This window comes from Mauremys mutica, chromosome 1, assembly GCF_020497125.1.
Source record: "Mauremys mutica isolate MM-2020 ecotype Southern chromosome 1, ASM2049712v1, whole genome shotgun sequence".
In the NCBI taxonomy this organism is placed as follows: Eukaryota; Metazoa; Chordata; order Testudines; family Geoemydidae; genus Mauremys; species Mauremys mutica.
This window is the reverse complement of record NC_059072.1, coordinates 227,585,010-227,657,098: the sequence shown is the minus strand read 5'-3', so window position 1 is coordinate 227,657,098 and position 72,089 is coordinate 227,585,010. Positions and strand designations below refer to the sequence as shown.

Below are 72,089 nucleotides of genomic sequence, written 5' to 3'. Positions count from 1 at the left end.
GGGGAAAACAATGGTCATAATATTTAATTTGCACAAGATTCAAGAGTCAGATTCTCAAATGGTGTAAACCAAGGTAACTCTGTTCACTTCAGGCCACAAGGGTTTAAAATTTGGAATTAAGTGGCTGAGACAGACATCAAGTGGGAGGGAAATACATCACAGTCATGGCATAATTGCCCGATAACCTTTATGAGACAACACTGTGGTATCCTTAGTTTGCTGTGCAGATCCCCACCAAGAAAAGTCTCAAAGACTTCTGGGAGATAGCCAAGGCTGCACCATTAGTAGCTTTAAAAGGCAAAGTGCCAACTTAGTCATTCTACCACTTCACAGAGAGCTGAAGTAATGAGCACAGAGAGCATTGCAGGGTGATGGTTAACCCAAACCAGGAAAGGAATGTTTCTGCATTCTGAACAAGCAGAAATGTGCTGCTGAGAGCACTACTAAGCAGGAACTGCCATCATAAATCCTTAGTCACAGAGGCATGTTGCTGTTACAAGTTATGTATGCTATGATGTTATGGAATATATATGGGTTCAGCCTATGCACATTTCTCCCCTTGAAACAACATTTTTGTACTACATCCAGCTCATGCCTTTCAATGGAAAGATCATTTTGAAAGCAATGCGCAGATTCATAATGTTTCTTAATTACCTCTGAACAATAAACTGGACACAAAGAAAAGACAACATCCTAATTACGACCATTACCTCTACCCAGCAGAAAGACAAAGTAGTTTTGATGCATCTAACATTCCTCCAAAGCAGAGACACAGGATATATCTATACTAGACTTTTTTACTTTGAGGTAATTGACATGAGGTAGTTAACACATTTGTAAAGACTAGTGTGGACACTTCCCAAATATTTGTTACAGACTATAAAAGTAAAGCATAAATGTTTGTATTCTGGAACAAATGGTTGGGGACTGTCCACATTAGCCTTTACAAATGTGTGGGTTACCTTGTGTTAGCTGACAATCAATAAACTCAAGGTAAAGTCTATCCTAAGTCTAGACATACTCTAAACATACAGAGATCATGGTGAAAGAGCTATTCTTTGTCATCGCAGTACTGATGATAGTTTTAGAAATGATCATGCCATTGGGCATCATACTTTAACATGGGAGAGAAGACAGATCCTTAACAGATTCCAAATAGAGAGACAAGGTGAGTGAGGTAATGTTTTTTACTGGACCAACTTCTATTAGTGAGAGAGAGAAACTTTTGAGCCACACAGAGCTCTTCTTCAGGTGACCTCACCCACCTCGTCTCTTTAATATCCTGGGACCAACATGGCTACAACTATACTGCATACAGATTCCACGTAGGAAATCTTGCTTCTTGTTGAGACACATAAGCACTGTATATTCCAAAGCTAAAGATTGGACTAACAGGATCAGTTTGGCTGCAGAGCAGACTAACTTGTAACTTGTCAAAGTATGAGGGACACAAGAAGAAGCATGCTGTAAAAGGGACAATTGCTGTGGATCGTCCACAGAGGCCAGCATCCTAGCGAAGTTCTTACAAAACAAGCAAAGTATGCAGTGTTTTGGGTTTTTTTAGGCGAGGCTAAGTTCTAATCTTTCAAAGGTTGAAATGGATAGGTGCATAGGGCACATAAGCATCAGCTACACAATTAGTTCCTTATTAAGCATGACAAAACAAACGTGACATCAAAGATGCTATATGGAAAAAAAGTTTGGATGGACTTTCCTTATCTCACAATAGTTTGCCCAAATTCTGGCAAGTCATTACACTACCATAAAATGTGGGCTGAAGAAACATTGAGCCACGATACTCGACTTTGGGTCTGCAAAATGTTGTTAAGACACTAAAGCAGAAGAACAATTACAGGAGTCTCTGGTCATAAGATGGATTACGTTTCCAGGATAGTGCATATATTTTTTAGAATAGTTCACCAATTACTAATGGCACAGAAAACATTGAGGTATGTGAATGTAATAGTCCAGATCTTCAGCTGGTGTAAAGCGGCATTACTCTGTTAGGGTCAATGATGTGGAAGAAAACATAATTATAAACATAATTTTTTTAATCAAAATATTGTGTGGTACCATGTCAAATGCCTTGAAGTTGAAGTATATTATGTCAACACTATTACCTTTATCAACCAAACTTGTAATCTCATTAAAAAAGATATCAAGTTAGTTTCACAGGATCTATTTTCCATAGACCCATGTTGTTTTGCATTAATTACATTACTCTCCTTTATTTCTTTATTAATTGAATCCTATATCAACCACTCCATCATCTTGCCTGGGATCGATGTCAGGTTGGCAGGCCTATAATTTACCTGGTCATCCCATTTACTTTTTAAAAAAATTGCATGACATTAGCTTTCTTCCATTCTTCTGGAACTCCCCCAGTGCTCCAAGACTTATTGAAAATCAACATTAATGTTCCAACAAGTTCCTCAGCCAGCTCTTTTAAAATGCTTGGATGGAAGTTCTCTGGACTTGCTGATTTTAAAAGGTCTAACTTTAGTAGTCTCTGTTTAACATCCTTCAGAGATACTAGTGGACTGGAAAAAGTGTTCTCATCACCATATGATGAGTCTATATCATCTGTTTTTCACCAAAATACAGAATAGAAATATTTATTGAACACTTCTGACTTTTCTGTGTTATTAATGATAATTCTACCATTTCTATCTAGAAATGGGCCAACACCTTGTCAAGATTCTTTTTGTTCCCAATATATTTAAAAAACTCCTTCTTAGTATTACTATGTTAGTGTGAAAGTTCTCTTAGCTACAAATCCAGTTCTCTTTAGACTTTAGCATGTTCATGTTGTACTCTTACAGTAGAATACCAAGGTTATTTTAAAAAGCAACAAAGAGTCCTGTGGCACCTTATAGACTGACTAAGACGTATTGGAGCATAAGCTTTTGTGGGTAAATACCCACTTCATGAGACGCATGTAATGGAAATTTCCAGATCAATCGCCTCTAAAACACCAGCATGAGTAGCACAGCACATTGCAAGGAGAAGTAAACAGATTCTAAAGAGTGCACAAATCATTTCAGGCTTCAGTAAAAATACACACTGACATCAGTCAGAGCAAATATACTCTAAACCCTGTCAGGAAAGCACGTGAACACAATACACATGTATTCAGGAACAGAAAGTCTTGGAGAATTATATTGGAGTAGTTCAAATACAACTGACTATAGTGTGTCAGTGACCAGAAAACAACAAAAGGAAATCATGAAGACTAAGTTAACAAGTGAGCCTTAACAGATCATTGCGTATGTGCATATGGGCATTTCCCTCTTTTAATTACATTTAGTACAAGAAGAGTGTGATGGTGCACCCCCTAAGGCTTTGTGAAAATATGCTTATGAATGTATCTATGACATAACTGGAATATGTTTTATGCTACGTATGCCATGTAACATATCTGTGCAAAGGTTATGATCTACTGAATCTATTCATCCTGTTTGTATGCATGTATCATTTTTGTATTCAAAGTTATGAATATTGGCTGTGTACTTGCTTGATTTTTAAGTAGCCTTTGTAAAGCATTTGGTCAGCTTCTTGAGAAAGGAATGTGCAAATTAAGTGCCTAATCAAGAAACACTTAACGAACAATGGATCTTGGAAGGCTCCAATCCACATAAGAAGTCTTCCTGGAGACATTCAAGATAGCATGTGGGCAATGGCTGTTGCCTGTAAAAATTGAATCATGCGTGGACATGTGACTTGCCCATGTAACTCCAAAACTCCATCTTGGAGCTGGACTTTGCATAGGAGAGAGAAGGTGGTCTCCACCCACAAGAGAAAGTCCATTTAAGTCCATGGAGACCCCTCCATTTTGTCTTTAGCCGGCTCAAGAGATAGCCTCTCGACCCCCAAAGGATACCCAAAGAAAACTGGAACAAAGGACAGTAACCCCGGGAGAGGGGGTGTGAGGGGTGAGTGAGTGCTGAACCCAGGCTAGAAGGAGACTAGTCTGTAAAAGGAAGCTTACTGAAACACCTCTGAGGGTAAGGTTTTATCCGTATTCAGTTTTCTTACTTGCGTGTTTTATGTTATTTTGCTTGGTAATTCACTTTGTTCTGTCTTTTACTACTTGGAACCACTTAAATCCTACCTTTTGTATTTAATAAAATCACTTTTACTTACTATTTAACCCAGAGTATGTATTAATACCTGGGGGAGCAAACAGCTGTGCATATCTCTCTATCAGTGTTATAGAGGGTGAACAATTTATGAGTTTACCCTGTATAAGCTTTATACAGGGTAAAATGGATTTATTTGGGGTTTGGTCCCCATTGGGAGTTGGGCATCTGAGTGTTAAAGACAGGAACACTTCTCAAGCTGCCTTCAGTTAAGCTTGCAGCTTGTGGGACGTGGTTCAGACCTTGGTCTGTGTTCGTGGCCGGCAAGTGTGTGTGGCACACACAGGGCTCTGGAGTCCCAAGCTGGCAGGGAAAGCAGGGGCAGAAGTAGTCTTGGCACATCAGTTGGCAGCCCCAAGGGAGTGTCTGTGATCCAACCTGTCACAAAGAGGAACACTTATTTCCAGCAAGGCCTGCGCTCTTTTTTTCTGCTCATTGTATAATAGCACTTTTCCACTTCTATTTCTTGCTCCCTTCTCCACTGTCCAGTATTCATTCTTGTTCTCAACAAACTGTGCTGTCTTACAAGTGGTAAGACGCAGATGTCTGAGTATTTTGTTCCAGGAGGATGGCTGAGTTTTGGATTGTCTTCTTGGCCCACCACCACTGTCTGCTTTGTACCCTCTGCATTTTTGGTGACAGATTAGCCAGTTGAGGACTTCATAGGTGTTTGCTCCACTGACGATGGAATAGCTTAATGATCAGGTTGATAATGAGCAGGTTAAGTATCCTTGTCAACCTGGAGACATGTTAAGACTTATGTTGAATTATCACCCACAAGTTTGCAATTTAAAATAAAAGTATTCCTGCTTATGGATTCCAGGAAAAAAGTAAGACATGTATTTATAAAGGGAGTTATTTAACTTTTATAAAATTGTTGATTGTCCATACAGATGCATGAGCCTCTGATTAACGGCTGATTTCATCTCAGTTATAACTGGACTGTAAACAAAATGCCTACTATTGTATGCAGGAGTTTATCTGTTATCCCCAAAATATGTACTCTAGGTGCCTGAATTTAAAATAATGGTATTGCTGTATTTTAGGTCAAAATAGTTACATTCTGAAAGAAAGATAAATTAAATGCAGCATCATTAAGGGATGTTCTATCTCATATTAGAAATTGTAGTATAAACATCTAACAATTAAAAGGGCCTATCTAGACTATTGGGACTCTCCCAGGACTTACTGATCTCTGTAGAGAAGAGGTCCTTTTAATTAGTTTAGTACTGTATTTATTCAGTGATTCTCCTAAAAGCACTACTATCTCTGCTCATTATTTATTAGTCTTTAATTAAACAGGATAGTTTAAGTCTAATCAGTTATTAATGTTAGAGTTAGATATTGCACTTAAATATTCACTGCTTAGAGCAACCCCAGAGGTTCACCAGGCCTCAAACAGAGGCCCCCACCACTATTGTGGGTACTAAATAAAGGTTCAAGTACCTTAGAAATATTTTTCCCACCATAGGTGCTGGAACTAGGGGTGCTGCCGCAGCCCCTGGCTTGAAGTGCTTTCCATTATATACAGGTTCAATGGCTCTCAGCACCCCCACTATACAATTTTTTCCAGTGCCCCTGTCCCCCCACCAAAAGTTCCTGGGTCTCCAGAGAATGTTTCAGCAAGATTGAGACTCCTGAAACCATCTAGATTCAGAGTCTCTCATCCCCCAGCAAAGTGCACCCCTTATCCTTGTAGCTAAAGCCCAAATAATTATTTGAATGGCTCAGGCCCCGATTCACAATGAAACATAGGCATTACAATGCTCAGCTTTTGCCCAGCAACGCAGGGGGGGGGGGGGGACAGGGGATAGGCACCTGAGAATGGGATCCACAAAAACAAGCACAGTAGATAGGGAACTTTCTAAGCTAGCCAATAGTAAACACCAAGGAGAGGGGTGTGTCTCAAGTCCCCTACCTTCACAGAGCTAGATATCCAGGTCTGGGCTGCAGGAAGGAAGCTATCTCTGCTTGTGATACGCAGTCATGAATCCTCTCCTGGAGTCAGGCACCCAAGCTGTTTCCTACCAGAACAGCAACAGTGCATGACTAACTCCACACAAAATGGCAGCCGTTTGGATAACTCACCCAGGATGTGTGAGATCCAGGTTCCATTCTCTCCTCTGCCATTATGTCTGGTGTTAGAAGTGCTCAGAGCACACCTACTGGATCAGTCCCTGTGGGCAAGATAGGCACAGCAATGCCTATTTTCCCCTGGTTTGAGGATTGCGCTGAGGCTTAGGCATGAGAAAGGCATCCTGGTATTTGCCTGAGGCAGCAATGCACATGCCCAGAGGCAGAAACTTAGGTGCCTAGGGGACTTCTACATCAAAATATTAGGTGCCAAGTGAATTTAGGCGCCTACAGGGTTAGGTGACAGCTGAGTGGCAGCTTTGCGGATTGCAGTGGTGCCTAAATCTGGGCTTCAGGCTTCTTATTCGCTTTGGGGATCTGGGCCTTCCTTCCTTATCAAAGCTGATCTGTTAGCCACCACTTTCAGGACAGCTTGTCTAATCCCTTAAGTACTTTCCTGAACTTAGAAGACTTGTTATCCCTTCCTCCCCTAGCTGGGACTTGGTACATACACCCTATCATTCTACTATAGAAACATGGACTGCAGCAAGACTGTATGCACCAGATTTATCAAAAGTGAGTGGGGTGCCAGGAAATTCTCTAAAAATATACAGTGGACAAAACAGCTGTCCATGCTGATAATGAAGTGGCACTGAGGTCAGTGCTGGGACAGAGAGGAGGCGGTTCACATCTATGCTGTTCAGGGTTTGTCTAAGGCCAGTACAAGCTGCCTTAATTTTCATCCCTCTTCAGTGGTCCCTGAATGCCATTCAGGGGTGCAGAATTGATAGGCCACAAGATCACCATGCCTGTTCCTGATGTATACTATCGCTCTTCTGGCCTAGCTAGCCTCTGCTTGACCCCCAAAAGCCCCAGGTTAGTAGGGGTTCCTATAGAGGGAGTGCAGAGCTGATGAAGGTATCTGCACAGAGGACATTCGGAGCGGGAGAGGGGAGAGGACTACACAAAAGGCATAGGGCTTATGTGGGTGTAGTTAGGATGATGCAGTATCCCTGTAGACACTGCATTACTTACATCTATTGGCTGTCATTCTTGTCAATTTCATGGCTCTGCTGGTCTCCTCATCAGGCTGGGCTGCCACCCAGGCTCCAGGCTCAGGTTGCTGCCCCAGCTCCTCACCCCCTTGTGAGGAGTCCTGTTGCCCACCGAGGTTCCCAGCTCCCTGCTCCCGGCTGGGCTGCCACCGGGGTTCTCAGCTCCCCAACGGGAGTACAACAACTGACCGGACTCTGGACATAAATATCGCCGCCAGGAGCCTGGCTGCCCCCCTAGGGTCTCAGCGCCCCACTCACTGGACTCTGGGCGCCTCACTCCCCACCAGAAGCCTGGCTGCCCACTCTGGGCTCACCTTTCCTCACTGGGAGCATGGCTGCCGTGCTCCTGGTGGGGAGTGAGGCGCCAAGGAGCCCAGTGTGGCTGCCCCATTCCCAGTGGGGAGCAGGGAGTTGGGGTTGGGGGCACCTGGGCTCCCAGAAGAGAGCAGGAAGCCAGGCTATCAGTGGGGAGCTGTGTGCAGAGCTGAGAGCCCCCCTCCCCCCGCACACACTGCCCCTCTTAAGTCGGTGGAAGCACTCCTGCTGAGGATGCGCACCATCAACAGCAGCAGGACAGTGTAGGCATGCCCTAAAACAGAAAAAGATTAATAGTCTGATTTTCAGAGGTGCTGAGCATCTGAAGCTCCCTTGAATAACATGCTCCAGAGATCACACAGAAACTGCCATAACTTGAAATGGTTTTTTTAGAGCTTGTCTAGGTGTCATCTGATTCCTCTACAACCCCTCAGTTTTGTGAAATTTGCTTATTGAAGTTTTATAAATGTAATGTGACCACACTCAAAACTGGGGCACTTTTGTGACAAGACATTTTTTAGGGTTGCAAAACAGTCAGAGAAAAGACACAAGTACACTTTTGTTGTTAAGTGTTTGTTGGCATTCTTTCTCTCAGGTTCTTAACTCGTGATTCTTGCTCACATGTTCAGGGTCTAACTGATCACCCTATGTAGGGCTGGGTAGGAATTTTCTCCCAGGTCAGATTGGCAGTGGCCTGGGCTGGGGGTGGGGTATTGCCTTCCACTGCAGTCTGGGACATGGGGTCACTTGTCCAGATTATCTGGGTATATCTCACTTAATTCCCTGCCATTACAGGAGCCTCAGGCACTGATGCACCTCAGTCCCTCCTATTCTCTGTCTGCGGCACATAACAGCATAATCTCCTTTGGTCATAATAGCTTAATACTTTGCTCTAATGTCAGTTGCGGGTTTCGTGTGCAGATGCTAAATGGAATTTGTTGACTTGTGATGTACAGGAGGTCAGACTAGATGAAAGGGTTCTGGCCTTAAACTCTATGATTCTATGATTTTTTGACAGATATGAAAAAATGAATCATTATCTTGAAATCCTTGTTCACATGTTCATCATTTCCACTCCTTATGGCCTTCTTAGCACACAACTCTGTAAAGACCGTAGGATATAGAATGCTGTGAGTAGGTTAGTAAATTACATCAGAAAGCAAGACCTTATCATTCCCATCCTGTCCCATTCACCTGCTGCCCATTTATCTCTACATCCAGTGTAAAATTATTCTCTGATTATCAAAAACCTCCATGGACTTGTGCATCATAACTCTCTACCCTGCTTCCCTCAATGTTTTTTCAGTCTCCCCTTTTTACCTTTCCAGTCCCATTAACAAGTCATTTTTCCACTCGTACTACAGTACCTCATCAATCTAGAATTTTCTGCTGCCTGCCTCCAAGCCACTGAATCCCTCTTCCTTTACATCTCCCTTTAAAACTTTTTTTTCTTGTTAGCATTTGAACTGACTTTCTGCACAGTAGTTTGGGATTCCCTGAATGATGTTATATACAAATAATTTGTACACTAGAATCTGAACTTCTTCATGGGACCCCATCTGAACTCAAGTTGAGAGCATTTACTTTGCAGAAAAAAAATCATTCTGCCATCTCCTGTTAGTGTATGGTCCTCATCAGTTCAGGTAGCCATCTGAAGCCAAGTACTCTTCAGCTGTAAATTCCTTTTGTGGTTTTGCTCTCAGATCCATTGTAGCTCAGACAGGGAAGATTTAGCCATCACTAAGCATCTCTTCCTATTGCTGCTGAAGTGATAAAAAAGTAATTCATTGCCACCCACATTCAATTCAATGATAATAACAATTTTTCAAAGACCTGTGCAATTAATTTAAACATTTTCATTTAGTTCCCACCCCCACCAGAAGCTAATTACATCATTTGGCTTTCCTTCATTTCTGGCTCTGCCCCTTTTGCCACTCACAGACTGCAGTGATGATTCTGCAATATGCAGAGAAGAGAAATGCTATACTGTATGCAGTGGTCGGGGCGGCTCCAGGCACCAGCACACCAAGCATGTGTCTGGGGCGGCACGCCGCGGGGGGCGGCCTGCCAGTCGCTGTGAGGGAGGCAGGCAGGTGGGTTTCGGTGGCGTTTCTGTGGGAGGTCCGCCAGTCCCGCGGCTTCAGCGGCAATTCGGTGGCGGGGATGCCGATAGTGCAGCACCTCCCGTAGGCATGCCGCCAAATCCGCATTGTCAGCGGACCTCCCGCAGGTGCACCGCTGAAAGCCGCCTGCCTGCCGTGCTTGGGGCTGCAAAAAACATAGAGCCGCCCCTGGCAGTGGTTTCTATTAGAAGGTCAGTATTTGCTACATTACCACACAGTGCTATCTGAGATTCCCATTGTCTTTTTTGTGTCATTAGGAGATGTGGTACCGATGTAGTAATGACTGGTGGAGGTTGACTTTTAACTGGTTTCTAATGTATATAGTCTTTTTGACTGTGATCTGTTTAGCAGCCAATCTGGATTTAACTGAACTGCAGAAACTATAGTTAGTTCCTCTAGATGTCATTAGGAGACTGATCACAAAGTCAAAAGGCATCTATGTCTCTGTCTTCTGATTTCTAGTGTGAATACTGACAGAATAAGCATAACTTTAAATTAAGCATGGATTATCATTTATCTAACTATATCTGGGTGCTCTTGATAAGTAAGTAGCAGAATTTTCATAAACCTTCTCAATCCACTGCTAGCTTCGAGCTCTCAGCAGCTGACCTCCCAGTGGTCTGCTGCACACCATCTATCCATCTTCTCACATGTTGTCCTCTACTCTAATGACTTGCCACCATTCCTTCCATGATAATTTTCTTGAGGTTACTTCCATTTCTATGCCTGATGTGACCAAAGTACATAAGGTTGCACCTGTTGATTTCCGTCAGCTGGGCCTGCTTCTCCCCAGTAATGTTTCTAACAGAAGCATTAATCTTCTTCTCCACTTGGGAGATACACAAGAGTCTTTGCTTGCACTCCCTCTCAAAGGCTTCATTTTTCTTCTGAATTTTCAAAATTCACTTCCCACAATTCACATCCATAGGTTACTATGGGGAAAAAAATCAAGCTTTTCACTAGTTGAGCATGCATACATTTTGAGATGCCATGTTTTTTCCAAACTTTTATAAGGGAGGCCATGGTTGAGTGAGTCATTACTAGTCTTCTTCTGATTTTTTTGAAACAGCCTCCTTATTTGGATATGGATGATCCCAGGTAATTGAACTGATCTACTGCCTCTAAAGCTTGACCATTGATTGTGATGTCTGCTTGCATCCTGTTTTTGTTGATCATGTCAACGTACATGCATTTTGTTTCCACCACAGTCAGGGACAGTCCATATCCCTCACTCTCTGTTTTTACAGACTCCAACATTATTTAATTGCATCAGTGGTAGCAGCAAAGAGCATTGTGCCATCTGCACAATTGAAGCCAGTTATGAGGTGTGGACCAATGGAAATCCCACCACCATCCACTTTTTCAAAACCTTCCAGGGCTTATCTCACAATAATTTCTGCATACATGTTGAAAAGACTTGGGGACAGAATACACCCTTCTCTCACGCCCTGCCCAGTGGAAAACCACTCGCTGTCGCCTGCTGCTTTTTGCATCGTGGTCTGTTGTTGATGGCAGAGAGTTGCAATGAGTCCAGTGAGGTGTCTTGGAATCATCATGTCTGTCAGCATCCTCCAAAGCTGGCCAGATTGGAAAGTATTGAACGCTTTTGAGTGGTCAATGAAAACATAATCAGAGGGTGACTGTACTCTAGCATTTTTCAGTGATGTGATGGATGTTTGTGCTTTAATCACTTGCGCCTCACCCCTCTCTGAAGCCAGCTTGTTGTAATGGTAGTTCTGCTCCTATCATTCCCTTCATGCGGTCCTAGATTATGTAGAGCAAAACTTTGCTCATACGCAGTATCAGGGAGAAGATATGATTGGTATATCTCCCTTCTTTGGTAAGAGCAGAAAGATGCCCTTTGTCTAATCATCCAGCCAATTTCTAATTTTTCCATACATCAAAGCAAATTTTCCAATGAGATCATTACCAGCAGGCAGTTTCAACTGTGTGATGTCACCTCTTTATAAAATTAATTAATTAATTCACATTAATTAAAATCACTCAGATGAATTCCCTTCCTGGATAAGCTGAAAATGTACCCTGTTAAGTACAGTTGGCAAGCATGTGGTCTCTTATATTATGAAATAGAAGAACATATAGAATATTAAAATAACCCAGAAGCATAATGAAAATGCTGTGCACACACGTGTTGTGCATTATAATAGATTGTAAATCCTTAACACTAGGATGATAGGCCAAAACTGGATCCTTTGATTTCTAAGGAGTTTGAATTCAGAACTGGGGAAATCCTATTTTCTGGTTCAGATTGGCCCTACTCTCACAAGAAGAGCTGAACTCATGAGATTTCCACTGTTATTGACTTAAATGTCTCAAACATCATCAAAGCCAACCCTTAACTCTTTCTTAAGCCTAATCTCTACCTGGTTATACCACATCCCTGGTCAATTTGTATGTATTTCTATCTCTTCTGCCTCTTTTAGACCTTTTGAGAGCACAGTGGCTGCAGTATTCGAGGAAAAGGAGATGTAAAGTTGAGTGCCATACCACAAACCAAGGAATCTCACTAACACCCCCTACTGGGCCTATGTACACATCAATAAAGAGGAACAACAAGATAGGTTCTGATGGTACTTCGTGTGTGAAGGTCCCTGTGATGAGGCAGAGAGGCCCCACACTAGGGTTAAGGAAAGCCTATTGGCCCAGCTAGACTTGCTCCATACTCAAAACACGGCTGACATCCAGTGTCTACTAAGACGTAAGCATGGCCATACTGGGTCAGACCAAGGGTTCATCTAGCCCAGTATCCTGTCTTCTGACAGTGGCCAATGCCAGGTGCCCCAGAGGGAATGAACAGACCAGGTAATCATCGAGTGATCCATCCCCTGTCACCTATTCCCAGCTTTTGTCAAACAGAGGCTAGGGACACTATCCTTGCCTCTGGGAATTTATGCCAAATTATTAATAGGCAGTAGACAGCAGTCTGTTGCACTTTACTGGGACAGCAACACAAGGGTAATTCAGAAGGCAGCTGTTACACACTGCAAGTGTTTCTGCACTCATCTTATAAGACAAATTGTTTCCTTTATACAGGATTTGTTCAAACATAAGAGAAAATAATAGAAAACAAACTGCAATAGTAGGTATAGAACAAAACGATTTGTTCAAAATTAGTACTATTGAAAACCTCTGCTATATTACATGATTCCCCCCCTCAAAAACAATATGAAAAACCACAAAGGCTAATGTGACATCATGGTGTTTCTTTAACACATTTCTCTGTGACTTGTGTCAACTAGTTTTGTAACCATGTATTTTTATTTAAAAATGGGTTAAACAGCCCAGCTGACAATGTACCATACATTTATTTTTCTTAAAATATATGTATTTGACAAATGAATGTATGTAATTGCCTTGTTTTCCCCAGATTTAAGTGCTATCATTATTATTAATAATATTGCCATTTTTGTCTGCTTTTGCATTACTTGGGGAATTGTGGAGGGCCATGATGATTGATTCTGAAGAAGAAGAAAAAGTAAATTTAATGCTAAAGAAAAGGATTTATAAACTTATGTCTGCAACATTTTACTGCAACAATTGTCTATCACTGGCAGCCAGGAGAGAAACAGTTCCAGCCTTGGCAAAACTGGCACCCACAGGAGTACACTGCAATCTCATGGAAGGAACAAATACCTGACAACAAAGGCATCAGCACCACCAGAGACTGGACAGAGCTCAGCCAGCTCCTGTATTCTCACTGAACATCCCAGTCTCTGGCAACATCTACACTAATAACTGTCCATGTGCCCATAGGCAGGGGTGTGCTATAAGCTCCTTATTGTCCACATCTAAATCCTGAAAGCACGTCTCCGAAGTTACAGAGTGAGTAAGCTGGGAGGGGATGTGTGTGGGTCAGAACACGCCTCAGGCTGTGGCATAGCCCCGTGCTCATGCCAGCATGAAGTGTGATCAGGAGCAAAGTTTATGTACCAAATCTCAAGTTGCAATAGTCCTGCAACCCGCATTCCCACAATGCACTGAACCCTTTTCTGCCCGACCCTTACCCAGGCGATAAACTTCCCAGTACCCCCGTTTTTCACCGGTAGTAGCGAGAGTCAGAACAGCTTTCTGCTGCACTCTTTTGATCAATACAGGGGAATGTGGATCCTGCTCTGAAAGCAGCCACCTGGCCTGCTGACCACACCTGGGTGCTGATCAATGTGTAGTTGGAGTACAGCGTCTTCCACATTATACCCATATCCAGTACACCATATGTGGACACACGGTGTGGGTATGGGGAACATGTGTGAGCATGTACACAGTCAAGTAATTGAGTACGCACTCCAGTTGAGACATAGCCTCTGTTTGACAGGGCAGAGGAATCACACTGACTTCTGTGTCCTTGTACTCCAGGCTGAAGAAGGTGAGACGGGACAGAGAAAACCTGAGGCCATGATCCTTAATGAGCCACAGAGCTGACCGCATGCAGGAGGAGGAGCAGGCTGTGCCATCTCAAGGAATGGTGTGCCCTGTGCACTCCCTCTGCATGCCATTGCCAGGGACATGGGGGAGGCACAGTGCTACTTGAAATGAAGTCTCTGCCGTCTCACCTGTATTGATGCTGCTCTGACCTTGTTATATTTAACAGCTTCTTGTCTTCTGCGCTCAAAAGCGCACACACTCGGCTGCCGTTAACAAAGCTAGCAAGTGAAACAAGACTTCAGGTGACCCCCCACACACCAGTTTTCTCTCCTCGCTTATTAATATTGTTAATTAGCATGGAGGTAGCCCCTACAGGCCCCAGTCAATTTCATAGCTCCATTGTGCTAGGCACTGCAAAGACTTAAGAAGACAAAGTCCTGGTTCCAAAGAGCCTAGAGATTATTTTTACTGGCCTGAGCCCGTAACATTGGAACATGTATGCTACATGTCACACTGTACTGGGCTTAGCTGGTAGCATCTTCAGTTCAATACATTCAAATTTAAATCCGACACCAGCAGCCAACAATTGTTCAATTTTGCTGCTCTGTCTATGACCCAAGAGCGGTAGCAGGATTGAATTGATTAAAGTGCAAGGTCTCAAGCATGCTTCTTGTGAGTTAGCGAGCCCATCTGCTGTGTGTGTTTTCCTGACCCTCACCAACGCTGCTCTCCCCTACTTCCTATACATATAGGCTCATCCTTCCCTTCCTGTGCAAAAAGACATGTAAGGGAAGAACATATGTGAAAATAGTTCACAGATCCTGGACTTTTCAGGGGTCTTTTCATCACTGTCCCCTCTGGAAACTGGGGCTTGAGTGATAAGGTTCTAGGAGAAGAAACAGTGTAAAATAAGCAGATTCTAGGATCCACAGGATTAACAGAGGACAAACCCCAAATGCCTGGCTTTCAATGCATATGGACTCTGGCTCACACCCAGTACCAGTGGCTTATGGCTAAGAACACAGGCATCACATACTGGATCTGTCCAATAGTCCATCTAGTGTAGGCTTCCATCTTATGTCCCAGAGGAAGGTATGAGAAATCCCATGAGGCCACATTTTCAAAAGAGCTCAGCATGTTGGGTATTGAGCTCTTTTTGAAAATCCAGCTGTGACAGTTTGGGGAATATGTCTCTGCCAACTCAAGAAATCATTTTTGTATGTAAAATATGATTTATGGTTGTAACACTCATTGTGAATTTACTCAGCCATTTGGTAGCAGTGACCTGGCACATAGTGAACAGAACAGACTATGCCTGGGGAGCTGGCCATCAAGGACCATCAACAATTGAATAGCTCTACCCTACTAGAACAATTGAGTTTCTGTCCGCAGAACCAATGACTTGTAAGGGCTCTCTGCCAGCAGCCACACTGGTGCATGGAAAATCCCAGCATAAAGGAGCAACAGTCAAGATGTCTCAGACTGCTTTTAAAAAGAGACATGCTCTCTGAGTAAGGTCAGCCATCCCAATCCAGAAACACTAGAGACAGCTGGAGGGGTGGGTGGGAGGAGAGAAGGGAGCTTTGCCTTACCAAAGAGACACTGACCAAGACCCAGGGACTCTCAGGAGCAGGGAGGACTGAGGACTTGCATTCAGGTTTTATTGTCCTCCCTAGATCTGTAATTTTCTTGTGCTGTCTAAGAGTGAAGTATGTGTTTGTTTAAGAACTCCCTGTGCAAAGCCTGTGTTCCCTGCTTTACCTGCTGTGCGTCTCTGAAGAATTAAACTATAAACCATAGTGCCTACAAGGGTGGAGCTCTGGGGGAGTGTGCCTAAGCAACTGGTGAGGGTTGGAAGATTCACCACTGGTCTTGGGGCCTAGGACAATTGGACTGCGGAGTGTCGTGTCCCAAGGAAGGATTTCAGACAGAGAGATGGCACTCAGGAATATGCTCTAGAGACCTAGAGCCAGAGATAGTGCTTGAACTCTGTCCAGAACCAGTTGGCTTGGATGCACATCTGATCCAAAGGTTGGTATGATTATGATTCTGATGACCATCCATCATGGGGCTCTGGCAGGGCTGTTGTGCTGGCCATAGCTGTCCCAGTGGGACTGCTGAGCTCATATGAAAATCTCTCTCCATTTGTGGAAGTTTTTAAAAGGGCCTAAGTGAATTAGGTTTCTATGTCCTGTTGTCTTTCACTGGGATTTAGACACTTTTGAAAATTCTATCCACTGAGCTCTTGATTATCTGGCTCTGAGCTCTTCTGAAAATCTGGCCCATTGTGGCCATTCATGGAATAAGGAGGAGTTTGTTCCTTATAGCTGTCTATTAGTGGTTGGTTTTATGACCCTTTTTAAAAAAAAGTCCTCTGTGTAACTTTGGCTAGTCTCATTATCCAATGGAGAGACACTGTAAGGCAGTTGATAGGAACAGGGTTAGGACACAGGAGACCCGGATTCTATTCCCAGCTCTGCCAATGGCCTGCTGGGTAACTTTGTGCAAGTCACTTCACTTTTCTGTGCCTGAGTTTCCTCATCTGTATAACAGAGGTAATGGTACTTCCCTTCCTTTGTAAAGAGACTTGACATCTATAGATGAAAAGCACTATCTAGGAGCTAGCTATTCTATAACTGTGCAATCCCTTTACCTGCCCATGGTGAGTAAATACTACAGTGAGTGACTGTTGTTAGTGATGAAAGGAAATATCCCAACCATATACAATTTATGTTAAGAATGAAAAGACCTCTGGGAAATGTCTTCATTGTTTCAAAATTATTGTTGCTGAATTTACAAAGGCCAGATATTGATGTTTAGATAAGGAATATCAGTGAATGTTCTATGCTTTGGTGCACTGAAATGGCAAACTAAGTTTGATGTCAACTGTGATGTTGCAGTCTATATGGTTTTATAAAAATATGCTAATGAGTGAATATAATGTAACTGGAATATGTTACATGCAAAAGGTCTCTTGTAAGGTATCATTACAAAGCTTATAATCTACTGAGTCTGATCATCCTATTTGTATAAATGTATCACTCTAGTATCTGAAACTAGAAATATGAAATATAACTCTGAGGACCTATTGTATTTATGCAAAGTGTGGGACATTAATGGTGGTTTGGAATCTTGATGACCCCCATTAACCAGGACAATTGTCTGCAGATGGCTCTGTTTTACCTGTAAGTCTTCCTATATAAGTGTGTGATGGCAAGTGGGCAATGAAGTCTTGCAGTGACATGTGATCATATCACCTGAACTGGAATCCATCTTTAACCTGGTTTCTTTCCATTGAGAAGGAGGGGGCGGGCACCCAGAGAGGGACAAAGGATTCCCAGTTTATGCAAAAGATATATAAAGGGGTGGAACAGAACAAAGAGGGAGAGAAGCCATCATGAAGAATCCCCTGCTACCACCTGAGATGGACAGGGCCGCCCAGAGGGGGGGCAAGTGGGGCAATTTGCCCCAGGTCCCGGGCCCCACAGGGGCCCCCAAGAGAATGCTTTGGCCCCGGCCCCGCCTCCGCCTCCGCCTTCCCCCATCCCCAGGAGCCTCAGCGCACCACGTACAGGAGTGGTCCTGGACAAAGCTAAAGCAGCATGGCTCGGGAGGGGCCTGAGCTCCGTCCCGCCTGGAGCCGCGTGGTAAGGGGGTGGGGCTGCGAGCTCCGGGGCCCCGCTGGAGCCACGCCACTGCAGCGCTGTCCAGGGCCGCTCCTGGACGCGATGCACTGAGGCTCTGGGTGAGGGGGAGGCAGGGGTAAGCAGAATGGCAGGGGGGCAGGGCCAGGGGCGGTTGGATAAGGGGCAGGGAGTCCTGGGGACACTCAGGGCACAGGGAGGGGGCAGAGGTTCTGGGGGTGGCGGTCAGGGGACAGGGAATGGGGGTTGGATTGTGGGCATTCTGGGGGTCTGTCAGGACTCAGTGGGGGGTCGGGGCAGTCAGAGGACAGGGAACGGGGGGTTGGTGAGGGGTGGGGTCCCGGGGTGGTGGTTGGGAAGGGGATTTCGGGGGGGCAGTGAGGGGGAAAAGAGCAGGATGGGTCGGGGATTCTGAAAGGGGCAGCCGGGGGGGGCAGGAAGTGGGTGGGGGTCAGATAGGGGGCAGGGCACAGCCTTCCCTACTCTAAAGCTCATTCAGCAGTTTGAGGCGTGCAGACAGCTATTTAACACAAAGAGCCAAGCTATTATCTTTTCCATGGGGGAGGGATCACATGAGAAGAGCAATATCCTACACCACCTACCTCCTTCCCAACCCTACCAAGGGAGACCCCCTCTCCCCTGCATTCCCCGAGACTCCAGAGGGGTTAATTCAGTGGTTCTCAAACTTTTGTACTGGTGACTCCTTTCACATAGCAAATCTCTGAGTGTGACCCCCCCCCCTTATAAATTAAAAACACTTTTTTATATATTTAACACTATTATAAATGCTGGAGGCAAAGCGGGGTTTGAGGTGGTGGCTGACAGCTCACTGCCCCCAGTAATAACCTCGTGACCCCTGAGGGGTCCTGATCCCCAGTTTGAGAACCCCTGGGTTAATTTAATTTTACCACCCTGTGTCCATGCATGTGCTATTTTGAACATTTCAGTTTTCACAGCATAGGCTTATCCCAGATTCTGGAACAAGCTCAAATGCTCAGTTCGTGGAGTATGTAGATAAGCTATACTAAAGACAAACCCACAGTAACCGTCTCCAGTTTGTGAAGGACCCCGTGGAGCCAGTCTCTGGAAACAGATACATTCATGGAGGTTAAGTCCATTAATGGCTATTAGCCAGGATGGGTAAGGAATGGTGTCCCTAGCCTCTGTTTGTCAGAGGGTGGAGAAGGATGGCAGGAGAGAGATCACTTGATCATTACCTGTTAGGTTCACTCCCTCTGGGGCACTTGGCATTGGCTACTGTCAGTAGACAGGATACTGGGCTGGATGGACCTTTGGTCTGACCCACTATGGCCGTTCTTATGTTCTTATGTTCTAAGCTAAATGAACCCAAAGTTATGGAGACATATATGAGTCAAGGAAGCCAGCAGAGTATCAGAAACCTGGAAAAATCTCTGACTGGATGGGCTCAGGCATTTGGTCACAAGCTGAGGTGGTTCAAAAGTTTTGGATTTTTTTTAAGCAGAATTTTTTTATTGTTTCTTTAAACAAACACAGCAAGCAACAAATATTTGGCCACACACTTCTGAAATCCCAAACCATATTCAGGTTTTGGCAGACTAATTTCAGCTTTTCAATTAAAAAGAACACAGCAAATTTTGAAGGAAAGCAGACATTGTCTGTGATTTTTTTCTGCTTTTTAAAAACCCCTAGTTTTCAATCCAAAAAAAGTGTCGACGGAAAATATTTGTCCCACCCTTTTAATGAGCTTTAGTGCCTTTTAGCACTAGCTGATGCTGAGAACCAGTGATACCTTGTAAAGGTGACTTGAAAAGACGTTTTCTCAAAACTGGGTTTGTGCCACGATGCGGAAGGTTTTTAAATTTTTATTTTTCCCAGGGCTTCCCCAGGAGGGTAAGGGGCAAGTGGGGCAATTTTCCCTGGGCCCCACAGAGGCCCCCACGAGAATGTAGTATTCCATAGTATTGCAACTTTTTTTATGGAAGGGGCCCCTGAAATTGCTTTGCCCCAGGCCCCCTGAATCCTCTGGGCAGCCCTGGAACTGGAACAAGAGCTGTACCAGGGGAAAGAATTGTACCCAGGCCTGGAAGGTGTCCATTTTTTTCTGAGAAAAAATCTTACTGAAGCATCTCTGAGGGTGAGATTATCTGTATTCAGTTTGATTAGACATAGATTTGTGCGTTTTATTTTATTTTTCTTGGTGACGTACTTTGTTCTGTCAGTTACTACTTGGAACCACTTAAATCCTACTTTCTGTATTTAATAAAATCACTTTTTACTTATTAATTAACTCCGAGTTAACAACTCAACATTTGTGTAACATAAATACTGTTTCAAGCTTCACAGTATTTGGCTTTTCCTTCTCTTGCTTTGTCTCTTGAACTTTCCATTCTGTGGATCTCCATTTCTAATCTTCATCTTTTCCTTTTGACAAACCAGGCATAAGGTTTTCTAACAACCTCTTGTAGCCATTGAAAACATACCATGCTGCATGGCTGTTGTCCATTCTCCTTTTCTCCAGCAATGTCCCCTCTCCCATGCGGTAGGTGCTACTATTAGAGCTTCTCTTCTCTTCTGCATAGCCACATGATCCCATTTCTGTTGGACTCCCATGATTTGGCTCCCCATTACCCTGAAAGGAAACAAAGGCTGCTACAGTAACCAACAACAGAGGCTGATAGACATTTTGTGTGTGTGTGTGTGTGTGTGTGTGTGTGTGTGTGTGTGTGTGTGTATCCATTTTTCTGAGCCAAGTGCATGGTATGTTCTTAAGAGTAAACTTTAACTTTGTCATACCTTTTTGTTTCAAATGAGAATAGTGAGATTTATTTCTTTTCCTACTCTCTTCCAGTAAGCAGTGGGGCCCTGCTTTGACCGAGCAGTCATTCATGTGCTTAACTTTAATCATGTAAGTAGTCCTGGTTGAAGTGAAGCATGTATTTAAGTTCATTGCTGAATCGGGGCCTGAATGGATAGCAGCAAAGCTAGCATCAAGTGCTTACGTAGATCACATGGTTGAGTCAAAACCCAGTTACCGATAGGTTACAATGCTCCCTCTGACCCTTAACCCCATTTTAGCATGCAACTCATGAGTATCTGGCAATTAAAGTTTGTTCAATGATATTTGGAAATATTCAGCTCAGTCTAACAGTCAGTATTTATGCTTTTTAAGAAATGTATTATTTGATTCACCCATCCCTTCTTGTGAATAATTCTGGTAATTGGTAGCTTATTTTTAAACTTGCAAAATTACCAGGATGCAATCCAGACCAGTCAGGGACTGTATCACCATGTGCCCCATAACCTTGGGTGCCACACAATGCTTTGCTGCAGTAGCTCCCAACCTGAGCCACTCACAAACAGCCTGACAGCAGGCAGGTCACATCCTGAGTGTCTGTGTATAGCTATAGCCCTGGTCCAACATCTCTGATCCCAGGAGCCTGTCAGCAAACACCAGCCACATTCCAGCAGCCTTGGTTATTACCTGCAGGGTGACCCCAACCCACTCCCAGGTCTGATTTTCCCCAAAATGTGTGTTCTGCACTGACCAGCCCTCTCCTGGACAGTTTGGATAGTAGAGGTCCACTGCCCCTGTAAAGGGTTGATATCCAACAGTTTGCTACTTTAACTGGAGTTACCACACAGCCCAGTTTAACCACAACACTGGATTAGTTTAGATTAAAAATAAAACAAGTTTTACTGCAAAGAGAGAGATTTTAAGTGAGTACAAGTACAAGGTATTAAAGTCAGAAATGGTCACTAGAGAAATAAAGATAAAATGCTTTCTAGTAGTGAAAACTTAACAAATTAGACTTGATTCAAGGTAAAATCTTTACCACAGGTTCCCAGCAACATAGCTGACCAAAGTCTCAGGACAGGATCTCCCCCAGGGTCACAGGGCTGGTTCCTTTGTCTTCTCAGGTGAAAGAGAAAGAGAGATGCCTTGGGATGTTTTTGCTCCTCAGTTTTGTAGTCCAGTCACCCTCTGACGTGGATTCTTCTGAGGATTACCCCTCAAATCAAAGTGTATTCAAACAGTAGAGAAGGCAACATGGAGTCTGACAGAGAAGATGGCTCCATACTCTTTCTTCTCCCATGTGTATGCTGAAATTCAGATTTCATTGTCTCCTGCCATTTCCCCCCTCTGGCTGTCTCAACGGCCCTGTTAACTACTTATATGTAAATTGAGGTAAACACATTCCTTTGTTTAGGATAGGTCTGTTTAACACCTTTCTCCTAGTCAGGGCTTTGTGGGTGTGAACATGTGCTAACAACGGCATGCAAGGAGAAGTCATAACTTTACAAATAATGTTCCTACATATATTTCACCATGATATTATTAAAAGCAGCAAAGAGTCCTGTGGTACCTTATAGACTAACAGACATTTGGCTGCTTTTACAGATCCAGACTAACACGGCTACCCTTCTGATACTTGACATGATATTATTGACCAGCAAGTTATTAGTTTTCAAATGATACCTCCCCAGGCATATTTTGTACAATGATTATTACAATACCAGGTAAGGTGTAAATATACAGATGCTTTCGGTCACAACCAGTTGCAAAGGTAACTTTCAAATTACATAACTTCATTGAATTTTTAGTGTGATTTAAATTTACCCTCATTTCTTCAGAAGAAAGGGTCCTCATGTTGTGAGTTGCAATTCTGTTACAAAGCAGTGAGGAATTAGTCACTTGGAGTGACCTAGATACATGCTTCATCTAAATGTGTATTATTGTTCTGTGTATACAATTACATTGAAAAGAAGTGTTTGGATCACTAGCATGAAAGGCAACTCGTAAATAGAAATTCCTGAATTAAACAGTAAAATTTACCACTTCCCATAGTTGCCATGGAATTCCTGAATTATAGCGATGTTTCCAATAATGTGCAGATTTCAAGCTGCTTGGTTTATGGCAGTTGCTTAGTTTTCATAAGTGTCTACCGAGGCTAACTATAATATTGATTTTGTCTTAATTGGTCAAGTTCAGTGGAGTTGTCCCGGGGGATGATTTTATTTTATTTTATTGAAGCAGATTGAATGTTAGAATGCCAACACTCTCAGTTGCAAAGATATAATTGCTGGGCAAACCATGGTATTTGCAGGCTAATAAAAGAGTGTTTTTTAAGGCATTCCCTGAACCACATCCAAGAGTGAATTAAATGAGACAATGAAGCTCTTTTTGCTTATAATACTGAAAAAACCAAGAGGAAACAATAACACAGTTTTATTGGTTTAAAGAGTTAATAGCGGCTTCTTTTGTGATCAGGCAGTGATTAAATTGTCCAGCAGGTGGCTGGCATTCTCCAGCAGAAGCCTGCAGCTTCCATAATATTACTGTAATCATTTAAGCAAGCTTGCTATCCTCCTGCAAAGCTGGGAGAGTGTTGACGTCCAGAGGTTCCTGCCTATAGGATCAGAGTCTTTAAAAGAGCTGTTCCCTTCCCTCACGTTTAAACCCAGCCTACAGCTACAGGTTCTGAGAACCGGAAGAGACTGGGAAATGCAGTTTGACAGCCACTGGGAAATGCAGTTTGACAGCCACAATCAAAAGTTTTGCAAAATGTAATTCAGACTGAACTCTACTCAGGAGCAGTATGCTGAGGCTGAGAATTTAACTAGCCTGGATTCTGAAAATTCCATGTGTCTATTTGTCTCTTAATTTGGTAAATGGCCTTTTAGAACTGAGTACCGGTAATACTTATTCGCAAGCCAAATGAATGAGAGGGAGAAAAGTTCCAGGATCAAACTGATTCCAGATTATGGAAATAGTTCTGTTTAGTGACTTTTAAAAAAAAATTCACACAGTGAAATATGACTTTCAGTCTCTTCTGTCTATTTAAAAGACGCATACAGCAAGAAAACTCAACTCAAGAAGCTTTATGTGAGGATTTTTGAACAAGAAAATTATCTTCCAGTAGAACCGAATTCAGACAATGGCTTCTGAAGAGCATTTTCTTCTAGACTTGAAAGTGGATAACTTTATTCTTTGCAACATCTCCATCAATCAAAGTGCAAATCTTTCCATCCCGAGTGATGATTGGTTCTACCCAGGTTTCCTGTATGCCATTCCAACTATTTATGGAATCATCATTTTGATAGGACTTATTGGCAATATCACTTTGATTAAGATCTTTTGTACTGTGAAGTCCATGAGAAATGTTCCTAATTTGTTCATCTCCAGTCTGGCTTTAGGAGATCTACTCCTCTTAGTGACCTGTGTCCCTGTGGATGCCAGCAGGTACCTAGCTGACGAATGGCTCTTTGGTCGAGTTGGATGTAAACTTATTCCCTTTATACAACTCACTTCAGTGGGGGTGTCAGTCTTCACACTTACAGCTCTCTCAGCAGACAGGTGAGCCTCCTACTGAAAGTCCGAAATGTGATCTAGACTTTTATGGACCCACAGGCCATATAAGGTACAAATGCAGATAGGTAAAATATATATTGTTGCCAATTTAATTTAGTAGATTAATGCAATTTCAGTTTATTTCTGGTGTTCATGCCTCCAAACACAAATGTTAGTGGGGAAGTTTTCTGAGGCTACACTGAGTCTTTGTACGGATTAGTTAACAATGTCAGTTTAATTTAAGGCAAAGAAAAAATAATAGAAGATGAAGATAAAGTTAAAGCCTGGTGAGAAAAGTATCCATTAGTGAAGGATAATTTGTACTAAGGCAGTATTACAAGTTTTTTAAATAAGATGATTTAGTCACAGGTCTTCACCAGGTCATATTTCAAGAAGTGTGAAGACACTGAAGTAGCAATTTACTATAGGTGAAATCACTTCTCTCTGATGGCTCAGCTTTCACATAGCTAATTTCATCTGAGGCAACAGTTTATCATGTATGTTCAAAATATCCAAAATTAGGTGCCTGACGTTAGGGACCTAAATCCATATCAGACCCCTAAGTGGCTTGATTTTCAGAGATCCTGCCCTCAAAAAGAGTTGCCCTGGTTCACTGATTTGCCATTATCTAACCAAAACTGATCTGTGCTATAATTTCTGGCAAACATGTTTCTCCAATTAGTGTTCAATTTAGCTATAACATTCTAATATATATATATAAACACAATATATATATAAACATTTGACTTCTTAAAACTGCTCAGGGTGTAGGAATCAAGCTGTTTTAGATTCATGTAAGGCTTTTTTAATCAATTTTACAAACTTTAGTCTTCAAAAGTCAACAGACATTTAAATTGTAATATTACGTCTAAGGATACAGCCTACTTTTCTGCTATATTACAAGAATTCACTTGCAGTACAGCTCTTACATAAATGCATGCCTATGTCAAATAGCCCGGAATATCTTATTTGCACTCTGTGCTGCAGAACTGAAGTAACTGATTAATGAATAGTGCTTTCAGTTCTGAAACCTCTCAAAGGTACCAACTCTTCCAGTAAGAAAAATGGTGTCAGTTTTGTTCTGCACCGAAAGACATTATTTGGATAGTATTTGCCTATTCATAAGGAAATCAAATATAAGCTGCTCTGCATAGATAGAATTAACCATGTGTCAGTCTGGTTGGGTTTTCCTTCAAAAATCACTTCAAATATTTTCACTGACTCCTAGATATGCTCTGTGGCTTTAAAACAAAGAAATAAAGGCCAGCCCACGACCCTTCAGAGAGTGGTTGAATGTCAGTGGGAATGGAATACAGTTTTGTAGTCACAGTGATTCAACAACTGTATATTAGTGCACACATAAAGACACCATTATCAGTGTCAGCCCTAGATAAAGCATACACCTTAATGAAGGCAATACTTTTCAGTCAATTTGCTGTAAGAGAGGCTAGAAAACGAGCAAAGCTATACAAATGCACCAGAACAGGATCTTATCCACCTGTGCTCTTCATTTCTGTGTGACAGGCAAGTGGGCTCTTCACCTAGCACAGCTCATTTGAGAGGTTACTGAAAAGCAGGGATCTGTAATGATGGTATTTCTTTCTCTAGAAACCATTGAAAATCAGTATCCTTTCTATGGGCTTAATATAAATCACTCAAAACATGTCAGAAAAAGAAGAGTTCACCGTAAAGGACAAATTACACCAAGGGAAAGATTTGTTGCTACCTGGTCACATGCCAGTAAAAGCAAACAGTGCAGATGCTTTTACTGAACAATCTGTGAACACAAGCTACTCCTGGAACAAGGGAGCTGAACAGAAAACTGCAGCTGTAGCAAGCTGTTTTCCAGAGACTGAAACTCTTAATTTCAGCCCCATTTGAACCCAAAACCATTTGCCCATCATGCTGTGCTGATAGTTGAAAAATGTACCACACTGAAATGTTGTTTTGGGAATATGACTTAAGGAACTAAGGCACCTTCTTTCTGGCACAATCTGCCCACTCTCTGAGGTAGATTTTGAACTCACTGTATGAGGCTGTATCCATGAAACAGCTATTAACCTTAATTAGAGTGAAGAAATTTAAATCCTGTGCATCACAATGGAACTGTTCCTTTAGGGGCCTTTTCTGTTTAGTTTACTAAGATTTTTATTTTGGTTATTGTCAGTGCTGCTGGGACAATATAGTTGCAAAAGAACAGGGGGTCACACTGGCCAATTTCCAGATGCTTGGTAATATAATGTTTATTTTCTGGAGACTGTCAGCTGACGTTCCAGAATCCAATTAAAACTTGCAGAATCATTTAAAAAAAATGTCTCTAGACTTTAACCCTCATGGGTACAAAGAAAGCAGTACAAGTGTGAACTACCTGTAAACCAATGCTGTGATCTCTGCCTGAATCAGCAGCCAGTCTGAGATGGTAGCTTTAATGTGTATGAACTTTGTCATTCTTCTCAGTAAAGTGTTGACACTGAAAGCCAGTGGTTACAATTTCATTGTTTACTATTTCAGTGTTGATCAAAGTATGTGAGGAAGGACAAGGAGGGTCATATTTCTGAGGAGCTGCTTAATCTACTTTGAGTGGCATCCAAGCCCCACTAAAAGTAAGCTTAGTCCACAGAACTCAGCTGGGCATCTGAGTCCCACCAAGGAGGAGCATAGCCAGGGGCGGCTCTAGTAATTTTGCTGCCCCAAGCATGGCAGCACGCCGCGGGGGGCGCTCTTCCGGTCTCCAGTCCCACGGCTCCGGTGGACCTCCCGCAGGCGTGCCTGCAGATGCTCCACCGAAGCCACGGGACCAGCAGACCCTCCGCAGGCACGTCTGCGGGAGGTCCACCGGAGCCGCCTGCCGCCCTCCCGGCGACCGACAGAGTGCCCCCCGCAGCATGCCGCCCCAAGCACGCGCTTGGCGTGCTGGGGCCTGGAGGCGCCCCTGAGCATAGCCCAAGGATCCTAGCAGGGCATGCCATCCACATTAAGGGGAACTACATCTGAGGGGCCCAGTAGTGCATCTGATGGTCACTAAGGGTTTGCTCAGGAGAATCTGAACCCCACTGCCCTATTATACCAAAGCCATGGAGCCCAGGAGAGTGTGAATATCGGCACAGCCCATTTTTATGTCTCCAGTGGAGGGGGCTTGTCAAAGCATCACAAACTTTTTTTCCCCATTCATCTTCTGCATAAGAGTAAACTCAATTCTAGTGTGCCTCAGGCACCGTTAGCAAAGTTGCACTGTGTTGACAGAAAAAAATACTATTATTATTGTTTATTGAAGTGGTATCTAGAGGCCCCAATTAGGGATCAGAGCTCTATTGTATTAGCTGCTGTAAGAGCATATAGTAAAAATAGAGTCCCATGCCCGAATAGCTTATAGTTGTATCTTACAATTTAAGCACAAGATGAGAAACAACAGGTAGAATCAACAAACAGATTGGGGACAGGATTCATAAGGTAGCAGTGAGATGAGTATGATAGTATAATAAGCAGTAGTCGCTGCACCCTGTTGTGTAGGCATCATGGCAGAGGTGAGTTTTATGGAGATTGGAGAGAGGAGGGTGAAGTGACTTTGCAGATTTTTCTGGGGAACTACTCCCTTGCAATCTTGCTCTGGTGTTTACATTGAACTAATTTGGTATGGAAATCAGGGAGAAGGAATAAATAGGAAAACCCAGATGTTTGACCATAATGACACTTTAACCAATGAGCCACCACACTATTTAACGTTGCTTCTAGTAGAGAAACCAGAAGAGCTACAAAAAACATAATCAGACTGAGTGCCACAGGGAACTTTATATATTTATTTACTTTACTGATTTTCTTTTAATTGCCAAATGCACTGAACTTATCAACCAGGAAAAGTTTAATGAAAGTACAATGTAGAAGGAATTTTTAAGCTCAAGATAAAATAATTCAATGAGTTGATTCAAGCCAATTTAACATACCCTGTGCTCAGAGGAAGAGAGCATCCCAATTAGCAGAGTCCATGACAAGCTTACTGCAGCACATGGCAATAAATAACTCTTTAACCTTGACAGCCCTACACACATACACACAAACACACACTGATTTTTTTGCCAAGTGCAAAGCGAAATGGCTATTTAATGACAGTAAGAATGATGTAAACTGCAGCAATGAAATGTGACTTTTCCTAATTTTTTTTCATTAATGAAAAATTAAAGTTTGTATTTTATGGGCAAATGTTCATACTGCTCTGGTTTTCTGAAGTTAATTTTAACATCAATTAATCCATGGTTTCATCACCTCATGTGGTCGCTCTCATGTCTTTCCACTCTGTTGAAAAATCTGTTCCACCGGTCTCCAGTCAGATCTGGAATCTTTAAGAAACAACCCACTCAAAAAAATGCCACTCATGATGAGCTTTCAAGGAAGTGATCTTACCCTGAAAGGTCATTTCGACTGGCTTGGAGACATTTGTATTTCCTTTACAGGAAATTTTCTTTATGCTCGTTCTTCCCTTTGAGCCTGTCATAAGGAAGAATGAGTTCACTGGGACAATGGTATGAAGTTTGTGATCTTTAAGCAGTTTGTTTAGCGTTCCCTAGAAAGAATTAACAGAACTTCTCTGTTGAGCGACCAGTTGTGATCTCAGGCCACAAAGAGACGCAGTTCAGTAGTATAAGGCCTGGTCTAGATGGGGGGTGCAGGGGGAAGGGGAAATAGATCCAAGTTATGCAACTTTAGCGACGTGAATAACGTCGCTGAAGTCAACATACTTAGACCTACTCGCCGCGGTGTCTTCACCATGGTGAGTCGACTGCCGCCGCTCCCCTGTCGACTCCTCCTGTGCCTCTTGCGGTGGTGGAGTACAGGAGTCGAAGGGAGAGCGCTCAGGGGTCAATTTATCGCGTCTAGACTAGATGCGAAAAATCAAACCCCGCTGGATCTATCGCTGCCCGCCGATCCGGCGGGTAATGTAGACATACCCTTAGAAACAGAATGTTCTAGAGGAATAAGCACAGGACTAGGAGCAATGAATTCCTATTTTCTAATCGTAGACCTGATGTGGACTTCCTCTGTTAACATAATTACATCACTTAATCTTTCTGTTGTAGTTTTCCCATCTGTACAATAGGAATATGACCACCATCCCACCACACAGAGTGTTTGCAAACTACAGTATGAATGCTAAACTTCACTAACATACACACAAAGCCCTCCAATGATTTGCCCTGCAGGGACCTACAACTTATTTAGACAATTGAACTGTCACTTGCAAAACTTCTGTCATAGTTAGCAGCTATGCACAAACACCAGGACAAACTTCTGAGCTCTATTTCTCCTACAGTAGGAGACTAGGATGGGGAGCTGAAAAGCCTCTAATCCCCCATTGATTGGTTAAAAGTGGTTGTACCCTAAAACAGGGGTTCTCAACCTTTTTCTTTTGGAGGCCCCCAAAACATGCTATAAAAAGTCCATGGCCCAGTTGGGGGAGGGCTCTGGGCTTCAGCTGGGGAAAGGGGGGCTTATGCCCCGCCGGGCTGGGGTGGGGCTCAGAGCTTTAGGCCTGCAAGGCAGGGGGCTTGGGGCTTTATCCCCATGGGGTTGGGGGGTCTGGGTATCTCTCCTGTGGGGAGCTTCTACCGGGGCTTGAGTCTCCAGGCTCAGGGATTCTGCCCCGTGGGGCACCGGGGCTTGGGGCTTCTGTCCTGTGGGACAACATCTGTCAGGGCTCAGGGTGCCGGGGGTCTGGGCTTCAGACCCACAGGGTGCTGGGGCTTGGAACTCTGGGTTTTAGCTCCGCAGGCGGGGGCTCGGGGCTTCCACCCTGCAGGGTGCTGGGGCTCAGGACTCTAAGCGGCCCTTCTTGGTGGACTCCCTGAAAGAACTCGCGGTCTTCCAGTGGGCCATGGAGCTCCGGCTGAGAACCACTGCCCCAAAGAATCATCTCACAAACTATCTGCTAAACCCTGAAGCCCAACCTGTGAATAATAGTGTGATCATAGTAGACAGGAATCAGTTAAATTATAGGATGTGGGGAAACTGTTTTGCTGGATGAGAGGGGCATGCTACTGACTCTTTACTGTTTATTTACTCTTTATGTTCCAGTAAAGCCCAGAGGCCCAATCAGGGTCACATCCCCATTGTGCTAGGTCTGTACAAACCAATAATAAATTCTTTAGTGCATAGACTGTTTAAAGAAAAGACACAACATTTGAATGAGACAACAAGTGAGGGAGGGGGCACAAAGCAGAGGTAACAATAATATGAATGTGTTTTCAGGTTGGCTACATTGTGCACACATCTGCTCAGCTGTGTTGGGTATGAGCAAGGAAGGTTGTATCCTGTGCAGTTTGGCTTTGTATCCACCTGGGTGGCTGCTGGCTTCCTGTGAGCTCTTCAGGGGTGTAGAGGCAGATAGGAAAGTGCTAAAGAGTGTGAGGTATTTCAAGCTGTGCTCCATGACCTATCAGGCACCATTACTGGATATGAAAGAACAGGAAAATAAGTAGTGGCTGTGTGGTGGGAGAGAGGTTTGGTGAGTCCTTGGAGAGAGAGTGTGTATGTTTTCTAAGGTTTGTGGGTAAACCCTGCTGGAGGAAGGCTGTTCTTCTGGGTTATTGTCCTATCCTGACAAAGGACAGGAGTTTTTGTGGTAATGTTTATTAAATCCCACACAAGGACTGACTTCATCTGCTTGGGTGTATGCTGGACACAGCTATATGGCGAGAGCGCACACGTCTAACACTAACTAACCCATCCAGAAAAGTCAAAACTGGCTGTGTAGGTGATGCTTTGAGAACTAAGAAAAAAGCCAATTCATTTAATTATCCCTGTCACTGGAGGTTTCTCTGTTGGTTTGTAACTGAGCTTTCCCTCAGAGAATGAGGCTGACAGGCATTTTATGTTTTTTTATTTAAATGAGCTGGGCTGCCTTGCACTGAACACACGCTCTCAATTTTTCACAGAGATTGTTAAAACAAATGTCAAGGTTTTCATGCAGTGAGTTACAAGCCTTTCATCTTCCCAATGTAATCTTGTTTTGACAAAACACAGGAGGAAGAAATGTAGTTGTAGTGAGTTTGCAAATAGCATATTTATTGTACGTGTGGACTCCTTTGGGAATCTTAGACATAGTCTGCGGTCCCCCAGGGGTCCACAGACCACAGGTTGAAAACCACTGTTCTAGATGATCAAGGTGTTAATACTGGCAGACTGCAGGGTTGTGTGCCACTCAGCTCTTTCAGAAAGCTGCATAGTTATAGAATACAGCAGCATTTGATAAACTTATGTGCAGGAATCATCAGCATACAGTGAGGAGCTAGATCTACAAATGGGACTCAGGATCACCACTGCAATGTCTAACTTTAGGTGCCCTGACACCTAGTGAAATCCACAGCCCTGAGTTAGGTGCCCAGGTTCTGTATACAATGCATGGGAGAGTTGGGCACCTAAGACTCCAAATTCACAAAACCCAGCGTGCTAAAGTGGGAAGCTGTCTAAGCTAACCAGTAAGAAGGTGAGGGAAGTGGCCTAAGCCCCACCCCTCAAAAGGACTTGGGCAGCTTTCTTTGCTTGGGATTTGCAGCTGTGAGCCCCCTCGTGAAGTTAGGTGCTTAAGCCATACCAGTCCTTTTTCACAAAAAATGAGGAGGTAGGATCCCCCCACAATAGCCTAGTGGTTGGACTCTCTTCCAGGCTGCAAGAGACCTGGCTTCAAGTCCCTACTCTGCCTGATTCAGAGCAGAGAGCTGAACAACGCATGTATTTTGTGGTGGCGTGTCTGATCTGGTTGGCATGCTCTATGGTGGCCCCTGAGCAGTCCTCCCAGATTGGGCTCTGCAGGCAAGATAGGTGGGGAAATGCCTAGTTTTAGGGGCCTGCTGGGACTTGGGCATGTAGCTGTGACACTGGCAGACATGTAAGTACCTAGGGGACTTTTCTGGTGGAAACTCAGGCAGCGATGGGAGTTCAGCTGCCTACTGGGTTAGGCAGCAGTAAAGTGGGAATTTTGAGGATTGAAATTTTGGACTTAGGTGCCTAAAGTGGTAGTTAGGCACCTAAGTCCCTTTGTGGATCTAGGCCTTGGTTGTTTACAGTTGAAGACAGTGGTAGCTGTAGTAGTTCAGGGCTTTGAAAATGAGGCTTGAGGTGTCTAAAGTGGGGTACTCAAAAATTGAGGCCACTTTTGAAAACGTTGGCCCTAACATTTGACTTTGTGTTGTCTTGGACAGCTGCAGAAAACTCAGATACAACTGACTGACTGTCCTATGCTTAGACTATGTTGTGTCCCTTACAGTAAGTGTGACTATACAAATAATGTGCGCTTCTCCTATGTACTGTTAATGCGGTGTATTGATCCTAAGAAAGCCATGAAAGGAAAAGAAATCCAAACCCTTTGGGAAGATATTTCCAAGGACTCAAAATTAGAGAAGCCAGTCTCCTTACCTGTTGAATTAACCTCTCCTGTTCCCTGTAGACATACAGCACACGTTAGTAACAATATGTATAATCCCAGCAGAAAAGGTAATGCCTGTAGATTCATTCAGCTGTCCAATTTTATTACTAGCGGACTATAGTGTCTAGAGTGGGATTAAATAAAACAAGCCACGGTGAAATAAAACCACAATGTGGCTTGCTTTTCTACCCAGATTGGATTTCCTTGCTATTGTTTTAAAGGTTTGATCTTTTGTGGCTGACAAAAGCTTGAAATCATATTTAGCATGGGTTGTAAAACTTCGATGTGCATCTGGGTTATGAATGTATTCCAGGCAATCTAGCAATAACACTTCATAAGTTATGGATTGCTTCCAGGGCACTAAAGCACTGTTTTCAGATAATCTGCTTGTTGTGCTATAATTTTCTGTGTAGTAATGGGAAGCTTTTGAGTGAGGGCTGAGTAAACCATTTTCCGGAAAAACAAAAGATTGCCTGTTCCAGCCTATGAAAATTTGCTGAATGGTTCCCTCACAATTACTTTCTGGGTTCAGATACGAGAGTTCTGAACCTGAATGTTAACACTTCCAGTTCAGATAAGAAAATCTGAACGGGCTGAATGGCTTGGGTTTGATCTAACTCCCATTTAATTCAATGGAAAGTCTCCATTGACTACAGTGGGAGTTGCATAGGGCCCTTAATGGATCGTTTCCTCGTGATTGCTTTTGAATAGTTCTTATTGTGCTGCATGCACGGTATACATGTAGATATGCATATCTCTTTTGCTTGATGTACAAAATCTTACATCCTGTGTTGCTTTCCACTGTGTCAACACAATACAATCCCTTATAACAGCCGCGGTTTTAGTTTGCATTAGCTCAGCTCCTTTGTCTATCTGCACCAAGAAAAACAGCGCAAGCAGCATGAGCTTTCTTAATATTTTGATTACACTTCCAGTTACACCAGATGGCTTAAATATGGTGGACCGAATTCCATTATCAGAAACACATATAAGTCCCTTTTCAGTCAATGGGACTTATGGATGAAAATCTGAGGGGAGATTTAGTGCTAATGGGCCAGTGTGTGTGTCAATATTTAAGCAACAGTGGGATATAGGTGGGTTATTATTTAGTATTTGATGTTGCTAGGCATTGCTGTAACAGAGACAGGAACCCTTGCGCCATTCTGCTAGGCAGGGTCCAGACAATTAACCAAAAAGAGCTCTGTTTCTGTCCCAGGGATCTCACAATCTATATAGCAGATGGAACACAGCAAGGGATAAAACAGAAAAATAGGATGTAAGTGAATTGGGAGGATGAGTTTTCTGTAAAGGGAACAAGTGTTTGTGACAGATATTAGTCATGGCCATCAATTTACTACTGGAAAGTGCTTATGCCCGGATCCACAAAGGAATGGAGGCATTGCAATGCTCAGCAGCGCAGCACCTAGAAAATCACAGGGACAACAAGTCAGAACTAGGTTCCCTATACAACAAATGGGGAGAGAGAGGCACCGTAGAATGTGATCCACAAAAGCCAGCATACAAAGCAAGCAGCTGCCTAAGCTAGCCAATGGGAGATGCCAAGAGAAAGGGTATGTCCTAAACCCTGCACCTCTCTCGGAGTGAGGTGCCTACGTCCAGGCTGCAGGGAGGTGCCTATTTCTGCTTAGTGTTCCATAAACCAGAACCCTTCTCCTGGAGTCTGACAGTTTCAGCACCTAAGTAGTTTCTTGTAGGAATGACTTAGTTGGCTGCTTCGCACTACACAAGACAACTGTTCCACTGTGGATAAATACTTACAATAGTCTATGGGCCAGAAAGAGTGGGAGCAAGAGAGTGAGTGATTCCATAGCCTTGTGGTTAGAGCACCCACATAGGATCCAGTCCCTCTGCGCCAATCACTCTTTCATTATTTATCCAGCAGAACAGCTTCAAAAGAAGAGACTGAGGGAGCTCCCACATTGGAATATTTTATAGTTCAGTGGTTAGAGCACTCCCCTCAGAGGTGGGAGACCCCCTTGTTCCAATCCTTTCTTTCCCCACTTCCAGAGATGTGGGGAACTGAATCTGGATCTCATGCATTCCCAGAGATGGCTCTAACCACTGGGCTAAAAGTTACAAAATGGCTACCACCTCCTCTAGCTGGATTGTGAATGGGATTCTGCCTTTTCCAGACATATTTTGAATGAGACCCAGTCCAGCAGGCAGCCTCTGACCACACCTAAAGCACAGGAGTTAGGTAGATGAGCACCTATCATCCCCCAGTTCATGGATAACATAACTCTGGGGCTTAGCCAGGAGGTAGGCATCCAGGCACCTAGTGTGAGGCACCAGTGCACATGCCCAGAGGCAGAAAGATTGGTGCTGAGGGAGCTTTTACATGTGAAAACTTAAGTGCTGAGTGTGTGTAGGCGCCTACACGGTTCAGTGGGAGTTTTGTAGCTCACAGTGGAACCGTAAAACTTGGATTTAGGAACCTAAAAGTGAGACTTGTGGATGATACTACTGTGATGAGGGAGGCATAAGAACCTACCTGAAATAGAACAGAGTTTAGCAGAAAATCATAAGCATGCAATCATAAAAATGGACTTTCATCAAACATATTGACACATCCTGAACAATGGATGGGCACCGTTGTTTTAAATTGTGTTTTCTCACTGAAAAGTGACTTTTAAAATGGTATTATGGAGATTCCATTGGGCTGCTTTTCACTGATTCCATATCAGATGTGCTTATTTTACAAGTAAAATGATGGGCTCTTTCTAAATGTGATCCTTGCAAACTCAGTCTGGGATTTTAAATTAACCTGTATTTTCCTTCTTATTTATCATCACTACTAATAAAGATTCTTCAGGCTTAATTAGGCTGTTAGCTGAACAAAAAGCTCTTTTCTCTTCTTCTTCTTTGATTTTTTTTTTCATTTTACAGTTATTTTTATAAACTCTCGTATCCATTTTTAGCCATGAAGAATACAGAATCTGGGGTTTCATGGTGTGGAATGGATTGTTAATCTTCATTTGATTGACTGTGGTGCTTGTGAAAGATACCATATGGTCAGACTAAAACAGAGTACAGGCCTCCATAAATTAGGAAGAGCAAGAACAGAGGCAGTGTAAGCTTCTCCACTATGCCACCAATGCCTAAAAACTGTTCTAGAGCAGATCACTTCCAAGAGCGGAAGGCCATTTTTGTCTCCATGCTCATTCAGTTCTAGACCTCTGTGCTAAGACTGCCATAATTGCTAAGACTTCCAAATTGTATGATGTTTTTAAATATATGGATACACCACTTACTAGGACCTAGACTGAGACCACAAATCTCATTTAATAAAAGACAACAAAACAGCCCTTAAAAGACAAACCATGAAACCCTGGCTTCTTTGAAGTCAGTAGAGTTTATCATGTACTTCAGTGGGACCAGGATTTCACACAAGGACTTTTGATTGATAATCACAAGTAGAGAACAGGGGTACCATGTAGGCGGACAGGGAGGGGCTTCTGCCCCCCTCACCTGAGTTTCGTACAGGAGGTGTGCTCCCAGGCTGAACTCTTAACAACAGCACTACATGAATGTGGAATGTGAGTTTGCAGAGAAGAGGTGCTGCTCCCAGCTTGTGTCCCTGGGGCAGGGAGGCAGTATTTTGTTTACAAACAGAGGCAGGGTTATTAAGATAAGAAAGGGCTGGTAATTAAATTAAGGATCTGGAAGTCCTTAGATGAGCCTGTAAAACAGGAATCCCTCTGCAGTGGGTGGGAGATTTTGAAGAGAGAATGCAGGGGACGCCGAAGAAATGAAGCCAAGCCCTCTACCCCCAGATTACATTCAGAAAAGGGGGAGATTTGAGGGGTGTAGGTGAAAAGAAGGGGCCAAAACTCAGGCAACAGCTATCAGTGTATACAGAAGTTCCCACTGTACCTGTGGTACATATGTAGTCCCATCACCATAGGGTCTGAATGCCTCACAATGTCTAACCTATTTCTCCTCACAGCCCCTCTGAGGTAGAGCAGTGCTGTTATCCCTATTGTTCAAATGAGCCACTGAGGCATAGAGAGACTAAGGACAAGATTTTCAAAAGTATTTAGGCACCTAATGGGATTTTCAAAAGCACCTAGAAGGCTAGGTGCTTTATAAACCCTACTAGATGTTTAGCTGCATTTTTGGGTGCCTAAAAACCTTTGAAACTCTATTCCTAAGACACCAGCCTGAGGTCACATAGGAAGTCCCTGGGGGAAGTAGAACTCAACCCAGGTCTTTCAAGGCTAACTCCCCACAGGTGCTGACTTTCTTCTTTCTGGGGTGGGAGGAGGGTGCTCCACCCTCACTCCACCCCTTCCCCGAGGCCCCACCCTCACTCCATCTCTTCCCATCTCCACTCTGCCTCCTCCCCCCAGCACCTCTCACCTGCCACTGAACAGCTGATTGGCAGGTGGCTGGTGGGTGCTGAGCACCCGCTATTTTTTTCCGTGGGTGCTCCAGCCCCAGAGCACCCATGGAGTTGGCACCTATGTAGCTCACTATCCACTGGACCAGCCTATCTTTCTGCTATAGGCTGTAAAAAAAGAAGACTGATGGATAGGAGCAAAACCAAGAAGGCCAGTTCTCTGAGACCCCAGCAATCAGTCCCAAGCGATTTGGAAGGATGTCATGGTTGACACCATGAAAAGCAGCACAGAGGTCAGGAAGAATGAAGAAAGAAAGAGAACAAGAGTCAGATGAAAGGAGATCACAACCCCCAATGGGTGGTAGGTTCTGCCCCAGGCTGAGTTGTAGAGCAATGGCTGCTGTGCAATTTTACATTTTAACTGAAAACCATTTTGTTTTGTCATTTTTTGTTCTGAGTTTGAGAAAAGGAAGGAATGAGAAAGTGTCATATGAGTATCAGATGTGTTTATGCCTCAAATTCTTAGGGTTTCAGCTGTATCCAGGCCAATTCCAGAACAAAGAACAGAAATTGCATCACAGAGTCCATAAAGTCGAAGATTATTGTCATGATTTGTATTGTTTGCTGGGCACCACCTGTGTGCTCAGCACTGTTCAGCATATGCCAGAAAATGTAGTCCCTGAGCCAATGCATATAAGATACATAACTCTGGATAAGATGGCTCAGATATTTAAGTCTGAAATGTATAGTTATTGAGCACATGTTAATATCTCTGAGTGGAGGCACTGATGGCAATAGAAGTTTTACTTGATTAAGGACTAGAAGATTGGACCCTCCAACTTTTTTTCAAGAGGAATTGCTGCTCAGAGCTCCTGTGCCTGTTTATTTTCCTTTCCTGCCTGCAATGGCCCTGATATACCTCAGAAGTCTCAATGTTTTTCTCAACTTTAAAATGTGGAATGTTCTTGATGTTTGGTTTTAAATATTCTCCTGTGAGAACTGCATCTCAATCACTGTAGTGCTGTGTTTAAGAGCCTTCTGGAAAGTAACTAGCCTTTAAACAGAAGTGAAAGCAGTGTTGCCAACTCTCATGATTTTTTCATGAGTCTCATGATAATTATTATTTTCCTTAAAGCCCCAGCTCCTGGAGTCAAGTGGAGATGTGATGATTTCAGCCTCCATTCTTAAAGAAAAATGAAGTTTCTAGCCCTCGTGGCTGTAGAAAAAGCTTCAAAATGTTACCCTAGTGCATCCTAAAAGCTCAAAAAGTAGAAGGGAAATAAAAACAACACCACATTGATTATTTTTACATAATCTCATGTTTTTAAAGCCAATCTCTTGATTTTTGGTGAGCCTGATAAATGATTTTCGAACATTTGGCATTGGAATACTGTGAAAGTGACTTGAAAGTGTCAGTTTCACTCCTGTTTCAAGCCAGTTTCTTGTCTATTATTTGCAGTGGGGTAAAACCCCAGAGCCCCAGGCAGGCGCAATATAAACTCAGGGGGCCTTGCCCTAGTAGGATGTTTCCAAAAGTTACATGATCTAGTCCAAGCTTGGTGAACTCAAAAAAGTGATAGAAAATAATGGAGATTTTTCTACAATTGTTTCAAATGTTGCATTCAAGTTAGGAGCAAAGTAAGAATATACATTAAAATTTGAAACCTAACCAGTGTCCCTTAAGTGACTTGACACAAGATGTCAGAACATGTTAGTATTAGAGCTGAGTGGGTCTAAGATTTATTAAATTTTCTTTCTTTATATAGGAATTAGATACTGTGCTCCTGTCAGTTAATTTCTACGTTATGAGAAAGTAGCCACTGGAATCACAGTTAGAGTTGCCCCCCCACTACCAAAATCTGAAATGGTGCCCCTAGTCGAGAACTATTGAACCATTTGCTAAGGAATAGACTGTCCCTAGAGCTGCCATTATTTCAGTGCAATAAACTACGTTACCTCTTCAACAATTTTGTTTTCTATTTTTTAAATGAATTTGGGATAGATTTCAGTGCTCGTGACGGGAAGGATCTATAGCAATGATGTTAGCCACAAATAGTGCAGTCACTGTTAAACAGTCACTATTAAACTCTCATTCCCAAAATACCAATGGAATGTAATTCTTCTCTAATCCCCTTTGCTGTATCAGTCCTGAGCCATTCCTGAACTGAAATTGCAATTCATCCAGATTGTATGGTGATTTGGTAATGTGCACAAATGAGGAGTAAGATTTGAATTCAAGTCTCAAGAGGTACCTACTATGCTAACTCTGCCACTGAAATGTCAAGTCACTGGAAAAGGAAGAGGAAGTGATTGACATTCCAAACACTAGCTGCTTATGTATCCAAGTTTCCCAATATAGATGTACAATTTATTAAAATCAACAAGCTTCAAATACGGATTTCAGCAACAAAAGTCGACCCCGGAATCAAACATCACAACCACAATCTGAAGCAAAGCCCCAGGAAAAACAGGCCCACTATGAATTGTTGGGCAGCTGTCAGGAGTGTCTTGGTGACAGGAGGACTGTCCCTTGGCACAGTCCAGCAACCTTGTGTGGAAATATATCTATTTAATAGATTTGCTGATTTACTTATCTACAGATGTATAAATATTCATACCATTCATTCCTGAAAAAAGAAAACAAAACAAAATCCCCAAAGTTTATGGCATTGTTCTGCTCACTGCTGCTGCAGATGTCCAGTCAGATTTTGTTATAATTTCTCCTGTGAAATACTTTGCTATCAACAGGGACTTCTTCTTATGTTTGTTTAATATAGTAATTCACACATGTAATAAGATTAAACTTCTTTCTCCAAGGCTTAAGGCCTTTTATTTATTAATTAAGGTCGCTGGAATCATGCCAATATGTTACCTTTCATGTTGTCTGGGGAACTCTTGCACTGTGACAATAGAAAACTGTAGCTACATATCTTTAATCATTTTCAATTTTTCCCTTTATATACCAGAGCTTAGACTCGAGTGCACATATTATGTTTGGCAAAAGGGACAGAGGAATCAGTTCAGGTGAAATTTTAAAAATACATTGAACCTGAGCCTTTTTGACCTTTGGAAAAGTTGAGTTTTTTAAATTGTTCATGTTTTTCTGTTCTATTCAACTGGGAGCTCAAATATAGGAAGACAGTAATAAAAGTTGGGTTTTTTGCTTCTTTACAGCAGGACACACTAGATACTTCATGGGAGTTTGTTTTCTAGATCTGTGCAGAACTCAGCAGTTTCACTTCTCAGAAATTCACCTCAATATTTGTGAATACTTCAGTTCACCCTGAATTAATACCCTACCACCTGAGGTTTTTTTTACATTTCAGGATGAAATGAACCCAACATCTCAAAGTAAAACTCAAACTGTGTGAGTCAACATTAAAAAATAAAAAGACTCATGATTTCAATGCAAAACCTGACACTAGCATGAAATTGGCTCCAACTCAGCCTGAAAGGTTCACAAAGTATACAGCAAACCTGGTGCAGTTTGAATGTTGAGTTTATATTAAAACAGAGGCCAGGCAAATTTTCAGGAATTCTGTTGTGAACATTTTGCCCAGGAGTCCGGACTTTTTCCCCACTAATGTACCTGATTTTTCTGTCCAATTTATAAATAGTAGAGGATGGTCTAAGGTTTTGTTTTATAGATGGTCCAAAATCTAGCAGCAATAGGATTCTTTTTAGTTGATAATATTTGGGCCTTGTTCTAAGACCTTCCTACAGACCCAGCCCAGAGGAATGCTCTAGCAGATGTGATGCAGAGTTTTCTCCTCCTATCTCTCCCCAAGATGCATGCAGAGCCTCAGAGCCCTGCCATATCGGAGCAAGGCTTCAACCCTGTCTGTGGTGGAAGGGGAAAGGCCAGTGGAGTGGTGCTCTGATGAGAAAACCAAGGGTCTCTGGAGACATTGGGAGACAAGAGACCAGGAATCTATAAGGGTACGTGTGTACCCAAAATCTGGTGGAGTGTTGGAACAAGTGCAGTCTGACCTAGCGGTCACACTCAGTAAGGCAGATATGTAATGCTTGAGAAGCGGGACGTTAGTGTGCATGGCTGATAGGGGACTGGTGCAGGAAATAGGTGGAACAGAGGTTCTGGGAGGGGACTGTGAAATGCAGCAGGCTCGGGGACAGTACACTAAATGTTCTGATAATCTATTCTGAGTAAAGATCATTTCCTGAGATAGATCTCCAAAAGCCAGAGGGCAGATGCAATCTTAGATACTGCCCTTTGAATAAGCAGAATGAGAAATTTCTTCTGATTGCCACCAAGTCAGTGCATGTTAGAGGGAGATCTCCGTCTGATTGTCAAATTGAAAGTAGGTGTGACTTCTGATCAGTAAGATGCGTTTTTAGTACACAAAATAGGCATCATTCTGAGATATATTGTTGAACATCTGGCTCACCTTCCATTGCGTGTTCTTTATTGGAAACTACTGACTTTGGGAAATATGTGCTTTGGGAAATATGTCATATTTATCAGGGAAGCTGTAGGCTTCAGTTGTTTATGGAGATACGCCAGGGCTATGGGTAATTTGAGATTTGTGAATCCATGATATCTTATACATCTGTGTTGGGAAGGAGGCTTTGGAATAGCTGTATGGTTCCTATGCACTCTTAGTTTTTAAACTAGGGCCTACCCAGGCCTCCATTTTTGTAAGTAGGTGTGTAAATAGTTGTAGATCCCCTTTTGTTGCCATGCTCATTTGTACCCATAATTTAGGTTGCTCGGAAGTCTAAGTCTTTGGTTGCATCCACAAAAAAGAAATTCAGACCTAAATTGTGAACAAAAATAATTGCAGTACAAAATTACACCTTCAGTTATCTGCACACTCAGAAATGGAGAGCAGTGTCCCAAGGGACCGTGACTTTGCATAGTTTAATATGCACTCAGGTGACTTCAGCTTCTTAGAGATGAGACAGCCAGACTCTTCAAAGCGCTGACATTGTTTAGTCAAGGTTTCCCATGGTTTGTTCTGTCATTCTGTGCACGTAGCCCAGAATTTCCACTTCTAGATCAGTGGGCAATCATTCTCTGTGAGAGCTGAGCCAAAATATTTTGGACAAAATTTAGTTTTTTCCCCCAAAAAATGAATTTTCAGATCAATGGAAACATTTCACAAGTTCATATCCATTTCAGCAAATTGGCTGGGTTGAAATGAATTTTTCTTTCAACATTAGCGAAAACAAAACATTTTGATTGTTTGGAGCTAGCTTCACAAAAACCAAGGAGAAGGTAGTAGTGGTCTCCTTATACCCAACAGCTCATTGGCTAGAGTGTACACCTGGGAGCGGGAAGAGCTGTGTTCCGATCCCTGCCCTCGAAAAAGGCATTTGACCTGGTCTCCCCCACATCCCAAGTAAGTGCCCTGGCCGCTGGACTATTAGCTATAGGAGGGAAACACCTCGGTTTTTGTAACAGTAGCCCTTCATTTCCTTTGCCTCTGTTTAAAGAGGTGAAAACAGACCAAAACCAAAATGTTTCATTTGACCCAAAACAATTTTTTTTAACTTTTGATTTACCCCAAATTCAGAAAAATGTCAGTTTCAGTTCAGGGCAAAACAGATTTTTTTTTTCAGAACTGCCAGAAAACTGAAAAAGTCAGTTATTCACCCAGCTCCATTGTCTGCCCTATCAACATCAACTCCTCCAGGGGAGTGTGACAATCAGAAATACCACAGGGACCCCCATCAAAGGGCCTCATGGTAAAGCAAATTTCTACACTTGCTTCAACTGATGATCTGAAAGAGGGAGAAAAAAAAGAGAAAGTGAGTCATCAATTCAAAAGAGGCATGACACAGAAAAGAAAGGTAAGGCAGCCTAGGGCACCAGCTTCCTCACACAGCGCAGAATTACCTCCTTTAAACAAATGACAGAAAAGGAGACAAACATAGCTAAATGGATTTAAACCTTGAGGAAAAACATCACATGTCTTTCCCCAGATTTAGTCATTTTAAGTTATTTTGCAGTGGATGCAACAGCCATAGGTAGCGCCTCAGCTGTAAGTAGTGAGGAAAAAAACACTAAGGACTTAGACTGCTGCAGCAGGGACAGAACGTCCGACTTTCTGCTGTGGAATAAAAACTGCCCCTCAAATCTCTACAGTTAAGGGTGTCTGAGCAATAATACACTGGGGGCAGATCCTCGGCTGGTGTAAATTGTCTTAACTTTGTAGAGGAGCACAATGGAGCTAAGCCAATTTACACCAGCTGGCAAGGAACAGAGTTCCTTGTGTGGAGATTTGTTATAATGAGTGCTTTTAGAGAATAGGTGTGCAGTTCTTTTTTCTTATGGTACAAATATTAGTCTGTTTATGTTTGTAGATGAGGCATTAGTGCTGTTTGTATGGCACTAACTAATGTTTGTGTAGCTGAAGCTGTAAAGTACATTAATGGTGGTATTATTATTGGTAGTATTATTATATATAGGAATAATAACACAATTTCCCAACATTTTCCATGACATATTAACCTCAGTAGGAAAAAACCTAACCATACATCTCCCTTGTCTGTGGCATTTATTAGAAAGGTAGAGTGGTTTCAATGATTGTAGCAGCAGGAAATAATTATCCATGATTACAATACAGATCCAGCCAGATCCACATAAACAGAGGCCTGCTGGGATTCAGTCAAGACTAGTAGGGTTGCCAACCCTCCAGGAGTCCTGCAGTCTTCAGGAATTAAAGATTCATCTTTAATTAAAGATTATGTCATGATATGAAACCTCCAGGAATATGTCCAGCCAAAACTGGCAACTCTAGTGAAGAGACAGATACTTAGAGAGATCTTAGTACCTTCTATTCATCTCCAGCCATGGTTTTTAATTCTGGCAGGTATAACAAATTCACAAGATCAAAATTTAAATAAATCAGACTGTGCATTGGAGAGAGTCAGTTAGCCACTGCTCATGAATAGCGGTGAGACTAGGAAGTGCTCTCAGTGAAACACAACAGAGTATTGTATGTGTAGCTATTATCCTGCTTTTAAGGCTACGGCAGGGACTACACTGGGTCAGGTTTCATTAGGCAGATTCTTGCCTTGTTCAAATTTGAGGAAAATTTCATCTTACATAATTCGGTTGGACAGAAGTTTATTGGCATTTAGAGTCAGTGGGCTGGGGAGAGCTGGGTGCAGCTCACAGGAGAAGATGGATCATTTGGATCCCCTGGCACAGATTAGAGTAGCCGTGTTCTGAACTATGCTGGCTGCCTGTGACCCTTCCGGGCTGTTCTAGCAGCCAGAGATCGCCACGGGTAGGGACATTCTGGCCAGGACCCCTTTGAAAAGTCCAGAAAAAAGGACTGGTGTTGAAGCTGCTCTTTGCCACCCTCCGGGGTGCCCTAGGGAGGGGGAATTGTGAAATGGCTAGCTGAGCTGGCTTTACGGCAGCTTTGTACTGCTGCAGCACTGGCTCAACGTCCAGCCCTATGTTGTTACTGCTTTCCCAGCTTAGACTACGTACGGTGCCTTAAGAATGGGTTTTAAAAGAGTAATTGATTTTGTTTAAAGCCTCATCTATGATTTCTTTGTCCTGGCAGAGAATAGGATCCGAGACACATAGAACTCAGGCAGCCATCCCGCATATGAGCTCATTAGTGTCTGCTCTGTGATTCTCTGTCTAATATGTACAATGGGTACAGAACAGTTCAAAGTCTGAACAGTAGCATAGGTCAGTCTCATTCATATTTACAATTGAATCAGCAATCCAGGATTTTTCCTCTGTGCAAATTGACAACTTGGAGTGCTTGGCACTGACAGTGGTTCTTGACTAGCACCCAATTTTATGTGATTGAGTCTTCAAAAGGCATGTTCTCCTTTCACAATGTTGGCCTTTATTGTGGCCCATGAATCATCTCTTGCTTTCTGGGAATTTCTTTAGGCGTTTTTCAACTGAAAAATGTCAGTATCACACAATAATTAGGGATATTGAATTTGAGAGCAAACAATGGTAGCAGCTCCAGCAAGGTGGTGGCTAGATTTGTTACTGAGAGCTGAATGGTGCCGTATGATGCACACCTCAAGCTGCCATTGAGTTGAGAGGGCTTGTGTGCTTGTGTATGTATGTATATAATGGCAGGATCAGGCCCTTAGAGAGAGAGAGAGTGTGTGTGTGTGTGTGTGTGTGTGTGAGAGAGAGAGAGAGAGATGACAGGATCAGGCCCTTAGTCTCACTGCATGGATAGCAGAGAGCACATTGTATTAAGAGCTTCAGTTAGGCCCTGCTTCAGCAGGGTACTTAAGCTCATGGCTAACTGTCAGGATTACCACTGATGTTCTGTTTGAAGTGAATGAAACTACTGTGCCCCAGGAATCTCTTAGTGCCAACTGGCAAGGGGCACAGAGGGGATGCACATGGGTTACAGGAATCTTTGCTGCCCTACCCCTGAGCCCCCTTCTGCACCCCAAGCCCCTCATCCCTGGCCCCACCCCAGAGCGCTCACCCCCCTGCCAGAGCCCTCACCCCCCCGCACGCCAACCCTCTGCCCCAGCCCTGAGCTCCCTCCTACACTCCAAACCCCTCAGCCCCACCCCTGCCACACATGACCACCATATTGGTGCACATAACAAAAGTCATTCCGCACATGGATGTAAAAAATTAGAGGGAACATTGATCTCTACCGGGCTTGGTTGAAAATGCTGGAGAGACCTTTGGGGGGGAAACTTCTTTAGACCGGAGGTTAACCTAACCTGTTAATTAGGTTTAGTCTCTAGAAAGAAAGCAGGTTATGATTTTGTTTTACAATAAACCTGGCGATCCTGAGTGTATTGTGACTTTGGGAACAGCTGACCTGGTAATTAGGTGAGTGTCCAGTGGATAAGGGGCGGAGCACTGCAGGGAATGCTCTGAGGACTCAGAGGTTGGTGTGTGCCTATTGCTACCTGTACAGAGAAGGCAAGGCCTGTGGAGGCTGGTAGGCAGTGCTTGTGCTGCCAGAGAGCTGATCCACAGCAGGCACAGAGAAGACCGCTCCAGGCTAATCATGTCTCAGGCTCTCTCTTTCTACTACATCCCCCAAAATATGTGGCATTAGTAGCCACGGAAGCAAATATGTTGATTCCTGTACTTTTACCCATCCATGGGTCTGATCCAATGTCTTCCCACTAATTTCAGTGGAAAACCTCCCATTGGCTCAATTGTGCATGAAGTTAGGAACAAAAGGAGCCCCACCATGGTTTTCAATATTATTTCTGGACATTCAATGTTGTATAAAAGTGCTTTTGGACAATATATCACTGGCTGCACAGCAGTCAATGTGGATGTGTCTGTAGATATTTTTGGGTAGAGACCATTTTGAACCTAGTACTCATCTCTGAAGAATGTTTACCTGTTGAACAGGTGACCCAACAAACAGGATGCTATAATGCTGAGTGACAATGAAAGATTTAGAAAAAGCCTTCAAGATACGTCACTGAATTTGTCTTTTGGGGGTAGAAATGGCATCCAAATGGCTACCAGTTATGCCACAAGAGGTTGGCCTTTATTACAAAATGAATGTTATTGTGATCGGTCAATGTGATGCTGATCATAGCTGATCTGCCTGTGTAGAAGAGGGAAAATCTTGATTCGCCTGGTGTCAGCTTAACTCGATTCTTCACAACTGTCTGCAAACACGATAAAATGTCCTGGTGATGATGACAAAGCCTGAGGGGATGAGTTTTGCTTGCAGGGGAGTAGCATGAGCTCTGCAGTATGTGCCATTCAGTACAATCATTAATAATACACATCACAAGGGACTACAGATGCCAGCCTCGCGGTTAGTTGGAAAAAAGTTGATATATTTGCTACTGACAGAAGGAGGAAAAGATAAATTCATAGACTAGCAGGTGGACATTAGACAAATTCCTACTATGCTTAAAATACCATTTGACCCATCATATAAAAATGCCTAAGTAGAAGAGCAGAACTAATTGCCATTGAAGTCACAGATATCCTGAGGCAGATCTTGAGATGGAGACAAGAGGTTTTTTAATTAATTATAAACCGCATGATTGATTAAACATCCTCAGCAGAAATCTCTAAAGAGAAGTGGAGGGGGAAAGTGGGGGGGGGAGAGCTGATTCAAGCTCAAAAGCAAATGAGAAGTCATGCTATTTCAGTCTCTAAAAACTTTGTGCTCACAGACCACACAACTATCTTAACATACTCTGCATAACATCGCCAATGGTGTAGCCCTAGCACAATGCACCAGTTAACTACTACAACCCTGACATATAACCAGTTCCTATGAATACAGGCTTGTATTATCTCATGTATAGAATAGCTTCCTATATAGAACAATTCTTCTTTGAGTGCTTGCATTTGTACATGACACTGAGGGGCGGCTCCAGGCACCAGCATGCCAAGCGCATGCCTGGGGCGGCAAGCCGCGGGGGGCACTCTGCCGGTCGCTGCAAGGGCGGCAGTCAGGTTGCCTTCGGCGGCATGCTTGCGGAGGGTCCGCTGGTCCCGCGGCTTCGGCGGACCTCCCACAGGCGTGCCGATGAATCCGCAGGACCGGGAACCTCCCGCAGGCAAGCCGCCGAAGGCAGCCTGCCTGCCGTGCTTGGGGCGGCAAAATACCTAGAGCCGCCCCGATGACACTGTAAGTGTACGCATGTCATACACAGTGTGCTGTAGAGTTTTCCCCAGTGACACACATGGGGGTGGCCCCATCCACTGGCAAGCTCCTTGTGCTCTGAAGTGAGGAGCTTGCCAGTGAGAATCACCCTGTCCTTCCTTCTGTTCCTTCTTACCATCCATGGTCAGAGCACTGGGGTTCCTCACAAACAAAGTTCTCTTCTATGTAGTGGGTTTTTTTCCCCATTGTTTGACATTAAAAAAAAAGATATGTTGCTTCTTTACTTGTAATTTTTTTAATTCTATTTTTTTTTCTGTCCGGAGGGCCTCCGGGCCCCTCCCAGTACTGAGGGAGCCTATGCCAAGGTCCCTGGGGCCTAAACCTTGTGTGAGCTGCAGAGAGGCTATACCTATTTAGTGACCCTCATTCACGCTTCTGCAAGTGCTTGGGTGATGCTCACTTTGGAGATAGATTCTCCATTGTCATGGTTTTAATATCAGGTCAAAAAAACAGAGAGGAACGTCTCATTATATACTTATGGAGGTCACCCATAGACCAGCATCAGAACCCTTCAGTCACTGAAAGATTATTCTTTGGAGATTCCTTCCCATCTTGCTTCCCCAGCCCTGCCAGCAGACCACAGCCAGAGGAGATCCCCACCACCAGGACCATCTTCTTTGAGTCCCAGGACTCTGGAACAGCCCCAGACTCAGAAGCTTAGGAAGAAATTGGTATCCAGTTCTTCAAAATCCAGAAAATGGGACTCCTCTATAAAAGGTTGGTCCAGTACCTGTGCACCCTTCAGCTTTGCACTTTCCAGTTCCAACTCACATGGACAGACCTGAGCCATCAACTCCAGTGTCCTCTCAGGGACTGTTGAGACTGGCTACCACATCATCTGCAATGGCTCCATCATCCCTTATTCCAGCAGGTCAGTAGCCCATGTCTATTCCAATACCAGTGGCCTGTGCTGCAGCCAGAGGCTTGTTGTGCCTGTCAGTACCACCTTCACCCTTGCTCTGGGCCCAGGACCCTTGTCAGGGCTCAGTGCAGCCATCGGTACCAGAGTACTCTAGTTAGGCATCACCGCCCTCAGGCCCAGTACTTGCTCACTTCTCTTGTTCAGTACCAGTTCCTCTACACTGCATGCTGCTGGTAGCTGGGAAGCTGTCTATGCTTCCTCTGGTACCGCATGCTTGACGCAGATCCAGATGAATCACCAAGAATCCCATCCTGGCTGTGCACCACCCTGGCTATTAGATTCCTCAGATTCCTCACTGGAAGTTGAGGTAGACTAGGATATCCCTGTACTGACAGTCTAGAGCTCAGTCCCGTTCCCATAGTCACCACTGGGATTCTGAGAGGGCTTCAGCCAGGGATTGGGACACTTCGGTCAGGCATGCTTGGGGCCCATTGCCATACGAGCCCCCTCAATGGCTTCACTGGTTGCCCTCAGGGATGCCTCCTGCAGCTAGATCTACTTCACCACTCCCCCATACAATTAGCTCCCTCCTGAAAGTTCTTTCTCCAGCCCATACCAACAAACCAGTCATGGTCAGTACTGATCAGCCTTTGGACTTTTTCAAAACTCAGGACTTGCCGGAACTGGTTCTGCAGCAGCAATCTGCCCTGGTACCACATAAGCAATCTTGGAAATTGTCAAGCTTTACCTTTCTGGCAGGCATCATCCTCATCTCCTGAGGAGGCCCTGGTACAGGAGGCATTCTCCCTGGTACCAGATTACCTTAAGGTACACCAGGAGCTCCTGGGCAATCTCCGTGGAGATTCAACTGGAGATTGTGGAAGAGAATACTCACAAACTTTTTTATATTCTCCATCCCACAACAGCAGGGAAGGTTGTCCCTGTCCATAAGTGTCACAATTGAGCAAAACAATTTGGCAAATACCTTCCTCCATTCTGCTGGTGGCCAAAAAGAATGGCACATAAATATCAAATTCCATTCCAACAATTCAGGTACAGGCCACTGTCTGTTAGACGCTCTGTCTTCTCAATATCCTGGGCCTGAAACTGAGCAATCTTTAGTGCATATTCAGAGGATAGAGCTCATCAGGTCAATTCTGGATTTGATCTTGGCCAGGGCTTTCCTGCCTCTTTCCAGATTTCACACTATATTGGATCTCTGTGCATCCCTCAAGAACCGTCCTCAGACCAATGTGAAGAATTCTCCCACACTCAGGTCATGTGGTAGCATGTCACCCCACACACCAGGCTGTACATCAGAGCTTTGCAGGTATGGCTCAAGTAGGTTAATCACCCTCATATTCATTATCTAGATGTGCTAGTGTGCATCCTGGATAGCATACTATCATCTCTGACCTGGTGGATGAGTCAAGACAATTTGTGCAGGGGAGTTCCATTCTCTCATCCTCCACCCTTTTCCTACCATGACTGGTAGTTGATGTCTCAGCTATGGGTTGGGAAGTGCAGCTGGGCAACCTTTGAGCCCAGAGTTTGTGGACTGTCCACGAGGCCAGGTTACACATAGAAGTCCTCAAATTGAGCACAATATTCTGTACATTCAGCAGTTCCTGCCTCACATTTGGGGCAAAACTATCCAGGTGCTGAACACCACTACCACAATCAGACAGCCTTGTCTGGAGGCAGCCAAGTTGGGGAACTGGTGCATTCAGAGCTTGGTCAGTCTCTAGGCAACACACTGCCAGGGGTTCAAAATAGCCTGGTGGATTGTCTGAGCAGGTCCTTCAGTTTGGACAATGAATGGTCCCTCAACACAAATGTTCTAGCATGGTATTCAGTGTAGGGGGTTTCCCATCTGTAGATCTGGTTGCAACTTGACAGAACAGAAAGTATCCCCACTTCTGTTCCAGGGCTGGACACACCTCAGTGTCAATGTCAGACACTTTCCTATTTCCATGGAACAAAAAGCTCCCTGATTCTCAAACTCAAGCACGATCAGGGCAAGATGATCCTTATAGCTCCAGCCTGGCTGAGACAGATGTGGTAGACAGAGTTCTGCAAATTGTCCACTCATGACCCTTTATTGTTACCAATAGCCAGAGATCTCCTGACACAGAATCACGGCCAGGTGTTACACGTTATGGCATGGTTCATCAGTGGCTGAATATAGAGGAGTCACATTGCTCAGTAGCAGGTCATAAAGTGCTCCTTAACAGCAGAAAGCCATCCACAAGAGCTACTTACTTGAGTAAATGGAAATGTATTTCCATCTGGGCCACCTCCCATAATTCTGGACCATTTTGTGTAACTTTAGGAGTCAGATCTAGCCCTTAGCTCCATCAGGGCGCATCTGTCAGCTATCTTGGCATTTCACTCTTGCACAGATGATTAGACTGTTTTCACTTGCCCAATCCCTACCAGGTTCCTTTAGGGTCTTGATAGATTGTAGAGACCCAGCACCTTCTTGGGATTTAAATCTGCTGTTGCCTGTGCTTATTGACCCTCCTTGTGAGCCTTTAGCATCATGCTCATTTAGAATCTGTCAGCACAGGTAGCCTTCTTAGAGGCCATTACCTCCATCACAAGGAGGAGAGAACAGAATGCATTGGTTACAGATCCACCCTCCACAGTCTTCTACAAAGACAAGGTTCAGCTGAGAATATATCCCAGGTTCCTCTCAAAGAGGTGGCCAATTTCCATTTGAATAGGTTTATTCACGTGCCAGTTTCCTTCCTGAACCACATAAAGACAAGCAGAGGCTCCATACTTTGGACATTCATCAAACCTTGGCTTTTTACCTAGATAGAACAAAGCCTTTTGGTGTCTCTCCCCAGCTTTGCCTCTTTTACTGAATATATGAGAGACCACTCCATTACAACTCAGACACTCAAAATGGATCACCAGCTGCATTACAATGTGCTATAGTGAAGCAATGCCTCCTGAGAAATGCACAGTGTACTCGACAAGAGCTCATTGGAACTCAGCAGCATTTGTGGCACAATCCCAGTTATGGGCATCTGTAGAGCAGCGACATGGTCTTCGATTCATACACTCACCAAACACTGTATGCTGCATCATAGGAGCATGCCAATGTTGGGAAGCAGTCCCTCTTCTGATGAGACTCCCTGCCCTGACTCTTGGGGTAATATCTTGGGAGTCACCTAAAGTATAACAGGCATATGCAAGCACTTGAAGAAAAAAATGGTTACTCATCTTCTCATAATTGTTGTTCTTCAGGATGTTTGTAGGCATGTGTCCATTACACGACCCACCCTCCTTTCCTGATGCATCAGAGCCTACTATCGGTTCCAGTGTGAAGGAACTGAAGGGGGCGGGGGAAACTCCACCCTTTATATTCTTGCTTCAGAGTATGAGGAGCCCAGCAGTGGGCAGAGCCACCCATATGGGTACCACTAAGGAAAACTCTCCAGCACCGGTGCATGTGATACACAGACACCTGAAGTGTAATGGACATATACAACACACCTCGAAGAACAGTTATGAGAAAGTGAGTCACCATTTATGTTTTATTCTATGATGACCACTTATCCCCTAACTCCATAAGGATTCATTGTCCATATAATCTTTTAAAAGGGGATTGGGCAAATAAAAATATCTAGGTTTTAAGTATAGAATGGGATATAAATTCCATTATCGTGAGTCTGATTAATAGAATAATGTTGTATAAAACCTATAGATATTATTTCCTAAATGCCATCTCTTACTTCTAATTTATACTTTAAATATATTTATGAACTGTGAATTTTTAAATGCACCTATTAAAGTCTGGAGTTCTTTTTATATGTGGCTATTTTGTTATATGGGTTTTTCATTCTACATATGAGCTTCAAATATATTTTGTTTGTGTGCTGAACTGGAAATTCAAACTTTTAAAAAAGTTTGAAATTCTGGAAGGAAAAAGTGTACAGAAACACAAAATCTGTTATGCATATTTACATAATGTAGCATACAATTTCTTTCTTCATAACTTGTCTTCTATAAATCACCACATGCTGTTTAATCTGGATACAATTAATTATGGACAAATGGAAATTGTGTCCTAGACCACACATAAGTAATTAAAATAGGTAGAATGTCTGTTACAATTTTGAAAACACAAGGTCTGAGTTTCAGAAGTGCTGTGTACCCTCAACTCCAAAAGAAGTCACCACCAGCTTTTACAAAGGCTTTAAGCAATATCTGGTCTAGTTTCCTTGAACAATACTGAATGAAGTTTTATACTTGTAGTAGTGGCATCATGGTGTTTATGCTTTAAAAGTACACTCATTTCTTTTACTTCCTCTTAATGCCATTTGTACCCATACATGGATTTGAGAATATCTCTGTAAATGTTCAAAATCAATACACCTGAAATTGAATTAACAGGTGACAATTGAGCTGATTGCAAAATTTCAGAAATGTTAAAAATTTCAATCAGCACCGGTTGAAAACTGTTGTTGGGATTTTCCAAAATGAAAAGGGAAATCAGTGAAAGATTGGACAAAGATAAATTTGACCCAGTATGACTATTGTTCAACGTCATAGTTAGTAACAGTTCTTTCTCTTTGCTCTTAGGTATAAAGCGATAGTGAGGCCAATGGATATCCAAGCCCCCCATGCGCTGATGAAGATTTGTATGAAAGCTGCAATGATCTGGATTTTATCCATGCTGCTTGCCATTCCTGAAGTTGTGTTTTCTGACTTGCACCCTTTCTATGACAGAGACACTAACAGAACATTCATCAGCTGTGCCCCTTACCCACATTCTGATGGGCTACATCCAAAAATTCATTCAATGGCATCATTTCTGATCTTTTACATCATTCCTCTATCGGTCATTTCAGTGTATTACTATTTCATTGCTAAAAATTTGATCCGGAGTGCTTACAACATACCTGTGGAAGGAAACATACATGTTCAGAAACAGGTATGAATTTATTTTTATTTGAAAGTACACTGGAATGACATGAAGTTTGTACCACGGATAGAGAAACTTACACTGGGAGAGTGTGGATCTCTGTTTCCTTTTAGTGACTGGAAATGTGTGAATCCTCTACTGCTTCCAACTAAGATATCCACTTAAGGTATGTTTATACTGGAGATGGCCTAATTTCCAGCTCAGGTAGACATACCCTTCATAGCTTTGATCAAGATAGAGTACTAAAAATAACAGTATCTATGGGGGCACAAACAGTGAGCTGGGCTAGCTGCCCCGAGAACAATCAGAGCTAGCACAGGTATGTCTTCTCGAGCTGGAAATACCCTTCTTGCTCCAGTATTCTGCTACCCTTAGATCTTGTCTCAATGAGAAAGTTACACTTCTTTAACTTGAATTGCTTTTAAACTGTTTAAAATTAGTACAACCCCCTGTGTGGACTTTCCTATTTCAGTTTACATGTGGATTATTTCAGTCTCCCTTAAACTGATTCCTACTTGATTTCAAGTAAACTAACATAAGCTATGATTTACCTGAAATTAGTGTCAGTACAGAGTTTTGCACCAGTTTCAATAAATCAGTTTAAATCCTCATCTTAAATTGAGCTGGTGCAACTTTCTCATGTAGGCAAGCCCTTGCTACTTTAGCTCAATCAGTAGAGGCCCATGCTTTTATGTTTTAGGTTCTAAGTTTGCTGTTAGCCTGAGTGCGGTCAGTTGTACAAACAATGACTTTACCCTCTGTCAGTAACATATCTGAACTGAATTTCTTGAACCTTTAGAAATGTTCCCATCACTACGTCTCAGGTAGCACCACATGGGTGGAAAGATGTGCTTTCAGCATATTAAAAAAGACTTATCTTACATTACTTTTGAATGTTTATAAGTCTCTCTCCCACCACTCCCACCTTTCTGCCTGTTTGATAACTGATTTGATTACCCACTAAAGTGCACTAGAAGTATAAGGAGTCACTTCTCATCTGTCCTTTCCCTAAAGGTTGGTATACAGCATTATAAAGATAGCAAAAAGTAAGTCTGCTCCAGCACAGTCATTCTATGATTTCACTCCTGCAGTGCATTCAATAGTGATAGGTCTCTGTCTTAGATAAGTGATATTGATTTCTTTATTGCATTGTTTCCTTTCTTCATAGTGCAGATGTGGGCCACAATAGCTTCAGTATCAAATTAAAGATACATTAAAAATATATATGTACAGTTCACTCATGGCGAGACTTATCCCACAGGGTTTAATTTACAGTTAGATCTTTGGGGACATTTGACTGTCATCTGGTACATGTCAATCTTTTCTGAATTCAATAGCTAATTTTCAGCTTATGCAATTAAAGGAACACAAAATAAAGTCATGACGTGCTATGCCAATGTTCTGTTGCCTGCTTCGTGCTTGCTTCTATCATGGGACAAGATCTGCTTTTTGTGACCAGCTTAATTCTCAATTTACTTATAGTGCTTTGGGATTTGACTATCTGACTCAAATCTTCCATGTGAGTAATGAGAATATAGCATTTGCCACATTGGATCAGAGCACAAAAAGTCTCAAATCTTGCCTCAAGCAGTGGAAACAGTACATAATGATTGTTCAGTGCTATACATAAGGGGTGTGAAAAGCAGTGGCTGATCATACTTTGATACACTTTATAAACATTTATACCTCAAATGAGACCCATCTAACTCTCCTTCAATTTTATGAGGATGAGAGCTGGGATTCTGAATATGACTACTTAGCAAAAGCTGTGCACGGGCTAGTCTATACCAGTGTTTCTCAACCAGGGGTATGTATACCCTTGGGCAGGGAAGGGCAAACTACAGCCCGCAGGCCACATCTGGCCCGTCAGGGCTTTCAATCCAGCCCATCGGATTACCAGCCCCGTGGCGCAGCGGGGCTAAGGCAGGTTCCCTGCCTGCCCTGGCCCTGCGCCGCTCCTGGAAGTGGCCAGCACCACGTCCCTGTGCAGGGTGGGGGGAGCAGAGGGCTCCATTTGCTGCCCTCTCCTGCAGGCACCGCCCCCTGCAGCTCCCATTGGCTGGAAACGGGGAACCACAGCCAATGGGAGCTTTGGTGGTGGTACCTGCAGGCAAGGGCAGTGCACGGCAGAGCGCCTGCCACACCCCACCCCCAGGAGCCAATGCTGGACATACTGGCTACTTCCAGGAGTGGTGCAGGGCCAGGGCAGGCAGGGAGCCTGCCTTAGCCCCACTGCGCACCATTGCCACCATGGAGCTGCTTGAGGTGAGCGGCACCGGGCCAGAGCCCGCACCCTGAACTCCTCCTTCACCCTGCACCCTCCACCCCACACCCCTGTCATGAATAGTTAGTTAAGGGTTAAGTTTCCACCTGTAAAGGGTTAACACATAGTACCTGGTGAACACCTGACCTGAGGACCAATCAGGGAAGAGAATTTAAAATTCCTAGGAGGGAACTTTTTCTCTCTGTTTCTGTGTGTGTTGTTCTTAGCCGTTTGGAGGTACAAGGGTCCAGATGTTTTAATCAAGTCTCCTACAAGTTTCCACTTTCTGAACTAATTTCTTCTAGTCAAGATAGTGAGTATTAGAAAGATACTTTGTGTTCTCATCTAATAATCCTATGTTTGCAATTCTGTGTGTTTGTTATTGATTATTCTTAATTCTGCCTGTATTGTTTGTACTGAGAAGGAGAGAGGATTCTCTCCAGAACTTAGCAAGGTTATACCCTATGAGTGTCCAGCTTGGACTCATAGAGATTCTGTATTTTCTTGTTTTTCTTTTAATAAATTCTTTCTATAAAGATTTGATTAAATCCCTCTACTGTGGATACAGGGGGAGGGGGCTAAGAAACTCTCTCTCGGTGGTGAGACAAGCTTATCTCCGGGCAGAGAGGGGAGGGGGGAGGTTTCTCTCTCTGTGAGTTGATCTGTGTTTCCCCAGGGAACGTCTTTGGAAAGAGGAGGGGGGGAAAACAGGGGTGTCCCGGCCACGTATTCGACCGGGTGGTGGCAGCAAAAAGGGGACCTACCCTAGGATTTTAGGGTGGGGGGATACATGCGGGTCCCCACATTGGAACCCAACAGTTCCAAGTGGGGGTGAGACCTATGACAACCCCAACCCCCTGCCCTGAGCCCCCTGCTGCATCCCTCCAGCACCGCGACCCCCTGCCTTGAACCACCTCCCATACTCTGCACCCCTCCTGCACCCCAACTCCATGCCCTGAGCCCCCTGCTGCACCCCTCCTGCACCCCAACCCTCTGCCTTGAACCACCTCCCATACTCTGCACCCCCTCCTGCACCCCAACCCCCTGCTCTGAGCCCCTGCCACACCCTGTACTCTGCACCCCTCCTGCACCCCAACTCCCTGCCCTGAGCCCTCTCCTGCAACCCGCACCCCTCCTGCACCCCAACCCCTTGCCCTGAGCCCCTTCCTGCACATCACACCCTCCTCCCCCACAACCTGCACTCCCTTCCGCACCCCAACCCCCTGCCCCAGCCCTACATTCATGGCCCTGCGTACAATTTCCCCACCCAGATGTGGCCCTAGGGCCAAAAAGTTTGCCCTCCCCTGCCCTTGCGGGTACGCATTGGTCTTCCAGGTGGTACATCAAGATATTTGTCTAGTTTTACAACAGGCTACATAAAAAGCACCGGTGAAGTCAGTACAAACTAAAATTTCATACAGACAATGACTTGCTTATACTGCTCTGTATGCTATACACTGAAATGTAATTACAATATATTCTAATTGATTTATTTTAGAATTATATGGCAAAATGAGAAAGTAAACAATTTTTCAGTAATAGTGTGCTGTGATACTTTTGTATTTTTATGTCTGATTTTGTAAGCAAGTAGTTTTTAAGTGAGGTGAAACTTGGGGGTACACAAGACAAATCAGACTCCTGAAAAAGGTACAGTAGTCTAGAAAGATTGAGGACCATTGGTCTATCCAAGCTAGCAGGTAACAAAAGCAGTGAAGAAACCACAGCAACAATTTAAGAGCAGGTAGTGTAACCAACTTGCTAGCCCATGCTGTAGGGTGACAAGATAGCAAGTGTAAAAAATCGGGACGGGGGTGGGAGGTAATAGGTGCTTATATAAGAAAAAAAACAAAATCAGGACTGTCCCTATAAAATCAGGACATCTGGTCACCCTACCATGCTGTGCTGTCTTCATTGATATTGTTGCCTATGCCAGCTGGAGTCAGGCATGGGTAAGTGAGCCCATGCACAGCTTTTGCTATGTAGGCATACCCAAGTTTGAGCTCTCACCCTTCTGAGCTGAAGCAATCAGAACCGAGCCCATTACTCTGCAAGGGCCTGCATGTGCCCAGCTGCTGCACGAATATGGAAGAGCGGGGTGGCCACAAGTGGTGTTCACAACTTCAAGACTTACATGCAGAGCAAGTGGAGCTAGCGGCAAGAGCCACTCTAAGAAGGGTGGAGAGGAGGTAGGGCATGGCCACAAAGCAGCATGCACACAGCAGCCTCTTAAGGCAAGTGGTAGTGCACTGTCTGTGCTAGCAAGTTCCAAGAGGCATTGCATCTCCCATGATGTAAGACTGTCTAGAGGTTCCCTGGGTGGAGCAGCTGTGTCTTCCTCTTTTGGATGGTGGGTCCCTCTAAGGTCTTGTCTACTCTAGGAAGATAGATATGTTTGTAGAATGAGAGAGAGCGGGAGAACACACTGCATCACCGTAGTGCAGACTGGGCAGGTTGTAGCTTTACTTCGATTTAGCTGCTCGAGGTGAACCCTAGGCTCCCCCTCAGGATTTCCCCTTAAGGTTCACCTTCACCCTCTAAATCAATGTAAAACCGCAGCTTGCCCTGTCTGTGTAACACGTTAACTATTATGTGGTAAAAATACAGCTTTTCCTAGTGTAGGCCAGGCCTCAGGGTGTTTGTCCTTTCATTGCATGTCAGCCTTCTCCCATCATGGTCTGAGCTGGAAGATTGGAACAGTCATTTCTGCGATGGGCCCTGTGACAAGTTGTGGGTTCTATCTATGCAATTTAAGAATGGTGGATGGTATTATTAAATTGTATCATGACATTTCTGTGTCCTGGAAAGCCTATATGTATGTGGATCCATCAATGCTGACAGAACATGCAGCTGGTACTCATTAGATGAAGGACAATGGGGAATACTTAACATTAATGATGGTTGTTTGAGCATAAAAAAGTTAAGCTAAAGAGTGACTGCAACTTAGGGGAAAGCCATTTTTATCCATCTTCTCTGAGGAAGGGTTTTTCTGGAGAAGAGTTACCAAGCATAGAACAAAGAAACCCAGGTGACTAGGAGGGGTTTAAATAAGGAAATATACAAAAAGCCTGAGGGAGGAGAAAGGAAGGCTACAGGAGCTGGGGAAGAAGACTCCATGAAGGAGAAACAATGATCCCGCCTGCCGGCATTATATAAGTGTATGTATACCACATGGCCCCAGGCAGTAACATATTTGCGCTCTGTGCACTATGCTAGGTAGCCCCTACCATGGCTAATAAGTTGCTGATTTTTGGATTTCTATAGACCATGCTGGGGTTAGTCACTGAGCATTAGTTGACCTGAGTTTTATCTTTAGGATAGAAGAGATAATTTAGTTGTTTGGTTTTTTACTCTTTGGGCAGCTGACTCACTCAGTGCTAAAGTTCTCTCCAGTCCAGACTCCTCTGCATTCACTGTCTCATTCCCCCTTCCCCATCCACTCCCTTGTGACAGGAAAAGTAATTAGCTTCCAATTTCACCAGCTTTTGCCAAAGTGAGGAACATTTGCTAATCTACTTTTCTCTTGGTTCTTTTCAGATCGATTCACGGAAGCGTCTGGCCAAGACAGTGCTGGTGTTTGTATGCCTCTTTGCTTTCTGCTGGCTTCCTAATCACATCATCTATTTATACCGGTCCTACCATTATTCAGAGGTAGACACCTCAGTGTTGCACTTCATCACCAGCATCTGTGCGCGAATCCTGGCCTTTGCTAACTCTTGCGTAAACCCTTTTGCACTCTACTTGCTCAGCAAAAGTTTTAGGAAACAGTTCAACAATCAGCTGTTGTGCTGCAGAACCCGTCTCCTCATCAGGTCCCAAAGCATGGGCAGAAGCACCACCCGAATGACCTCCCTCAAGAGCACCAACCATTCAGTGGCCACGTTCAGCCTCATCAACGGCAACCACATCTGTAATGAAGGCTGTGTATAGGGTACATGGCAGGGGTCAGCTTTGGAAACTGTTGCGCAGTGTAGTTAGCATGGCTGCCTGCTCTGCTTTGCAGGGATAATGAGTAGCATACGTGCATAGAGAAATCAACTGCATACAAGAACTTCCAGGTACTTAGGGCCTGACACTGTCATAGTGAACGCCTCATGAGATGTGCTGAACGCCTTTATTGCCCACCGATTTAATGAGAGTTGAGTGCACTCAGACCCTATAAGACCAGGCCTTCATTGGCTTGAGGTCCATGGTTTTGCCTCAGTTCTGACTCAGGCAGACTCCAACCACGGTCACATAAAAACTGTGTAAGGGATTCAAAATTTGTCCCATTGTTTGCAGAAACAGCTTCATGGGGTTTTTTTTCCTGTCTTGTTTTTTGGCTGAAGTAAACTTATCTAAATGACAGAGACCCTTTTAAAAAAAGTTAAGTGTAGATCATTTCCTAGAGCTGTCAAATATTTATAAATGTTTTGAATACAGTATTCATAGTGGAAAAAGATTTTCACAGTGTTTACTGGGGTGTGCTGGCCCCATCTGAAATGAGTAGTAGCTTGTACACTATCAATGTGAAAGCAGTAACATTTGAATAAATGTGAGTTAGAAGATGTTTACAGTTTGAGTGTGCGCATTTTGCCATATTGCAGAAGAAAAAGCACAGCACTTTGAGAGTTACTGACTACTCTGCTCTTCTCTCCGGGGTGCAAAATAATGGGGCGTTACATTATTAAATGTGTAATCCAGAATTTTAGTTGTGTTTGATTAAAGATGAACAACAAATGTCAAATGAAGCACAGAAGTTTTTCGTGGGGATGTATTGTAATATGGGGGTGTACAGTGAATGCCATTAAAAACTCAGGGCCTGGTCTCAAACCCATTACAGCAGCTTTATACCTGTATCTCCACTGAAATTATAAAACTGGTGGAGAATCAGGCCTTCTGTATTTTCCACTGCCTAGTGGTTAGGGCACCATGGAATCCATTATTCTCAGAATAGGAAGATAATGTGCCACAGACACTGCAGATTGCAAATCCTGCTTTAACATATGGCAAAATCCAATTCCCATTGAAATAACTGTGATACAGATCGAGCTGTACAGTTACAAACCTCTTAAAGCAAACTGGTGCAAATGAGAGCAGAATTTGACCCTTGGAGCAGTGAATGCTGAGTTAATGGTGCACCTTGTTGGGGTGGGGGGGGAATCAAAGACAAAGAGAGAATGAAACCAGCAAAACTTGGTGGTAAATTTGTATTGAAAATGTAAAAATATAATGTAATGGTTGGGGTATAATCAGACCAAAACCGCCCAGTGCCCACTGAGTTCAGTAGGAGGTGCCTGCCTGCCTCCAAGGGTAGACATTGGATGTTCAGCAGTTCATGGCTTGGTTTCTTTCTGTTTCAGTCTATGCGAGTGTGTGTCCTCTGAATTTTAGTTAGTGAGTTATATTAACTCAGCATTCACAGCTGTAGAAACTAGTTTGCCTGGTTTAAATGTGAAACCATAGATTGTTCTGGGATCTCATGACTAGGGCCCTACCAAATTCATGGCCGTGAAAAACACATATGATCTCCTCCCGTGTAATCTGGTTTTTTGTATGCTTTTACCCTATACTATACAGATTTCATGGGGGAGACCAGTTTTTCTCAATTTGGGGGTCCTGACCCAAAAAGGGAGTTGTAGAGGGGTCACAAATTTATCTTTGGGCGGGGGGTCACGATTTCTGCACTGCCTTCAGATCTGGGCGGCCAGAAAGTGACGGCTGTTGGCCGGGCACCCAGCTCTGAAGTCAGCGCCCCATTAGCAGCAGTGCAGAAGAAAGGGTAGCAATACCATGCAATTACTTCTGTGCTTCTGCTGGCGGTGGCTCTGCCTTCAGAGCTGGGCTCCTGGCCAGCAGCTGCCGCTCTCCAGATGCCCAGCTCTGAAGGCAGCACCGTCGCTAGCAGCAGCACAGAAGTAAGGGTAGCAGCACCGCAACCCTCCCTACAATAACCTTGTGACACCCACACACAAATCCTTTTTGGGTCAGGACCCCTACAATTACAACACTGTGAAATTTCAGGTTTAAATAGCTGAAATCATGAAATTTATGATTTTAAAAATCCTATGACTGTGAAATTGACCAAAATGAACCGTGAATTTGGTAGGACCCTACTCATGAGATTAGGCCCAGGTTTGGGAACCTTTGAGAGACTCTGGGTTGCATTTCAAGCAGTTCAGGAAATCCCAAATGAGAGGAATATATGTGGTTTTGGATTTTGCAATAAATATTTTCCATGCTCTAGTACAGTGGTGGGCAACCTGTGGCCTGTGGGCTGCATGCGGCCCATCGGGATAATCCACTGGAGCACCGTGAGACAGTGTTTACATTGATCATCCACAGGCACGGCTGCCCACAGCTCCCAGTGGCCCTGGTTTGCTGTTCCTGGCCACTGGGAGCTATGGGCAGCCATGCCTGTGAACAGTCAATATAAACACTGTCTCGTGGCCCGCCAGCGGATTACTCTGATGGGCTGAGTGTGGCCCATGGGCCGCAGCTTACTCACCACTGCTCTAGTAATTAAGTAAATTCAACCACTGTGAATTAGTAAACATGATGAGGAAACTGTTTAGGGCTTAACCGATGTTGAGTAGTACCTTACAGCATAAGTAGTGCCACTGATGTCAGATGGACCTACTTGTAGATCAGGGTACTACTTAGGCCTTGTCTACGGAACTTCAGCTATATGAATAACGTAGCTAATGTTGACGTACTTAGATCTGCTTACCGCGGGATCCACACTACGCGATGTTGACTGGAGATGCTCTCCCATCGACTCCTCTTGGGCTTCTCGTTCAGGTGGAGAACAGGAGTCAATGGGAGAACGATCTGTGGTCGATTTAGCGGGTCTTCACTAGATCCACTAAATCGACCGCTGATGCATCAGTCACCGCGTGTGGATCCCCCAGTAAGTGTAGACAAGCCCTTAGTGTGAATAACCCATTAGAGTCTGGTGCTAATGGACTATTGTTAGTTTTCACCTTTCTACTGCAAGTACGGATACTGAGATCTATGGGGGCAGAAGTGGAGAGATTTGCTGTTCTGATTTAAAAATACAAACACAAACAGTTTGTTCTTCAAAAGCAAATGCACTAATTTTGGTGCACAAGATAGGATGGGACAGTACAGAGAAAGAAGAGAGTTCTTTCTAGTTACAAATTCATGTATGACTGTCTGTTACTGTAGTCTCCTGATGACTCAATTTTGTTCTTCACTTCTAAAGCTGGTCAGAGGGGTGTGTGTGTGTGTGTGTGTATTTCTGCTGAAAATTTCAACTTTTCGTCAAAAATTTGTAAACCTTAAAAAGTATTTGGTTTTTAGCAATGGAAAACCAAAATATTTTGGCTAAAAACTGAAAAGGTCTTGGGGTTTGGCAGAAAAAAAATCAGTCTCTGGTTTTCTGCCAAAAATATTTCAGAAAGCATCTACTTTCCTCAAAATAGTCTCTGGTTAGTCAAAAATCCAGTTTTCCATTGAAAAAAGCTTTGATGGAAAATTTTCAGATAGCAAAGAATTGAATTGGGCTGGTCCAGACAGATTCCTCAAATGTGCTTTCTTGGAAATTTGCAAATATTTTTTTTTATAGCAAAGAACAAATTTTTTCTGCAGCCTTCTTGCCAGTCTGAAACTGGCATTTGTTTTTGGCCCATCACTGTGCTAAAGCAGCAGAAAAACACAGCCTAGGACATCAGGAAGGACACAGACTTTGAGAGGGGTTTTGTTTGTTTGTTTGTTTGTTTGTTTGTTTTTAAGGATGATGAAATATTTGGGGTTGTATTTTTCGCAGTCTATTGCTTGTCTCATTACCCCAGTTTCAAAAACATGATGCAATTTGCCACAGCACTACAAAGGTCTGAATCCTGATCTCGTTGAAATCAAAAGCAATTTTACTCTTGATGTCAGTAAGACCATGGATTTGGCCCAAGATGTAGTCTCAAGACATTTGATTTTTTGGTTTTTGTTTTGCTTTTTTTTAAAAAAAAAAATGGGACTTTAGAACAAATTAGCACTAAACAGCAACCCGGGGTTACACAAGGTATACATCGGTCCGAACTATTGCTTAATCTGACTGTAATGCTTTACAAAGCAGAGGAGTTTTGCCTTTGACTTCAGTGGGGCCAGAGCCAGGGCCAGGATTTCAGTTTAAAATTGCATTGGCTTAGAATTATTCTTTTAGAATTGTTCATAAGAAAAACACCAGAAACAATCTAAAAAGACAAGAAAACCTCTGTGATTGAAAGGTACGAATCCAGCTCTCTCATTCACCATGCAGCTCTGCACCAATAGTGCAATTGTAACTCAGTGTTTCTAAATATTGTATTAGGTCAAATATGTAATTAGAGACCCTCAAATGTTTATGCTGCATGGCAACAATAACTAAACGAGCATAGGGTGGAATATAAGTGTGATATGGTTGAACCCAAATATTTATTTTGGGCAGAAAAGATTGCCATTTACTCAGAGCAGCGACACCTCATTTTTCATTTAAAGGACGTTTTTTAACCTAGCAAGGAAACAGGAAATATGGCATATTGATAAACATATAGGCAATTTTCATAATTAATTTGAGCAGCATGGAAGTAAAGCTATGGCCATAGAATAGAAAGACAACATTTTCCATGCATGATTTGGCAAAAGATACTTCCATTATTGCTTGGGCCTCTGTCCCTCTGACAAAAAAAATCCAGTTGTAGAGCAGAAAATCTGTGTTTATTCCATGAGAAAAAAACTGTCTTTCAGTCTAGCTCAGGTTTGGCCTCTAAAGGCATGAAATTCATTGCTGCCTAATTGAGCAATAAGCAATCCATTGAATGTTGAATGTGTGGTTATTATTGCCAGTGTTATCCATCATTATCACAGTGCAGCTGAGAGTACAGATTCTGTGGAGCCACATAAGATGTGCTTATATAATTTTTTAAAATGTTGTTTAACCCATATATAGTATTGGTCAAGAGAAAAGAGGCATCTGCTCTGGGATGCAGAGGAATATACAGAGGACATCATTTAAAAATTGAATGCTTACTGCACCTCTGTGGCAGTATCTGTGATAAACGCTACACTTCACTCAGTTTCTAATGGTACCACTGTATATAATCTCTCATGATAAAACACATATTACTTAGCCAAGAGAGATTATACTTATTACTTAGCCAAGAGAGCCATAAGAGATTGCAGTTAAAGAGGTAGTTGATTTGAGGGTCACTTAAATCTGTATTTAGGATCAGAAAAATACACAATTTGCCATTACTGTGAGGATGTGGTTGGCCAAGTATTTGTATTTTGGTTTGTATAGTTCATGGGTCAGTTTCTGCTTTTAGTTTTACACCAGTACTATTCACACACACATAATTAAGGCTGGTTCAGGGCTATACACTCTAGACTAGATTTTGCTTTCTGTTGTGTCAGTGTAACTGAACTGGCCCGGGATTTATAAGACTGACCCAGCCTCAGTTACATTAATCAGTACCAATGATACTAACAGAAAACACATGGCCTTTAAATTACTAGAGCTAGATGTGGAATCTGAGTTATAGAATTTAGTATAGTTTTAAGCCCCCAATTCTACGAAGGTGTACACACGTTTATCTTAAGGCACATGCACAGGTGTTTGCAGGCTCAGAACCTTAGAAATGATACTGTATTGAATCAGAACATATACCACCATTTGTAGAACAATTTGATAGATCAGTGTTAAGCTTTCTATGTTACAAGTCATAATGATTAGTTCACTGGGAATTATAAATCTGTGTTGTGCCACAGTTAGCAAAGAGACTTTTTTACAAGTCTCTGTAAAATCACATTCAAAACCCCTCATTATTTTAAAGTATATAGTTGCTTGTTTCTGGAAATAGCTACTTTATATAATGCATGTGATTAGTTTGCTTGAATATTTACAATAAGTGGAGCCATGATGGTAAAATTCCTATGGAATTATGGATTAAATCCATTTCAGTATAAATGAATTGATTATACTTCAGGCTAATTAATGATGAATATCCTCTTGCTGAGAAGTGTTGCTGTTTGTTTGCAAGACAAGTCAGACTCTAGGGCCTGCACAGTATATTGGTTTGAACGAATTTTGTATATTTGTGAGCACTTTTCCCCCTGGAGGCAGATAAGAGGGCTATTGATAACTAGACCATCACTGGACATAAGCATTCAGTTACAGGGACCTGTTTTCTCTTATTGTTGCTTTTTTACTGGAAAGTTAATGTGAGAAGTCCATGCACCGAGAGGCAGACTGATGGTGTGTCTACACAGTGGGGTAATGTGCACGATGGGGATGTGATTTCTAAAGCTCATTAACATGATATGCATTAATTGGTCTGTGTAGACCCTGCAGGTGCACACTAAAGATTCCCTAGTGCACTTTAGTGGACTAATTAAAGCGTACTAGGGAGCCTTTAGTGCACACCAGCAGGGTTTATACAGACCAATGAATGTGCAACATGTTAAGGAGCTTTAGAAATCACCCCTTATGTAGTGCGCCTTTTCCAACTGTATTGATAAGCCCTGAGAATGATTACAATATTCAGCTCTTATGCAGCACTATTTCTCCTTAGAGCTCAAAGGAAGTTTTCATTGTTCCCATTTTACACTTGGTAAAACTGAGGCACAGACAGGTGAAATCACTTGCCTAAGATTACCATTGATCTCCAAGGCCACCATCAAAGTTCAGAGACCACATGTGTAAAATGAATTTGTTAACCATGAAGCCAGCTATGCCTTGTAACTCTGCTAAAGCCATGTTGTGGCCAGTTTGTCACTGCCCCTTAACCAGGTGTGAGGAGGAGGGATTGAGCAAGGAGCTTCCCTCACCCTTGAACTGTCTATGTGAGGGCCTGTCAGGTTCAGCCTGTGCTCAAAGAGGCAACTCCTTCGCTATGGCCCTCGGGGGAGGGCAATGGTCATGGAAGTGGAAAGCTTATGGCTCCACCCCCGGTCTGCCAGGGCTTGCAGCCACCTAAAAAAAGGTTGGGTAGGGGGAGAACTCTGGAGTGAGCACTCATTATTCCTACAGACACATTGAGGGGATCAGAAACATGAGGCTAGACAACTGTGGTGAGTTACATGCCTACCTCAGCTCCACAGTGCTTATATCTTTGCCCTCTGCACCAAAAGCTGGGGTAAAAAGCAGGCTGCAACATCATGCCTCAGGCCAGTGGCTAAATATGGCCCTTAATCTGGTGTATATTAGTTGTGCATGGACAAAGGCGGCTGGACCAGGTTGGTGGCCTATAGGGAATGTTCTGCACTGTGGTAAATCTGAATTTATTCTCAGTCTGGGTGTCATACTCCTGATACAAGCAGGAACTGGGATTGTTGCAAAAGCTTGGTATTTTACCTGAGGTGTAGAGATTGTGTTGGGGGGGGGCGGTGGGGGAGAGTCCCTCACATAGTTCAACAGCAATGCATCCCCTCTGTCCCATTTATAAGCAGCACCAATAAGCTTCAAAGGGGATTCCATCTAGTGGACACAAGGCAGGGCCTTGAGATGGTGATTGAAAGCAGGGCTCCAACAGTAATCCAGAGCCACCTTCCCATCCATGGAGGAAAAATAAATGTGTTACTATAAGTGCTCTGGATGTGCATTTGGGACCTGTTGTTTACAATATAGAATTGGTCTGGAATCTCTTCAGGAAGGATGGCAATCCATGCACTTTAAAATTGTCTCTTAAAAAGACCATTTAGTATTTGTGTTTGTACAGAAGTATTATGGTGGTGACCACCAGTTAGCCCTTCTATACTGGATTTATTAATGCGTCACACTTAGGTGGTTCAAAGACACAACCCTCCTTCGTGTCATGTTCTGAGTTTAGATGTACAAGTGCTGAACAAAACCTGTACCAATCTCCAGGTGTGTATGATTTTAATATCTACTTTGAATATTTATTGCCTTATAAAGTAATATATGCATTATTAAACCATCTGGCTAGGATTACCGTATTTTAGTTATTGTGTACAGAGATAATGAAGTTTATTTTATTTGAAACATGCATTGCTTTCTCTTTTCCAGAATGCTGTGTAGTTTAGATGTGAAATCTGTTGATCAAATATTTTTCTTATAAAATGAAAACTTGCATTAATAGTAATGATTCAGCTCCTTTGAAATAAGACTCAGAAGCCAATTTACAGGAAAAACTTCAAATGCTAAAGTATGTGTCCTTAGTTTCACTTGTATGTTTCTGAAATATTTTCTAGTTTTCAATGTGCTTTTAAATGCTCATGAACAGCCTATACATAAATGTGGACTCAAATCAAATGCACTATCAAAAGATAAATATTGAATGACATGACGTTTTGACTGAACAGCATCCCTGTAGCTAATAAAGCATGACAGATGAAATAAAAATGTATCTTCTTGGTTTAGAACAAATCTCCTGTTTGCTAAGTGTGTGTTCTGTTCAATTTGCATCAGCTGTCAAGCATTTCAGCGGCTTTTCCAGTATTGATCAAATGTGGAACTTAAAGGTGGCATCACTTAAAATCCTTGAGCTTTTCTTTGTCACTGGGAGTTCTTACATTGGGGTGAATTTGGTCCATTTGTCCATTTTATCTATGATGCTGATTTATAGCAGCCGAGGATCTGGCCCTTAATGTTTTACTTTGCTGGCAGTAAAAATATGTCATTTTAAGGATTATTAAAACTAAGCAGGAAAGTGTTCCTTAGGTGAGGTCCAGTTAGGGTGACCAGATTCCCAATTTTATAGGGACAGTCCCAATTTTGGATCTTTTTCTTATATAGGCTCCTATTACCCCCACCCCCGTCCAGATTTTTCACACTTGCTGTCTGGTCAGCCTAGGTCCAGTTGGCTACCAAATCTCTGACAGCTGTGGCTGGCATCTGTAGCCAAAAGAATGGCATTCATTAGAACCATTGAATTTCCACGATTATCAGTTACAGGTAGCAGAGTTCAACTGAATTAGTCTGATTGATTAATGGACATTCTACATTAGGGAAATTGTCAGCAGCTACACTGATGGGAATCTTTCCATTGACTTTAGTGGGCTTGGATCAGGTCTGCTGAAGGAAATTGATCAGCCTCGGTTTAACTTTTATTCTGCTTTGACTGACCATCCATTGCATAGCAATTTCGGCTTTTGTAGAATCAATGGCAGATTGTGTTTAAGAGAGTCCCCATGGACCATTTATGATCCAGGATGCAATAATGTCCTTCACTAAACATTTCCCACACCTGATACAAAACAACACTGTCAACTAGACGCAGAAATAAAGAGTGAAGGAAGCTGCATGGCAGTACAATATCAAAGTAACAAGACTGGTCATTCAAATCCTGCATAGTTCAGTCCCTTCTCTTTGGCATGGTTTGATCCATGTTTATATTCCAGCTCATTCTCTTTGTTCCATTTCTAACCTAGTAATTCCATTTGTATCATATACAGTATCCAGATACCAGGTTTGTTTATTGAAGGAATTCTCTTCAATGCAGTATTCACACTAGTTAGCTTGCCTAATTTTTTACCTTTGAATGGTGAGCATTACTGTTGTGCGTGCTGTATTGCTACTCTGTTATACTGCATTTTGGTACAAATCAGGGGTACTTTCAAATTAATAAGTGCTATAATATGTAAGAAGAGTACTATATTTGGATGGAGTTTTCAGACAGCATATGCACCCAAAGTAAGATATTTCAATGTGTGTGTAATGTGAGGGAATATGAAACTTGATAGTCACAGATTCCAGTATCTTTTTAAATGCAAATTTAATTCAGTGGATTGCACAAAACGGAAAGCCCCTTTTACTCCATGGAACACTTATTGTCTACACAGAGGTGTTGCAAGCTTATTAATAGCACAACACTTTAAGACGATCGATCTTTGGAACTGTAGGGGAAGATCAGATTCTAAACTTATTCCACCCTGTTCCTTTCAACTGAGACAAGCAAAAGTTGTGTCATTATGATGGTGTTTTGGTGAACAACTATCTACTTGGAATTAAATGAACAGATATTTTCACCCAGTCACCTAGGGCTAGATTTTTAAACAGGTATTTAGATGCCTAAAGGTGCAGATAGGTGCCTAGTGGGATTTTTAAAAACATCTAGGTACCTAACATCTATTGGAGTCATTGAAAGCTGGCCCCTAGATACTGCGATGATTGGTCCATTAGAAATGTCCTGATAGATTACAGCAGATAAAATTAGATTGACTGTTGAACAACCTTACAAAAAGTCTTTGAGCCATAACATAGGTAAACTGTTCTGGAATTAATGTATCTATATAGATAATAAATAAAATAAGAATTGCCTGAGGTCAGGTTAAATTACTTTGTGACACTAGAAATGCACAGAAAATAGGGAATTGACACTAAAAGCAGAACACTTAATACTTTATTCACTAAGCATTACTGAACACTGATGTGCCGCTGATCTATTGGTGAATATGTTAGAGTTCAGTTAACATTAGTTAGCAGTACACATGCATTTATTTGGTGTTGTGAACTCTTTCCAGGTACCAAGGCCTGGATTCAAAGCTAAAATAATTTGTTAAATATAGGTATTTTCTGCAACAAAATTTGGACTATATTATGATTTTAGTTGATGGGATTTAGATTTGATATTTAAAATGTCAGTCTAGCAGCTCCTCATTAGATTTCTGCCAAAAGTGTAAAACAAATATTAAATAAAGTCTAGATCTAATTATATTTATTTTTCAACACGGTTTGCATTAAGATCTTGATTAATTAGTGCTAACAGGGCCCTGATTCATGGCTATTTTAATAGTGGCTGCATTAATTTTTTTCCTAGGAATTATACTATGACGATTCAGCTATTGAATCAATTCTATTTCACGTATATGATCTAGATCGGCTCCTTATGTTTTCCTAAATCCCCCTTAGTATAAGGCATGGTCGTGTAAAGTACTGTGTACCCTCAACTCCTGTTGAATTCTATGTGAGCTGAGAGGAGAGCATTTGACAGCTCGCAGAACTGGGCTTCTGCCTAGAGAGATTATTTTCCTCCCAAAACCCATGAATTTATTAACAGAAACTGTGTCTAAAACTATTGAAATCCCATGAGCAATTCCAGTAAAACTGGAATTGGGTCTTTCATCCATTGAAAGTAAAAACCTTTGGAAAGAAGCCATGGCACACAAAAATAAAATAAGCTCCTTACGAAAACAAAGCTTCCGATAACATCAGAGGAGCAAAAAGCAGAATCCACTAACATCTTCCTGTACCAAACAAAACTACTGGATTTAGCACTTAAACATTGTGGTGACAGGCAATCTAGAAATACCTAAAGTAGATTAGATGCATAGAAATGAGCTAACCGCTATTATCCAGTAACATTTTAGTTAAAATAATTATTTTTCCAAAATACAGGAAATTAGCTGTTTCTAGCCAAAATGATTACATCAATTTTAACAGATATCACTAGATATTTTCTCTGCATTCAATTTTTCAGCCCAGAAAGATGTTATTTTAGTCTCTGCAAATAGGGTTTATAATAAAATTGCACAATGACTGACTTATAAATAGTATTTTCCTCTGATCAACACAGTAGTCTTACATGGCAATGACTAAATGAGTGTCACTACAGCTGGTTCCAGTGTGTACCAGTACATTAGTGATTACATTTCAATTGTCTTAGGTAAGGAACATTCACTCATAAAGAGAGCTAATGAAAAAAACCTTCAACAATAACTAAATCTAATCTCATTTAAAATAACCCATCAATCACCTTCTTGTCAAGTCCAGGGCTGCAGCAGCCGACCAGTGATTAAAAGACTTTGGAAAAGAACAATGCACTTAATTATTTTCCAGTTCAATGTAAAATGGCGCAAGCAAAAATCTGAGTAAAAACATAAACGGAAGCACTAACCACTATTATTGCATTGCTCACGTAGGCTCTGATCCTTTTCCCAATAGAGTCAATTGGAGCTGGGCCCACACTTGGCAACAAGTTAGGCCCAGATCCTCAAAGGCATTTAGGAGCCTAACTCCCTTTGATTTTAGTGGCAGTTAGGCACCTAAATACCTTTGAAGAGTTGGGCCCAAGAGCCTATAATGTACCAATGTACTTATTATTAATTTTATTATTTTATGCTTACTTTGGAGCAGGGCCCCATTGTGCTCTGAGCTGTCCAAACACACAAGTAGATATTGTCCCTGCCACGTAGAGCTTCCAATCTAATTTGAAACAAGTGAATAACAAATAATGGCAGGGAACAGCCAAGGGAAAATGAGCACAATAAGATCAAGAGATTCCATATGTGTACAGCTTGATCGCTCCAAATCATTTGAAAGTTTATCTTAAAATAAAAATATCAGCTATCCCTGGCTGCTTGTCAGTCTATCATCCGTCAGTCGTCGATTTCTTGTAGGTACCACATAAAAAATGGGTCTTGAGCAGAAAAGTGAAGAAGAGAACGTAGTGGTGTCATGGGGTACTCACTCACCACAGGTGGCGCTTCCTCCTGGCTGTTCTGGGGATTATCTGTCTTCCTGGTCTAACACCTCCCCTTGCAGTCTCTTCCCTCCCCTGCCCCCGTCCTCCCCTTTCTCATGCTGCAGCCCCTCTCTCGCTCCAGATTCCTCTTTGTGACTAGGCTCTCTAACCAGCCCACA

The 72,089-nt window shown here is 42.9% G+C and overlaps 1 protein-coding gene across 1 annotated transcript; it reads left to right on the top strand.

Moving 5' to 3' along the window:
* The first annotated feature begins 23,650 nt into the window (after nucleotides 1-23,650).
* Nucleotides 23,651-59,763, top strand: GRPR (gastrin releasing peptide receptor). The gene is made up of 3 exons (XM_045001951.1): nucleotides 23,651-24,069; nucleotides 52,914-53,265; nucleotides 59,054-59,763. Exons 1-3 carry the CDS (start codon nucleotides 23,651-23,653, stop codon nucleotides 59,444-59,446), a joined length of 1,164 nt encoding a protein of 387 aa, XP_044857886.1. The 3' UTR covers nucleotides 59,447-59,763.
* Nucleotides 59,764-72,089: the final 12,326 nt, after the last annotated feature.

Bases quoted from the DNA above. Each gene is read 5' to 3' on its own strand.
- GRPR (XM_045001951.1), top strand. From the start codon at position 23,651: ATGGCTTCTGAAGAGCATTTTCTTCTAGACTTGAAAGTGGATAACTTT. The intron at 24,070-52,913 runs GTGAGCCTCCTA...CTTTGCTCTTAG, and splicing joins ACAGCTCTCTCAGCAGACAG to GTATAAAGCGATAGTGAGGC. The intron at 53,266-59,053 runs GTATGAATTTAT...GGTTCTTTTCAG, and splicing joins ACATACATGTTCAGAAACAG to ATCGATTCACGGAAGCGTCT.